The sequence below is a fragment of the Hyperolius riggenbachi genome, chromosome 8, assembly GCF_040937935.1.
Source record: "Hyperolius riggenbachi isolate aHypRig1 chromosome 8, aHypRig1.pri, whole genome shotgun sequence".
Taxonomy (NCBI): Eukaryota; Metazoa; Chordata; class Amphibia; order Anura; family Hyperoliidae; genus Hyperolius; species Hyperolius riggenbachi.
Window position 1 is genome coordinate 164,181,519 of NC_090653.1, and position 72,089 is coordinate 164,253,607.

Sequence of the window (72,089 nt, forward strand, 5' to 3'; positions counted from 1 at the left end):
AGATGGGTTTCAGATGACGGGATCTCTATTGCTTGGATCATGGATAGGTGAGTGAGCGTTTGCCATCTGCTGCTATCATTCTTGCTGCAGCTGTGGTTCTCTGTGGGAAGGCAGGGTGGAGTGGGCAGCGGCAGAGCGCACAGTAGCAGGAGGGGGACCTTGGAGGAGAGCCTGGCTCTGAAGACAATCAGCAGCGCACGGCATCATTTGACAAGACAAGACAAATAACATTTATATCGCGCTTTTTTCCTGTTGGACTCAAAGCGCCAGAGCTGCAGCCACTAGGACGCGCCCTATAGGCAGTAGCAGTGTTAGAGAGACTTGCCTACGGTCTCCTACTGAATAGGTGCTGGCTTACTGAACAGGCAGAGCTGAGATTCGAACCCTGGTCTCCTGTGTCAGCGGCAGAGCCCTTAAAGGGACTCCAAGCAGTGCCTGTGGATATGCCTTTAAGCATACCCACAACTAATTCATTACATCCTCACACCTACCAGCATGATGTTTGTAATTATATCCCCCTGGGTTCCTTATATTTCATTGCATTGTGCTGAATCGAGCTGCCAACTTTGGAGAAAAGTCGTCCTGTGGCAGTGATTTCGATCGTGAAAATATCAAAAACTAAAAGGCATAGAGCAGCTGTTTATATATCATTGGAAAGAGGAGAAAAAGAGCTTTAAAATGATATGCATCTTTCCATAGTTACTGCACTGCTCAGAGTCCCTTTAACCATTATACCTTCCAGCCACCGCTGACTTTGGAGAAAAGTCGTCCTGTGGCCACGATTTCGATCGCGTAAATGTCGAAAACTAAAAGGCATAGAGCAGCTGTTTATATATCATTGGAAAGAGGAGAAAGAGAGCTTTAAAATGATATGAATCTTTCCATAGTTACTGCACTGCTCAGAGTCCCTTTAACCATTATACCATCCAGCCACCGCTGACTTTGGAGAAAAGTCGTCCTGTGGCCGTGATTTCAATCGCGAAAATATCGAAAACTAAAAGGCATAGAGCAGCCTTTTAGATATCATTGGAAAGAGGAGAAAGAGAGCTTTAAAATGATATGCATCTTTCCATAGTTACTGCACTGCTCAGAGTCCCTTTAACCATTATACCTTCCAGCCACCGCTGACAGGATGGCAAGGGCTGGTTTATGTGCTAATGGGGCCCCTTTGACTCTGAATGGGGCCCCAAGTGACTGCTTTTGTTGCCTGGTCGGTAATCCGGCCCTGTGTTTTGGTATGACCCTGGTGAGGATCTCAAATGTTTGCCATCTAAAAACAATCAATTTGTAAAAAATGTATCCTAGGTTTATTGCATCATTTGTGTTATTGCATCATTTGTGTTACCTACTCCAGCATATGAGAGTCTCAGTAAATCAACCCCATAGTGTCTATTTACTGTGTTAGTATTTTACAATCACAGTCTCCAGCTGGTTGTTGACATACCTGTAACTTTGTCCATTTTCATAAATCATTTATGTCAAACTGAGAGGATTTGTGCATTTTTTATGGCTCTTTCAACACTAGCATTGGACTGTCAGTTGATTAACTGAGGACCAGCTATGGATCTGCAAAATTTATGTTGGTTTCACATCATCCCTTTCATCAAGCAGCCATTTGTGACCATTGACCTGTCACTGTGCAGATACTGAATCAGTGAACAATGGTAAGCTAAGCTTTCACACACCAGCATTGATACAGTTCTTGGACAAAGCACCACTTCTCAGAAGCACCTTGCTACTCTTACCTTTTTTTTACTAATCTACTAATGTACTAATCTATTTAATTTTACAGTTAAAAATAGGTTATTTATATTCCTCAGTGTGCTATAATCTTAAAGTGGATCCGAGATGAACTTTTACTCATTGCATAATTGTGTTCCTTTCCTATTGTTTATAGGGCATTCCTCAAGCCAAATACTTTTTTGTTTTTGTTTTAATGCTCTATTTCCCTATAAACTAAATAAACCACTCCCACAGAGTTTCAGAGAGCCAAGGCACTTTCAGACAGTAGCAAGGGCTCATGAGAGCCCAGTCTGGGCAGTAGGAGGGGGAGGTATTACTAGCCAGAGATTTCAAAGGGAGAGGGGAGGAGGGAGGAGGAGGGGGGATTAGTTTTCTTTGCTCAAGATGCAGATAAGCCTGCCTCTGTGTAATGTTTACAAACATGTCTGCTGTCATTGTATCACAGAAAGAACTATTCTTATTCTATTAAAGCTGTTTGCAGCTAGATTTGCTGTGTAAACTATCTAAACTTTAGCTAAGATATATAGACAAGTTACTTGTTATAATTAGTTTTTCATCTCGGATCCGCTTTAATTGTAAAGGTAGTCATACATCAGGCGACTTGGTGGCCGATTGACCATCCGACTTCATTATTATTATCGGAATCTGATGAAAATCGGTAGCGGCAAGTGCATGCCCGCCCAAAAATGCGACCAATTTCTGGCCAAAATTGGTCGCATTAGTTGATCATTTGATCATCAGTTCATCATGCTGCAAGATGTAGGGCTGACTTGCTGGATCAGGTGCGCGGCAGTAACAGCGCGCGATATCGGGACAAGCGACGAACCCCCGGTGCTGTTCCCGCAATGTGTGTGTATGTAATGTGTAAATGTGCTGTAATGTGCATTTATACATTACCTGTCCTGTGTCACGGTGTCTGCTTTCTTCCGCCTCTCTTCAATTACAGGCTGTCGGCGCATAGCAAGCCATCGCATGATATCACACATGATTGAAGAGAGGCGGAAGATGGGAAGCCACCGGGACACAGGACAGGTAATGTATAAATGCATTTTACAGCACATATACACACACGCACGCACACACACACACACACACACACACACACACACACACACACACACACACACACACACACACACACACACACACACACACACACACACACACACACACACACACACACACACACACACACACACACACACACACACACACACACACACACACACACACACACACACACACGCAAAGCGGAGGATGAGGAGGTGCTTGTCAACCTTGCTTACATAATCCCTACCATAGGCATATGTACATCGCAGTCTAGGGCCATTTTTTTAGGGGAAGCCAATTAACTTATCTGTATATTTTTGGAATGTGGGAGGAAACTGGAGTGCTCACAGGAAACCCACACAGACACGGGGAGAACATACCAACTGCATGCACTTATAATACACTGCAGATGCTGATTACATTTTGATTGGCCCAATAGGCTGCCTGTCACTTGACAATCAAAGTGCGGGGATAATGTCCTTTAACCTCCTTGCCGGTTATCCCGAGCTCAGCTCAGGGTAACCTGCCGCGGAGGATTCCTCAGGCCCTGCTGGGCCGATTTGCATAATTTTTTTTTTATACACGCAGCTAGCACTTTGCTAGCTGCGTGTCACTTACGATCGCCGCCGCTCCGCACCGATTCTCCGCTACCCGCCGCATCAGAGGGTTTCCCCCCCTCGAGACCCGTGCACTGCCTGGCCAATCAGTGCCAGGCAGCGCTGAGGGGTGAATCGGGACTCCCTCTGACGTCACGACGTCGATGACATCGGTGACGTCATCTCGCCCGTCGCCATGGCGACGGGGGAAGCCCTCATGGAAATCCCGTTCAGAACGGGATTTCCGGATGGGCATATGCGCCGGCGGCGATCGGCACATACGGGGGGGGGGGGCGCTGCAGGGAGGGGGGAAGCATGTAGCTAGCGCTAAAAAAAAAAAATGCAAAAAAACACCCTCCCTGCTGTGCGCAGCAAATATTTATAACGGCAGGGAGGTTAAAGTGGTTGAACTCGCAAGGGCTCAGGGCAGGACGAGTGGTCATTGCCAATTAGCAGGCATACATTTGTAGTGCTGGCTATGATACTTTGATAAGGCACGTTAACTCTGATAAGGCGCATTACCAATGATAACACATGTTAACTCTGATAAGGCATGCTAACTCTGATAAGGCATGCTGACTCTGATAAGGCATGCTATTTGTTATAGTGAATCAACCCAAGTGAGTTTTACTTGTAGCGTTGTCTGATGTCAGGTTTTCAGTATATTACTCATTTGAGCATAAAATATATTACTGGAACTCTTACAGAGATAGTTTGTTCACAACTCCATGTGATGAAAATATTTAAGCTTAAAAAATAATTAAGCTTAGATTATATTAATCATCAAATTAGAGGGTGAAGATTGAAGAATAATCATTGCAGGTATATATTTGCTTAAACTAAAGTTAAGCCTGTTACACACATCTGATATTGATTGGCCAACAAAGGGCCAATTTTACCACCTCCATGTAGTGTGAGGGCTAAAAGTTTTGAATGCTATAAATAGATTATACAGGTAAACTCTCATACTATATGGAAGTGGTAAACGTTGCTAAAAATTGGCCAATCAAAATTGGATGTGTGTGCCAAGCTGAAGAGCAGGGCTGGGCCGAGGCAGATGCGAGAGAGGCTCCAGCCTCAGGGTGCAGTGTAGGAGGGGGCGCACAACTCACTCCACTATCATTCCCCTATTGTGTTTGAAACAGAGAGAAATAAGACAAGGGCATACATAGCAATGACTGAAAGCCAGATAACTAGAGATTAAGGTGTTGGGGGCCCTGGGGCGCCTCTTAATCTAAAAGCAATCAGTGTGGGAGGGATGGAGGGGCGCACTCTGGTGTCTCAGCCTTGGGTGCTGGAGCACCTTGTCCCGGCTCTGCTGAAGAGCATGACTAAAGATATTTATTCACACTGTGAAGGACATGTCTGTTATAGTCACATGACTTCAAGTTTGCCTTTGAAGTTCAAGTACTTCCGGGTAACTTTTGTATTTATAAAGCAATAGGAGTGGTGGGAAAACTGGAATCCTTGTGTTATACATAGCATGGAGTTTTCCTTTCTAAACCCCGCCCACAGCTGGCAAAATACATTAGAACAGTGGTTCCCAACCTTTTTGAAGTCGTGACACATCACGCCAAACGCTCAAATCGTGGTGACACATCACATATGTAGGTAGTATAGTTCCCCAGTATGGGTCATATAGCTTATTGGCAGATTTCCCCACAAATGCAATCTCATTGGCAGAAGAGTTCCCCACAAAATGCATTCTCATTGGCAGAAGAGTTCCCCACAAAATGCAATCTCATTGGCAGACGATTTCCCCACAAAATGCAATCTCATTGGCAGGCGATTTCCCCACAAATGCAATCTTATTGGCAGATTTCCCCACAAATGCAATCTCATTGGCAGAAGAGTTCCCCACAAAATGCAATCTCATTGGCAGAAGAGTTCCCCACAAAATGCAATCTCATTGGCAGAAGAGTTCCCCACAAAATGCAATCTCATTGGCAGACGATTTCCCCACAAAATGCAATCTCATTGGCAGGCGATTTCCCCACAAATGCAATCTTATTGGCAGATTTCCCCACAAATGCAGATTTCCCCACAAATGCAATCTTATTGGCAGATTTCCCCACAAATGCAATCTTATTGGCAGATTTCCCCACAAATGCAATCTTATTGGCAGATTTCCCCACAAATGCAATCTTATTGGCAGAAGAGTTCCCCACAAAATGCAATCTCATTGGCAGAAGAGTTCCCCACAAAATGCAATCTCATTGGCAGAAGAGTTCCCCACAAAATGCAATCTCATTGGCAAATGCAATCTCATTGGCAGAAGAGTTCCCCACAAAATGCAATCTCATTGGCAGAAGAGTTCCCCACAAAATGCAATCTCATTGGCAGAAGAGTACCCCACAAAATGCAATCTCATTGGCAGAAGAGTTCCCCACAAAATGCAATCTCATTGGCAAATGCAATCTCATTGGCAGAAGAGTTCCCCACAAAATGCAATCTCATTGGCAGAAGAGTTCCCCACAAAATACAATCTCATTGGCAGAAGAGTTCCCCACAAAATGCAATCTCATTGGCAGAAGAGTACCCCACAAAATGCAATCTCATTGGCAGAAGAGTTCCCCACAAAATGCAATCTCATTGGCAGACGATTTCCCCACAAATGCAATCATATTGGCAGATTTCCCCACAAATGCAATCTTATTGGCAGATTTCCCCGCAAATGCAATCTTATTGGCAGATTTCCCCACAAATGCAATCTCATTGACAGAAGAGTTCCCCACAAAATGCAATCTCATTGAACTGACCAGAGACTCTCTGGCAGAGAGTGGTGTACTGGAGTGACCTCCTGAAGTGACCACGAACGGCAGGCTCTCACTCACTGCGGATGGCCACCCTACTGCTGGCTTACTAGGCTAGCAGGCCTAGTAATCTGGCAAGACAAGTGCGGAGTCTTGTCTCTCTGAGTCGCGCGCATCGTCAGGTCGGCTCCTCCCCCCGCCTAGCGTGATGGTCATGGACGGCCCGCCTCCCTCCCGCTGCGCCGACGTCTAGGTGTGTCACACACGTAACGTGTGACGACATGCGTACTGTACAGCGTACAGGCAGCGCCAGCGTGTTAGAGGGAGATGGAGGAGATCGGGCCGAAAAGGAGGACATTTGGCTGTCCTCCCTTGCCTTCCGCCGGACGGAGGACCACAGAGCGGGGGAATGCGGCGACACACCGGTTGGGAACCACTGCATTAGAACCTGCTGTCCTTCTTCCCAATATTGGTGAACAGACACTGCTACTTTGTTGCAGGAAGTAAATGATACTTGCAGATATATATACATTTTTAATTTCTCAAACCCTTTCCTTAGTAGACAGCAGCTCTCATCCACAAAATATATGTATATGTCTCTCTTGGAGCTGAAGCCTGCCTCTTATGGCTATCCTTGAAACATTGAGAACATTACATAGTCTTACAGTACATAGTTATTTGGGTTGAAAAAAGACATACGTCCATCGAGTTCAATATTGTTATTGACACTGACATGACTTCACTGATTTGTGACCAATTGCAAAAGACATGACAGAGGTCCAAATCAGAGAGCTGTCTGAATCATAAGGGCATGTTTGAGAATGCAGGCATCTCTGAGCACACAGCAAAGGGCTGGAACAGGGGTCTCAAACTCAATTTACATGGGGGCCGCAGGAGGCAAAGTCAGAATGAGGCTGAGCCGCATAAGGGATTTCACAAAAAAAGTCCTCAAATGTCATTATTAACAGTTTTAATTATTTCTTCTGAACATGAAGTGTCCTACCTTATAGTTCGCTTCAGTGCTCCCATTACAAGTAATCCGCTGTGTCCCCGCCGCAAAACAAGGCCTACAGAGCCCCCAAATTGCCCGGGGGGCAATCTGCCGGCATTTCCTGGAAGGGGCAGAGTTTTCACCTTCAGCTCTGCCCCTCCTGACGTCAATCGTGGCGGATCGCCGCCTCTGCCCGCCCTCTCACTCTTCCTTCTCAGAGAGGGGCGGGGAGAGGCGGTGATCCGTGCGGCGATTGACGTCAGTAGGGGCAGAGCTACAGCTGGAAGCTCTCCAACTCAGCGCAGTCGTGGATGTTTGCCCGGGGGATTTGGGGGCTCTGCAGCCCTCGTTTAGCTGCGGGGATGCGGCGGATTACTTGGGAGCACTGAAGCGAACTATAAGGTAAAATAGTTCGCTTCCGTGTCTCTTTTGCTTTTGCCGGCACGGGCCACAAAATATTGTACCGAGGGCCGCAAATGGCCCGCGGGCCACGAGTTTGAGACCCCTGGGCTGGAATGTAAAAAACAAAGATACTGCCTTACCTGCACCTCTGTCATTCTACAAATGTTAAATGACATATTTCCACTGGCAAAGCAATAGGGGATGCAGAGGTTGTGACTGTACCGGGGCGCTAAGGACTAGAGGGGCCCACTAGGGGCCCTCCTTCATCCATCTTATTAGCTTTTCCTTGGTGCTATGCTGCTAATGAATACCTCATTATATATACACATATATGTGCATTGCGTAGTGGTAATCCTTAACAAACTGTTTTCATACTCTAAATACACCTCTCTGACACTGTAGTTATCCTTGATAGATTTTGGGGCTCCAGATCAATAGAATGCTTGGGGTCCCAGGTAAAACTTGCACTGGGGCCTCTAGTTACACCACTGCATATTTCACTACTATTTATATAATAAAACTGATATAGAACACAAAGGGCCCTAAATAAGGGCCCATTTACACTTAATCAGTTGGTGTGCGTTAGTGTGCGTTACTGCGCGTTGGTACGTGTTAGTACGCAGTTTTTCCATAGCAGTGCATTATAAAAAAGATTTCAGTTAAAAACGCGTTAAAGGGGCACTATGGCAAAAAAATTTAAAATTTAAAATATGTGCAAACAAACAAGAAGTATGTTTTTCCAGAGTAAAGTAGTAGAAATCTGACAGAAGTGGTTGGACTAGTCCATCTCTTCATAGGGGATTCTCAGCAAGGCTTTTATTCTTTATAAAGATATTACCAAAAAATGATTTAAACAATGATGCTGGCCAGCTTCCCTGCTCACTGCACAGTTTTTTGGCAGTTGGACAGAGCAACTGCCATTCACTAAGTGCTTTTGAAAATAAATAAATCCCTGAGAACCCCCTATGAAGAGATGGACTAGTCCAAAGCCTGTCACTTCTGTCAGATTTCTACTGCCTACTGTAAGTGACAGCAACATAGGAGAAAAGTAATGTATGTCTCATTTTACTCTGGAAAATGTACTTCTTATTTGTATATGTTTGCACATATTTAAAATTTTACAATTTTTCGCCATAGTGCCCCTTTACGTGTGAAAGGTGCCATAGGAAAACATGGGCATTACTTTGAAAATCAGTTTTCTTTCAGTTAAAAGGGGCCTTAGTTTTCTCCAATGTAATATTTTCACACCTTAGAAATAAAATATCTTTTAAGCCACCAGCAAGCAAGAAAATACTCAGAATATCTGTGACGGTGCTTTTGTACTTACTGTTGATATTTTTTTCAACTGTTGAATGCTAGAGACAACTTTAACCACTTGCCGACCACCCACTACCTATGGGCGGCGGCAAGGTGGCTCCCCCAGGACCGCCTAACACCGATCCGCAGCGGCACCTGGGGGACTGATTAGCCGGGGATCGCGCGCATCCGCCACCATTAGGCTCCGCCCATGCGTGAAGTCAACCGCAGCGCCGTTGGTTTGTATGCGGACGATCTACCACATAGAAAGTGTATAATACACTTTGTTAAGCTAAAAAAGTGTATTATACTGGCTGCCTCCTCCCCTGGTGGTCCCAGTGATTGAGCCACCACCAGGGGAGGAGGCAGATGTGTATGTAAAAACACACACACACTGATCCTGTCCCCCTGCCCCTCTGATCGCCCACAGCATCCCTCAGACCCCCCCTGATTACCCCATCAGACCACTGTTTGCACCCAATCACCCCACTAATCACCCATCAATCACCCCCTGTCACTATCTGTCAACGCTACCCTTTAGATTAGGTCCTAAACTGCCCCCTGGGGGCTCATGATCACCCCCCCACACCCTCAGATCCTCCCCAGACCCCCCAAGACCCTCCCCGTGTACTGTATACATCTATTCTCCCCTGTAATTACCCGCTGATCACCTGTCAATCACCTGTCAATCACCCGTCAATCACCCCTTGTCACCACCGGTCTCTGCCAACCATCAGATCAGACCCTAACCTGCCCCTTGTGGGCATCTGATCACCCACCCACACCCTTAGATCACCCTCAGACCCGCCCTGTGATCACCTCCCAAGTGCATTATTTACATCTGTTCTCCCCTCTAATCACCCACTGATCACCCATCAATCACCCATCAATCACCCCCTGTCACCACCTGTCACTGCTACCCATCAGATCAGACCCTAATCTGCCCCTTGCGGGCACCCAATTACCTGCCCACACCCTCAGATTGCCCTCAGACCTCCCCTGATCACCTCGCCAGTGCATTGCTTGCATCTATTCTCCCCTCTAATTACACCCTGATCACCTATCAATCACCCTGTCACCCCCTGTCACCACCTGCTACCCATCAGATCAGACCCTATTCTGCCCCTTGCGGGCACCCAAACACCCACCCGCACCCTCAGATCGCCCTCATACCCCCCCTGATCACCTCCCCAGTGCATTATTTACATCTGTTCTCCCCTCTAATTACCCACTGATCACCCATCAATCACCCATAAATCACCCCCTGTCACTGCTACCCATCAGATCAGACCCTAATCTTCCCCTTGCGGGCACCCAATTACCCGCCCACACCCTCAGATCGTCCTCAGACCATGCCCACCCCCCACCATCACCTCGCCAGTGCATTGCTTGCATCTATTGTCCCCTTCAATAACACCCTGATCACCTATCAATAACCCCGTCACCACATGTCACTGCTGCCCATCAGATCAGACCCCAGTTTGCCCCTTGTGGGCACCCAATCACCCTCCCACGCGTACGAGAGATAACGGCGCTGGAGACTTGGGTGCAGGATTCAGCCGGTATATGGCTGATCCTGCTGCCGCACAAGTCCCGGTCGTATTAAATACTATTCCCCCTCCAGGCCGCCATGGATGGTGGGGAATGAAATAATTCGGCTTCCAGCAATTGCTGGAAGCCGAATTATTATGTTTTAAAAGTAACTTCAGCTCCGTCTTCTGAGTTACTTCCTGTGCCTGCTATAGACGTAATTCCTATTACGGCCTATGGTGGCGCTGGCTGCGGCCAAATCTCCTGTGCTGCGCCCAAATCTCCAGCACTGGTTTCAGCGTGTTCGCCGCCCACATCCTCAGATCGCCCTCAGTCTCCCCTGATCACCTCCCCAGTGCATTGATTGCATCTATTCTCCCCTCTAATCACCCACTGATCACCCATCAATCACCCATCAATCACCCCCTGTCACCACCTGTCACTGCTACCCATCATACCCATCCGTTCAGACCCTCATCTGCCCCTTGCGGGCACCCAATCACCCGCCCACACCCACAGATCGCCCTCAGACCCCCCCTCCCCCCTCATCACCTCCCCAGTCCATTGATTGCATCTATTCCCCCCTCTAATCACCCCCTGAGACACCCATCAATCACCTCCTGTCACCCCCTAGAATGCCTACCCATCAGATTAGGCCCTAATCTGCTCCCTGCGGGCTTCTGATCACCCGGCCAAACCCTCACCCGCCCCACTGCAGTGACAGAATTTTTTTTCCTGATCACTGCAAAAAAAACACTGTACAATAACTGTGGCGCTGTAAAGATCAGTTTTGATTTTTTTTTTTTATCAAAACTCAGTGACCACAGCTTTCTACTTCACAAGTACTCCCTTTTGCTAGGTAGGTGCTCTTTTTCCTGGGTAGTCTCAGAGGAATACCCCCTAAATTTAGCAGTCCACCATGGCAAAAAAGGGGTATTCCACTGAAGAGGCCGCCGAGATTCTGGCCCAGTGGGGTGAGTGCAATTGGAAAGCTTCATCCGACGAATCATCCGGGTCAGAATACGAAGCGGTGAACAGCAGTGGCTCTCTGACCGATAGCAATGACGAGGTTGAGGTCCTGGCTAGAGCCAGGCGTACCACACCCCATGTCACTGGACCGCAGGATCAGACTCAAGGGCAGCAGAGTGGTGCTAGCGCTGATCCAAGTTTTCTTGGTGAGGCATGCACCAGCAGCGTAGCATCTCCTGGACCTAGCACCAGTACTACCATAGACCCTGGTGACGAGGCAAGCACCAGCATGGTAGAAGAAACTGGTTCGGTGGCACGTGCATTAAGACCCAAGTCGCAGCCACCAGCAAAACAGGCTCGTACTACCCATAGTCTCCCAAAGGTGCTGGCAAATCCCAATTGGCAATCCCCTGGTTCCGCCGCACCCGTACTGCCCCCTTTCACAGCCCAGTCTGGAGTCCAGATGGAGACAGATAATCTAGGATCAGCCCTAGACTTTTTCATCTGTTCTGCACCGAGGATCTCTACGACTTAATTGTGGCTGAGACCAACCGTTATGCCACACAATACGCAACCGCCAATCCAAGAAGCTACCATGCCCAGCGTTTTTGGTGGAAACCACTCCAAGTTTCCGAACTTAACATTTTTTGGGGCCTTCTCCTTCACATGGGTCTAGTCAAAAATAATGTATTGCGGTTTTATTGGTCTACGCACCCAATACATCACATGCCCATGTTCTCAGCTGCCATGTCCAGGTCACGATTTGAGAACATCCTGCGCTTCCTGCAGTTCAGTGACAATACAACCTGTCATCCAAGAGGCCACCCTGCTTATGACCAGCTCCACAAAATTCGGCCCCTCATAGATTACATACCCATGCACTTTTTTGCAGCCAAGGTGCGCTAAGGGGCCCAAAGTCCAATGAGTACCTTTAGAATTTCACAGGCCATTTTGAGGCATTTGGTTTCCAGACTACTCCTCACGGTTTAGGGCTCCTAAAATGCCAGGTCAGTATAGGAACCCCACAAGTGACCCCATTTTAGAAAGATGACACCCCAAGGTATTCCGGTAGGAGTATGGTGAGTTCATAGAAGTTTTTATTTTTTGTCACAAGTTAGAGGAAATTGATTTTTATTGTTTTTTTAACAAAGTGTGATTTTCCGCTAACTTGTGACAAAAAATTAAATCTTCTATGAACTCACCATACTCCTAACAGAATATCTTGGGGTGTTGTCTTTCTAAAATAAGGTCACTTATGGGGTTCCTATACTGCCTTGGCATTTTAGGGGCCCTAAACCGTGAGGAGTAGTCTGGAAACCAAATGCCTCAAAAGGACCTGTGAAATCCTAAAGGTTCTCATTGGACTTTGGGCCCCTTAGCGCACCTAGGCTGCAAAAAAAGGTCACACATGTGGTATCGCCTTACTCAGGAGAAGTAGTATAATGTGTTTTGAGGTGTATTTTTACACATACCCATGCTGGGTGGGAGAAATATCTCTGTAAATGGACAATTGTGTAAAAAAATAAAAAAAAATGTAATTTACAGAGATATTTCTCCCATCCAGCATGGGTATGTGTAAAAATACACCCCAAAACACATTATACTACTTCTCCTGAGTATGTCAATACCACATGTGTGACACGTTTTTGCAGCCTAGGTGTGCTAAGGGGCCCAAAGTCCAATGAGCACCTTTAGGCTTCACAGGGGTGCTTACAATTTAGCACCCCCAAAAATGCCAGGACAGTAAACATACCCCTCAATGATGCCATTTTGGAAAGAAAACACTTCAAGGTATTCAGTGAGGGGCATGGTGAGTCCATGGAAGATTTCATTTTTTTTTTTTTTTCGTAACAAATTAGCAGAAATGGAAACTTTTTTTTGCCACAAAGTGTCATTTTCCGCTAACTTGTGACAAAAAATAAAATCTTCTATGAACTCACCATGCCTCTCAGTGAATATTTGGGTAGTCTTCTTTCCAAAATGAGGTCATTTGGGGGGTATTTATACTATCCTGGAATTCTAGCACCTCATGAAACATGACAGGTGCTCAGAAAAGTCAGAGATGCTTCAAAATGGGAAAATTCACTTTTTGCACCATAGTTTGCAAATGCTATAACTTTTACCCAAACCAATAAATATACATTTATTGGATTTTTATTTTTATCAAAGACATGTAGCACGATAAATTTGGACAAAAATGTATATAGAAATTTTACTTTATTTGAAAAATGTCAGCACAGAAAGTTAAAATAGTAATTTTTTTGACAAAATTCATGTCTTTTTTGATGAATATATTACAAACTAAAAACACAGCTGAAATCAAATAGCACCAAAAGAAAGCTGTATTAGTGACAAGAAAAGGAGGTAAAATTCATTTAGATGGTAGGTTGTATGACCGAGCAGTAAAACGTTAAAGCTGCAGTGGTCTGAATTGAAAAAAGTGTCTGGTCCTTAAGGGGGTTTAAGGCTGCAGTCCTTAAGTGGTTAAACAGAAAATAAAGCATTATTTCCTAGGAGAAAACTTGATATAAACATGATATTTATGTATAAAAAGTGAATTGCATATGAGCCACAGTCTGGGGCTTCTAGCTGTAATGTCCCACGTCTCCTCCTCCGATCCTTGGTTCCTCGTCGCCGGCACTGCGCAATTATTCATCTAACATGCCGAATAATGCACGCTCCTGCTTGCGTCATCGGAAGCTTACTGCGCTGGCGCAGTTGGATGGGATGCTGCGCTAGACCGGGGCCGGTGGCGGAGAACGGCAGGTCGTTGGAGGACGGTGTGGGACATTACAGCTACAGGGGGCTGATAGAAGCCCCAGGTAAGTGTCTGTTTTTATTTTCAACAACCCCCCCAGAGAACCCCTTTAAGGCTCCCTGCACACTGCAAATCCGTTTTCCGATTCTGATTCCGATTCCGTTTCCGATTCCGATTCCGTTTCCGATTTTCCTTGAATACATTCAACAGAAAAACGGATCAAAAAACGCAGCATGCAGTTAAGATTAAAAATCTGAATCGGAATCGGATGTAAAAACAGATTAAAAAGCGGAATCGAAATCTGGCTGTGGCTATACATGCTTAGATTTCTACCCAATGTGACAAATAAATCAATCCCTCTCTGTTCTGAATCTGATCAGAGAGGGGTTGAAACCATCCATACACCGCACACAGATTTTCAATAGATTTAACCATTAAATCAATTTAAAATCTATGGAACCATAGTGTTGCATGCTTTGTTACAGAACAAAGCTATAAGCAATCAATTCACTGCTCCCCGTCCCCACGCAGCCGATGGACTGAAATGTAGCATCCGTTCCGATTGTAATTTTTACTTTTTTTTATTTTATTTTTTAAAAGATTAAAATTATGAACAATGTGGCATGCTGTGCTTTAGATTTCTGGTAGGGTGCTTGAATACGCTGGGAAAAATCGATGTATCCCATTGTTGTTGTGTGAGATAAGGACTGGTTTGCTTGTGAAGTGGATCTGAACTCATGCACAGGACAGAAGGAAAACAGAGAGAAAAGTATCCTGCATGTATTTAGAGAGTTTAGCCTGTCTAATACCCCCCTCATCTGTGTCTAATCACAAGCTGTAATTTGATCTCTCAGCTGTGTCAGCTGGCTGCCTCGGCAGAGCTGCTAATTTGTAAACACAGGATGCTAACAATATGTCTGCTTCCATAAAAGCAGGAAGTAGACACAGTGCAAATTAATTGCAGGATTTCTATCAGCTGTTACATAAAAATGTTTTTTTGTGTTATTATGCTGTTGCGTATCTTTAAGAGCAGAGAGGAAGCTCAGGTCCGCTTTTAGAACCTTGATGAGATCACACTAGCAATGTTGAATTAACATGGATGAGGTAGAAAGGTTATCTTGAGGCAGCCACTTTAGTTACGCTGAATACTCCAGCAAATGCCTTGATGGATTTATGAATGATCTAGGAAACTGTTAAAAAGTTTGGATAGTTTAGATTCTTTGCATTTACTATGTCATTTGCCATGACAAACATTTATGTTTAAAATCCATTTACCAGAAAGAGTAGGTTTCAGTGACAGTACTTAACAACACATCATTTGTGTCACGCATGTGGTTCACTTTGACGTCTTTTTCACAGCCCGTGATCCGTTCTTGACAGACTGTGGACAGATGCTGAACAGAGAAGAGCTGCAGCCAGTAAATTTCAATGTATTCTTAATTACTACCCACATGAGCATTTTTTTTCCTGTGCATCCAAGCTCTGTCACAGAGTCTGCAGTCCCCTGTCCATCGTCTAATGTGCAGCATACCACAGTTCACTGCTATTGACATCTGTCTTTCTTAGCATTGAGCCAATGGGACACTTGAAGAACAGAAAAGCTGTAAATCTGCGCCTAGAACAGAAATGTGAAGAAATGCCAGTGTTTCCATATTACAATATAACAAAATAATTCTTAGTACATTTGTGCTTAAGAACTTTTTTAATGCTTGCTGTTGTGACAGATTCTGGTTATGAGATAATAGTCAGGGAAGAGTGAAGTGTGTGTGTGTGTGTGTGGGGGGGGGGGGGGGGGGGGAGTGTTTGTACTACAAATAAATACCTCTGCATTTATTTCTAAGAAAAACAATTTCACCTGAAAAAGTTGCATTTAATTTAGAATATGCTGTATACGGTGGTGTATTTAGGGAAAAAAGGACGTACGGCAACTATCCACAATTTTTATGGTATACTCTTTTCTTGAATTAAATGTGCCCAAGTTGAACCCAGTAACAGACAACACCCCTGTGACTGGACCCCAGTAACAGACTGCACCCCTGTGACAGGACCCCAGTAACAGACAGCACCCCTGTGACAGCACCATTCTGACCGAGGCGATAAGCTGGATTACCCACAACACGAGTTGTTGTACTCCTATTTATAGCCTGATGAAGTGGGATGTGCCCACGAAACGCGTTGCAATTTTTTGGAGTATATGAATTAATTATTTTTGTTGAAAAAATCAACACTATCTTGTGTATGCATTGGGGAGGTAAGTCCACCAACTGCCTCCCTCTTTTTAAACCTTTTAATAATGTTTTACACTACTGGTGCCTCCTTACCACTGTATACATTTTGAGTCCACCCCTGGTGGAGGGGATTTGGCCCCTTTCTTCTGATTTACAGAGAGCGACTTCTTAATCCTGAATGGGGACAGGCCTAATTCTCCCCATCTGCCTATATAGTGGTTACCTGGACGGTAACCCAGACTTGTGAGTATAACCTTACAACTACCTTCTTACTCAACATAATCCACCACATACTACACTATAACGGGCTCTCTGTGTCCCCCCTCCCTTATTTATATACCCAGTAACAGTCAGCACCTCTGTGACAGGAACCCAGTAACAGACAGCACCACTGTGTGACAATACCCCAGTAACAGACAACACCCCTGTGACAGGAACCAAGTACAGTACCAGACAGCACCCCTGTGACAGCACTCCAGTAACAGACAGCACCCCTGTGACAGCCAGGAACCCAGTAGCAGACAGCCCCCCTGTGACAGGACCCCAGAAACAGACAGCACCCCTGTGACAGGACCCAGTAGCAGAAAGCACCCCTGTGACAGGACCCCAGTAACAGATAGCACCCGTGTGACAGGACCCCAGTAACAGACAGCACCCCTGTGACATGAACCCAGTAACAGACAGCACCCCTGTGACAGCACCCCAGTAACAGACAGCACCCCTGTGACAGCCAGGAACCCAGTAACAGACAAGCACCCCTGTGACAGGACCCCAGTAACAGACAGCACCCCTGTGACAGCCAGGACCCAAGTAACAGACAAAACCTCTGTGACAGGACCCCAGTAACAGACAGCACCCCTGTGACAGCCAGGACCCAAGTAACAGACAGCACCCCTGTGACATGAGCACAGAAATAGACAGCACCTCTGTGACAGGAACCCAGTAACAGACAGCACCCCTGTGACAGCACCCCAGTAACAGACAGCACCCCTGTGACAGCCAGGAACCAAGTAACAGACAGCACCACTGTGACAGGAACCCAGTAACAGACAGCACCCCTGTGACAGCACCCCAGTAACAGACAGCACCCCTGTGACAGCCAGGAACCCAGTAACAGACAAGCACCCCTGTGACAGGACCCTAGTAACAGACAGCACCCCTGTGACAGCCAGGACCCAAGTAACAGACAAAACCTCTGTGACAGGACCCCAGTAACAGACAGCACCCCTGTGACAGCCAGGACCCAAGTAACAGACAGCACCCCTGTGACATGAGCACAGAAATAGACAGCACCTCTGTGACAGGAACCCAGTAACAGACAGCACCCCTGTGACAGCACCCCAGTAACAGACAGCACCCCTGTGACAGCCAGGAACCAAGTAACAGACAGCACCACTGTGACAGGAACCCAGTAACAGACAACACCCCTGTGACTGGACCCCAGTAACAGACAACACCCCTGTGACTGGACCCCAGTAACAGACTGCACCCCTGTGACAGGACCCCAGTAACAGACAGCACCCCTGTGACAGGAACCCAGTAACAGACAGCACCCCTGTGTGACAGCACCCCAGTAATAGACAGCACCACTGTGACAGGAACCCAGTAACAGACAGCACCCCTGTGACAGCCAGGAACCCAGTAACAGACAGCACCTCTGTGGCAGCCAGGAACCCCAGTAACAGACAGCACCCCTGTGACAGGACCCCAGTAACAGACAGCACCCCTGTGACAGGAGCCCAGTAATAGACAGCACCCCTGTGACAGGACCCCAGTAATGGACAGCACCCCTGTAAAAAAACCCTAGTAAGAGACAGCACTCCTGTAAGATACAGCCATCATATTATGGCACTACCAACTACAAGCACTCCCTCCCATGGAAAGCTGGCAGAACTGAAGGAGCTTACCTGACTCTATGCTGTCAAGCATAGAGTCTCCTACCGAGGATCCATATTGCTCCTCTTGTCACATGATGCAAGAGAGCACAGCCTGTGCGAGGCCCCCATCCAGCCACTTGATTTTGATGGGTGGTGGTAGTTATCCATATGGAACAGCAGGGACACTGCAGCTTGTTCCCCTAGTTCTAGCACTTGGGGCAAGTGCTATACAGTGGGTTGCAAAAGTATTCGGCCCCCTTGAAGTTTTCCACATTTTGTCATATTACTGCCACAAACATGAATCAATTTTATTGGAATTCCACATGAAAGACCAACACAAAGTGGTGTACACGTGAGAAGTGGAACGAAAATCATACATGATTCCAAACATTTTTTTTACAAATAAATAACTGCAAAGTGGTGTGTGCATAATTATTCGGCCCCCTTTGATCTGAGTGCAGTCAGTTGCCTATAGACATTGCCTGATGAGTGCTAATGACTAAATAGAGTGCACCTGTGTGTAATCTAATGTCAGTACAAATACAGCTGCTCTGTGAGGGCCTCAGACGTTGTCTAAGAGATTATTGGGAGCAACAACACCGTGAAGTCCAAAGAACACACAATACAGGTCCAAGACAGGTCAGGGATCAAGTTATTGAGAAATTTAAAGCAGACTTAGGCTACAAAAAGATTTCCAAAGCCTTGAACATCCCAAGGAGCACTGTTCAAGCGATCATTCAGAAATGGAAGGAGTATGGCACAGCTGTAAACCTACCAAGACAAGGCCATCCACCTAAACTCACAGGGCGAACAAGGAGAGCGCTGATCAGAAATGCAGTCAAGAGGCCCATGGTGACTCTGGACGAGCTGCAGAGATCTACAGCTCAGGTGGGAGACTCTGTCCATAGGACAACTATTAGTTGTGCACTGTACAAAGTTGGCCTTTATGGAAGAGTGGCAAGAAAAAAGGCATTGTTAACAGAAAGCATAAGAAGTCCCATTTGCAGTTTGCCACAAGCCATGTGGGGGATACAGCAACCATGTGGAAGAAGGTGCTCTGGTCAGATGAGTCCAAAATTGAACTTTTTGGCCAAAATGCAAAACCCTATGTGTGGCAGAAAACTAACACTGCACATCACTCTGAACACACCATCCCCACTGTCAAATTTGGTGGTGGCAGCATCATGCTCGGGGGGTGCATCTCTTCAGCAGGGACAGGGAAGCTGGTCAGAGTTGATGGGAAGATGGATAGAGCCAAATACAGGGCAATCTTGGAAGAAAACCTCTTGGAGACTGCAAAAGACTTGAGACTGGGGCGGAGGTTCACCTTCCAGCAGGACAATGACCCTAAACATAAAGTTAGGGCAACAATGGAATGGTTTAAAACAAAACATATCCATGTGTTAGAATGGCCCAGTCAAAGTCCAGATCTAAATCCAATCGATAATCTGTGGCAAGATCTGAAAACTGCTGTTCACAAACGCTGTCCATCTAATCTGACTGAGCTGGAGCTGTTTTGTAAAGAAGAATAAGCAAGGATTTCAGTCTCTAGATGTGCAAAGCTGGTAGAGACATACTAAAGACTAATACTAATACTAAAAGACTGGCAGCTGTAATTGCAGCAAAAGGTGGTTCTACAAAGTATTGACTCAGGGGGCCGAATAATTACGCACACCCCACTGTGCAGTTATTTATTTGTAAAAAATGTTTGGAATGATGTATGATTTTTGATCCACTTCTCACATGTACACCACTTTGTATTGGTCTTTCACATGGAATTCCAATAAAATTGATGCATGTTTGTGGCAGTAATGTGCCAAAATGTGGAAAACTTCAAGGGGGCCGAATACTTTTGTAACCCACTGTATGCATATGTTACCAGGAGCATAGCAATAGGGGGTGCAGAGGTTGCAACCTCATCAAGACCCTTGGGCCAGAGGGGCCCCGAGGGGCCCTCCATCAACTTCAGTATTAGCTCTCTATTGGTCCTGTGCTCATAATAATCACTTCTATAGATACTTTGAATAGTAGTAATCATTAACAATCATTATTATCGGCCAGTGCACACAAAAAACCTCTAGCAGATCTGCAAAACGCTAGAGGTTTTTGAACACTGTAGTTGCCATTGGCAGGTTTTGGTGCGCCGTATCAATTGTTATGTATTGAATGCTTGGGGGGCCCAATGTAAAACTTGCATCGGGCCCACAGCTCCATAGCTACACCACTGTATGTTCCTATCCTCAGTAACCAGATCCATGAAACTGTTAAAAGATGATAGAGCGCCTGAAATACTTACCTGCCATGCTGCTGGTCACTTGTTTGCCAAAATGCTCTCATTCTGTCATCTTCTCAACTGAAAAGAGAATCCAGGCTGAGTTAGCTAATAAATGATCTGATTAGCTGAGCCCACCTCTTAACTCCTACATCAGAAGTTCAGTGACCAGTGCTAATTGGAGAAGGATTCCTAAGAATTCATACCATTCATCATTTCTAAGCATTTATTAAGAAGCCCAATGGTCAGGTTTGCAGGTTGCGTGGGTGGTAGGCTTACATTTAAGTCCTTTTTCTTATTTCACATGCATAAAAGCACAGCTTAAAATACATAGTTTCTAGCTCCAGTCCATCTATTATTACAGACTGGTATAATAAACATGTCTAGATCACATGCTCTAAACAGTTAATAAATTGCAAAGCACTGAAACAATAATCTCTGGAACTTGTCTGAGAACTGTGGATAGGTACCAACACACTAATTTCTATGATTAATCATTGATGACGTCCAGTCCTTCACAGAATACATTGCTGCAATTATTGCAATACAAGCTGACAAGATCAAAGAAGCCTATTTGCCAGCAGATCCAGATGTTCGGTTAGGGCTTGTGAGCTCACATTAAGCAGTAATCTTGGCCCAGATAATCCATAACAGCCACAATCATTTGGGGTATGTTTGGCAGATGACCATTTTAGGTGCAATGTGGTGTTCTGCTATGTGCATTAACAAAATAGTTAGGTGAAAGGGAATAAGGTTATTCTTTCTGTTGCTTGACAATACTATACATATATTAACAGGAAGGATTCTATTGCTTATCTCTTGACCAGGGACGGCTCTAGACTTTTTGCTGCCTGAGGCCAACTTGTGAAGATGCCTCCCCCCCAGGTAGTATAATTTCCCCAGGTAGCCTGGAGGGGATAGCAGTCAGGAAGGGGGCAGCGAGCACAGTGGAGGGGAGGGGGATCTGACCCCCTGGGTCCCCCTGTCCGCTCTCCCCCTCCAGCTACTTGTGCAGCGGGCACACACTTCAGACAGCGGGCCGGGAGCAATTATTCACATCTTCCTTCCGCCTTCCAGCGTGCGTACCACCACTCGTCACTTCCTGCAATGTCGCTCAAGTGGGCGGCATTGCAGGAAGTGATAAGCGGTGGTACTCACGCTGGAATACGGAAGGAATACGGAAGGAAGAGGTGAGTAATTGCTCCCTCGCCCGCTGCCTGACTACATGCCGCACAATTAGCTGGAGGGGGAGAGCGGATGGGGGACCCAGGTGAGGGGGGGAGGGCCCGACCCCCTCCCCACCACTGTGCCCGCTGCTCCTTCTTCCTGGTTGCTACTAGTGGTGCTCATCATGAGCATAGCTGTGATCACTAAGCCTTTTTCCTGAATCCGACATCGTGATTGGAATCCAATCCGTGATCGTACTGCGATCACGGATTTCAATCACAATTTGGCCAGTGTTAAGCGGATTCTACCCGTGATAAAATCCGTGACTGGGGGAAATTACGTCACTGGGCCAATCAGAGGCCCCCAGTGTAGACCCTAGCAACCAATCATAGGACGGAACGCTCTGCTCTCCCCTCCTGTATATAAAGCGGCGGCCATGTTAAAAGCTCTGTCCTTGCTAGACTGTGGCACTGAGAGCATCTCCAGGCCATATTGTTCAACAGCATTTTAACTCATTTGATTGCTCTATTACTGTATTTAATACTTGTATTTAGCTAGCCAGCCAGTGATTAACTTAAGTTCGTTGTAGTCCGTGTAGTCGTCAGTGACAGTCTACTGAGTGCTGTGCAGCTTAGTGCAGGGCTGCAGACAGGCAGGTGTTCACTGATTTTAGTGCTCTATTACTGTATTTGATACTTGTATATTTAGCTAGCCAGCTAGTGAGTGATCAACCTCCATGGATGGTTACAATTTTTGGGCACAATTAGCGTGCTGTGGTCAGTTACATTGTACTGTGCTAGCGTGCATTTGCTTTGCTGTGCGTAGTGCAGGCAGGCAGGTCTTCACTCATTTTACTGCTCTATTACTGTATTTGATACTTGTATTTAGCTACCCATCCAGTGAGTGATCAACCCCCATGGATGGTTACAATTTTTGGGCACAATTAGCGTGTTGTGGTACCACCAGTGAGGTGCCATGCCCTTCTGTGCTGCTGCTGAGTGCTGCTTAGTCCTCCTCCTGCTGCCGCTGATGTTGTATTTCCCTACTACAGTCTGTGATACCATTGCCAGGGAGCACGGCCTAGTCTGCCACCACACATTACTCTTCCTGCTGCTGCTGCTGCTGCTGCTGCCGCCGTTATCTTACCCTCCTGCAGTCTGTGTTCCCACCACCAGGGTCCATGGACAACTCTGCTGCCTTGTCATTGCTATCGCTGCAAAAAAAAAAATTTACAAAAACCTCTTGGGACTCATCACATGCCTGCATGGTTGTAGTTTGCTAGGGACTCTGTGATTGCTTAAAGTGTATTTCTGTGTTTAAAATGAGTTATTACTAATATTAATAACCACATTTAAAGTGATAATCTTTTACTCTAACTTTAAAAATGATTTTTTTCAAAAACTAAAAGTTCTTTTTGAATTTTTTTTTAAGTTGTAGCCACTTCTCAACTTTATAATCCATGCAATTTTGGTGATTGTAGCATGTATAGGGCCTTTGCTAATAACGTTAAAGTAAAATCGTGACCACGGCTGTGATTACACATATCACTTAGCAGTGGCTGGATGGTGTAATGGTTAAGAGCTCTGCCGCTGACGCAAAAGACCAGGGTTCGAAGCTTGGCTCTGCCTGTTCAGTAAGCCAGCACATATTCAGTAGGAGACCTTAGGCTAGTCTCCCTAACACTGCTACTGCCTATAGAGCGCGTCCTAATGGCTGCAGCTCTGGCGCTTTGAGTCTGCCAGGAGAAAAGCGTGATATAAATGTTATTTGTCTTGTCACTTTTAATCACGGTTAAAATCCGAGTCGAATTCGGAATTCCGCATCAAGTCCAGATCACAATCACGGCGTATCCGTATTTTGATACTGCTGTGATCGGATTTACTCAAATCCGTGATTAGGGGTATCCAAGCACCACTGGCTGCTACTCCCTCCAGCTTGGCGGTCCCTCCCCCACCCGCAGCAAAGTGGGCACTGCCCTCCCACTAGTGCCAGCTGAGGAACCTGCCTCACCCTGCTTAATGGGCAGCCCAGGGCTGCTATTCACTGGCAATCAGTCCTAGAATGCACATGGCTAAAGCTTAACTAAGTTTAACATAATAATTTATTAATGAGGTTTATCATATCTCACCAGCTACATCCAATTTTCAGCCCCACATTTCAGAACATATGTTGTTTACAAAGGTAAATGTGTGTTTGGGGAAGGTGGTAAGTGGATCAGCAGTGCCATTCCATGGTTTCAGAATCTTAACACTTTAAAATCTGAACACAGTTCCATGTGTAACAGCCCTTTCTTACAAAGAAGAAATGGTATATGGATATTGTAACTGTTGTAACCATTGTATGAATATTGTAACCATTGTATGTGGCTGGATAGTGTACTGTTAAGGGCACCGCCTGCTTTGATGTGGGAGACCAGGGTTTGAATTCTGGGTAGGGTCAGTCAGTACCTATTCAGTAAGGAGTTTAAGGCAAGACTCCCTAACACTGCAGGGTGACCTCTTGAGCGCGTCCCAGTGGTTGCAGCTCTTGAGTGCTTTGAGTCCGACAGGAGAAAAGCACTATGCAAATGTTTGGATTATAACACGATAATCACACAAGCATGATTACAAGCTATAAGGCCCCCAGTGAACATTTCATGCCCCCCAAGACTCACCACTCCCTCCCTATGTGGTGAACCATTCATAGCATAGCTCCCCTGCTCCCCTCCTCACCACATTAATACAAGTGTGGTCTGTATTACCTATATCAAAATGCCAACAAGTGTGACTAGTATAACCTCCCACCCCCCATACAAATGTGGCCCCCAGTATACCCCTACATACAAATGTGGACAGTCTTCCTCCCCTCCTTCATACAAATGTAGCCGGTATGTCTTCCCCAGTTTTTTACCTGCTTCCAGCTCTGGGCTCTCATCTCTCCTCTGCAGCAATGTATTGTGGAATACCTCAGCTCTGTGTAGCTCCTGGTGCAAGTCACATGACATGCATCCGGAGCTGTAGGAGTATGCTGCCACACATCGTATAGCTGCAAATTGGAGTGTGGATGAGATGGAAAATTTTGATTGAACTTGGCCCACATACGCCATTTTATACTGCATTGAACTGTACACAAGAATGTATGCTAGCAAATTTGATTGATTTTGATCAAATTAGCATTCAAATAGGATCAATCTTGGCTTTAGGATTTAAAAAAATGATCTTTCAAGCCTCTATTTCTAACATAGTGTTTAGGTACCCATACATCTTTTGATTTTGGTGGCCAATTGACCAAGAGACAGATCTCTTGCTGATCGATTCTGATCGGAGAGAGATCTGTTGGCCGCAATAAACCGCAGCAGATTCTCAGATCGATTTCAGCTTGAAATCATTTGGGAATAGGCCTTGTGACACCACCACACTGCCCCTGGCTGCTGTACCCCTAATGGCTTATGTCCCCCCTGTGCCCATGCAGTTATACTTTAGTTGTCATGCCGTCCCCCAAGTGATCAATTTCTGCCTGAATCAAATTATAATTATGTTATTATATGAAAAGTGATACTTATATCAATCATTTTAGCTTTAATTACTCATTGTCATTTTGGGGTAGAGGCAGTGTAGGTACAGGCTTCATAATACCTTGTAGCCCTAATGTTCTTCCAGTGCTTCTCTGCACAGATCTTTAGTTAATTCTTCAGTATTAGGTGGCCTTTACCTCTCCCCAAACAGGGGTGTTTTTAGGCATAGGCATTACAGGTCACTGTCTGGAGTGCCATTGGTCCTGGGGGGTGCCATGCCCCTGATTAAGCCCTGCCCCCTGAAGTAAGCCATGCCCTGAACAAAGCCATGCCTCCTTCTGTCTCCTTGTGCCACCTTTAGCCCCCCTGTGACGACCTTCAGCCCCCCTGTGCGACCTTTGCCCCCCTGTGCATTCAGAGATGGATTAAAGTGAAATGGTGCCCTAGGTAAGCAACAACTTTGGGCCCACGCTTGATGGCCACCTAGGTTTTTTTGGCAAGATTTGTTCAGGGTTAGCAAAAATCAGGCCCCCCTAGACTCTCTCCAGGCCCCAGGCACCTGCCTAAGTTTCCTTGTGGATGATCCAGCTCTGTGTGCATCCCTCTGTGTCTCTCTCTGTCTCACTGTGCCTCCTTCTGTCCCCCTTTGTGCCTCCCTCTGTACCCTTGTCCCACTATCGGTTCCTGTGCCCCTCCTGTGCTCCCCCAGTCCAGTGTGTAAAGGCAGAGTATAGTGCAGCAAAAGCTGTACTCTAACCGACCCTCTGGAGTCCAGTGCTGTGCCTGTGAGACCATCCTGTCTGTTTTCTGCTCCCTCTAGTGCTGGCTCTCCTCATGTAGTGCGTAATCATGCTACATGCGGTAGGAGATGCTGGGCACTAGGGCGAGTGGTGATGAGCAGACAGGCAGAAGCACAGCACTAGACTCCAGTGGAGAGGTGAGAGCACAGCTGCTGCTGCGCTATACTCTGCCTTTACTCACTGGACTGGGAGATACAGGAAGGGGGGGGGGGGGTGTGCAATTAAATGTGACAGGATTGGTTTATTGTTTGTAGCTCAAGAAATCCCTGTATTATGCATCCACCCTATACGACACATGGTTTATATTCTCTAGTGTGTGGTGTCTTTTTTTTCTGGATGGTGGGGGGGAGGGGGGCACAGAACTTCTTGCTTGGAGTGACAAAAAGGCTAGAAATGCCCCTGTCCCCAGCAGTGCAGTTGAGCATCATATCTTACCTGTCCTGCACTGCCCTCCCCCTCCTTCTTCCTTCCTCAGCACATTCCAGCCTAATGTGTGCCCCACCAGCATTGCCTTTTCTCTGTTCCCTGCATGTATATACACACTGACATAACATGCTGGCTGGTCACAGAGCAGAGAAACCACTGTGAGGAGCCAGGGAAATGGTAGGCTGAGCTGAGGAAGGTAAATCGGAATCTTTATTTCGCCAAGCACGACTGGGTCATGCCCGGAATTGGGCTTGGTACATACAGGGTACAAGTATAGAATAGGACACAGAATATGTCAGTAGAAACAGAACACATGCAGAGAAAAGACGGCATCGTTTGCAAAAAAAAAACATACAGTTTAAACACAAGAACTTGAGCGTGTCTATTTACAATGGGCATCAGTGCAAACGTGATATTGTTCGACTCATAGCGGGAGGTGGGGGAGGGGGGGAGAAGAGTGTGTGGAGAGAGTTCAGAAAGTTGACAGCTGAGGGGAAGAAGCTGTTCCTATGTCCTGAGGTCCTGGTGTAGATGGACTGAAACCTACGGTGCTGAAGGAGCACTCCAGCTAGACAGGGGAGATATGTTCCTCTGCTGTGCACTCTGATATTAACCCCCAGGTGTCACCCTTCTGAGGGTGATGCCAAAAAGGGGGAGCCTTAGAGCCCATACGGCCCTGGGGAATTATCCATATTGACATTATGGAAGCACTGGCCCTGACAACATGAACATCTCTCCAGTCCCTTTATAAATACTATTAGATATTTCAAAGAAGTACAGACTAACCAGCAAGCTCATGGTGACCAGAACTCATTGGAGTGTGTAAGCCCTACTTCATAGAGCCAAATTAATCCATGCCATGCACTGATGAGGATCAACCAATTCGAAACAGTCTGTATGCATGTTGGATTATTATGGCTCTGTACAAATGAACAAGCTGACACATCATTGCATTCCAGCGGTTCTGGAGGTGTGTGTATAACTTCTAAGGGTAACAATGGTTAATTTGCATATATTCAGCAGTGATGCACTGGGAGACATCTCAAGCTCACTCCAACCTGAATTATCGCAAATTCTTTCTGTTTTAAGAAAGCAAACTTTGGTTTTCCATAGTATTTCAAAGAATATAGGTAAATTCTTCAAGGCATATCTGCCTTGATTTTAGGTATCGTATTAAAATTTACTTAAGTGGTACAGTGCCATGGGGAATTATATCTATATAAGTACAAACAAATACACATTACTGGTGGCTTAAACATTAATAATAAATGACCATCCTTGTTGATTATGTACAGCCATGCTCACACAGTTCCTGGTGTTGGAACAACAGACATTGCCTATAGTTCGGGCAGCCTAGCCTCAGTTCTCAGATCTTCTACAAAATGTGTTGGATAATATAATGATATTAGCATGTTAATGTTCTATTCTTATGGCATTGATGTAATGTCTTTCACAAATGGTCAGAAGGAATTCCTGGGAAAGATTTCATATGTAGTTTTAGAAAACAGTGGTATAAAAAATAGTCTGGCCAAAGGAAACCTCCATATGCATTTCACATTAAGACTTAAGAAAATCTCCAAATTATGTTTGTGCTCCCCCACTTTGTCCTCTACATATATAGGAAATAGTGATTCATTGAGTGTCTGCAACAGAAAAATACGTTGGTGATCAGCCAGAACTTCCAATATGCTTCATTGACACATAGTCATATGATCATTTAAAATCATATCAGTATCTGCAGATGAACTAAAACAGAAAAATGAAATATAAAAGGTAGATCCTGAACAAATGCAACATCTATGTGACATATGACTTTTGCTTTTTAAACAGAATTATTCTTTTTATGTATATTCTTGTTACTTTCTTTGTACTATTTTATTACTTTTGCACATGGTCTCACTTTGTGCCATTTTCCAAGGAAGTTGCCTTGAAGACCTCCCATACTTCCTACAAGATACAAGATACAAGATACAAGATGGATTTATTCGCCAAGTACGGTGGTGCCGTACTCGGAATTGCTTGTGGTACACATGGCTTGGCAAGTACGTAATGACAGTTGTACATTTTACATATATACGGCGACAATTACACTTACTGACAGCATTTACAATACATTAGCGGCTACAGTTCCACATACCAGCAACATAACAGTACGATAACATCTTTTGATATTGTGTGTTAGAGATGCAGAAGTGAAGGCAGAAGAGCCACTAAGGCAAGCAGTGGCGTAGCTAAGGAGCTGTGGGCCCTGATGCAAGTTTTACAATGGGGTCCCCCAAGCACTCTATACATAACAATTTATACGGCGCACCAAAACCTGCCAATGGCAACTACAGTGTCAGAGGTACAAGAAGGTGATGGGAAACAGTTTGTTAATGATTACCACAATTCAAAGTATCTATAAGAGGGATTATTACGAGCACAGGACCAATAGATAGCTAATACTGTAGTTGAGGGAGGGCCCTTCGGGGCCCCACTGGCCCAGGGGCCCCGATGCGGTCGCAACCTCTGCAACCCCTATTGCTACGCCCCTGAAGGCAAGTATGCTGGTTGCAGACTAGGACGGAAGAGTCAGGAGTCAGAGTTGTTGAGCAGCAGAACTGCCTGGGGGAAGAAAGAGTTCCTGTGCCTGGTGGTCTTGGTTAGGATAGTTCGGAAGCGGCGGCCAGATGGGAGTGGCTCAAAAAAGCGACTGCCGGGGTGGGCGGGGTCACAGGAAATCCTGGTGGCCCTCTTCCTCATCCTAGCCGCGTAGAGGAAATCGAGAGGTGGCAGGGGCGATCCGATGATCCTCTCCGCCTCACTAATGATTCTCACTAATGGTTCCTAACTTAGTAGATAACCCTCAACATCTATCTGTACCACCATACCAAGTATAAGTTTGCACTATTTATGTAATAATCATTTCTTGCATTTTTCTCTCATGGGAAAGTGTTGCACGCACAAATTATGAGGTCTCAGAGAATTGAGCAAATAAATGGGGTCTTAGGCCTTTTTTTGTACCTGTCCTAGGATGGAATTCTCAGACTAAGGGCCAATGCCATATCCTATTCCAGCTGATAGGTAGCTTGCAGATGCAAGCTACTTATCACCTAGCCATCGTGTCAGGAATATCGGCAATCCTCTTGCTAGTTTTCTTCGCGCAAGGGCAGATAATTAGGGAGCATTACTCAGGCGAAAGCCTGAGCGATGCACCCTTTTACTGGGTGATGGGGAGTGAGATGTATGCTGTGGTGCTGTCCCTTCAGCACCGCGGCTTCATTCCCCACACATGCGCACTCACACACCGAACATCGCTGTCATCTTCCGCCACTGCATCTGGGGGGCTCCTTTAAGGATACCCCCAGAGATCTCCGTCGGGTCACCGCACATCTCTAAAGCTCTCCACGTAGCTGTACTGTCACCCATCATTATACATACCGCGGGTAATCACTTGCCGCCTTTCATTGGCTCAGACAATGGACCAATGGGGAGCTGCAGATTCAAAGATGCTTTGCCCGGGCTAAGATGTACACAGTAATTACAGTAACAGATACACCGTGATTATACGATGGCGGTGGGTAATTAGCGGCGGTATGTATAATGATGGTTGACAGTGCAGCTACGTGGGGGGCTTTAGAAATGTGCGTCAACCCGATGGGGAAATCTGGGGTTCTCCTTATTAAAGGAGACCCCCAGATGCAGTGGCACAACACATGCGTTAGCATGTTTAGACCTGCTCTTTGCAGGTCTAAGCTAATGCTCATGTCTGCTGGGAAGCATTACTGCCCGGAGACATGAAAAGGGCAATAGGATAGCGTTTAAAGAACTCGCTGGGCGATTATATCGCTAAAGCAAGTTCTTTTCCGCCTGGGGGTCTTAAATTAAATAGGATTAGGCGATGCCCCTATTGCCTAATTTAAGAACTCGCCAGTGCTAAGCAGTAGGATATGGCCCAAAGTATTGGAATAAGTTCTACAGAACTGGAGCTGCATATCTGAAATCCAATCAACATACTTTTTTAAAAGTCAAAGTGAAATTAGGTTTGTGTGCAGAGCAGAGAGTGTTTGTAGTGTTGCATGGTCCAAGCAATTCCTCCAGGTTTCGAGGATCCAGGTTATTTAAAAAGGAACTTTAACCCAGGATTGAACTTAATCCAAATCAGTAGCCAATACCCCTTTCTCTAAGGGCCAGTGCACACCAAAAACCTCTAGCAGATCTGCAAAACGCTAGAGGTTTATGAAGCAGATTTCAGAGCGATTCTAGACATGTTTAGAGACATTTTCTAAGCATGCCTATCATTTTTTGGACCGTTTTTGTGTAGCAGATTTCAAATATTGTTACAGTACAGCTGTTACTGAACAGCTTTTGGAACAAAAACGCCTGGAAAACCACTCTGATCTAGCATTTTTCAGAGCTGTTTTCCACTTTCCTATACTTTAACATTGAGGCAGAAATGCCTCAGAAATCTAAAAAATGCTGCAGCACCCGAGTTTGCGTTTGTGAAAAAAACGAACCGCTCTGGTGTGCACCATCCCATTCACTTTCATTAGCCAAGCGGTTTTCCCCCTGCAAGCGTTTTAAAAAACACTCCAGAACAGCTCCGGTGTGCAGCACCAGCCCAAATAGTGCACCAGGGATGTCTGTGTGGTGAAACCCCTCCCACAGTGTAATGTCAGGGCCATGGCCCAAACCCTTTGCTATCTGTGAACCTCGTTGCATTGTGGAAAATACTGTCTTTTGGTAATGTTTTATTTAAGTTTTAAAAGCAGCAGACAGATCTTTATTTTTATTTATTTACTGGCAACCAATGGAGAGTTTGCAGAACTGGGAACGTGCGAGCAGGGGGAAGATTTTGCAAGGAGTCTAGCTATGGTAATATGCACTTACTGTAAGGAACACAGGACTTTTTCTGGTGACTCTATAAACAGGGCATTGCTGTGGATTGTGGAAGAAAATACATATTTGAATTAGGTTAGGTAGATCTTCTGAACTTAAAATCTGCTAGGAATTGATGAGAATAATCCATTTATATGACTTTCTTTAATTATCTTACATTTCTTTCTTTCTTTTTTTTGAAAATGTGGTTGAGACTTTGTTGAAATTTGAAATGTATTTGTAGATAATCTTCTCTTTAATAAGATATAATTAAACGGTTTCAATACACCATTCTGCATACACCCATTTTTTAAAGCAAGGTGAGTTTATTTTTAGTTTGTCTTCAACTGAATTAAAAAGGACAAATATGGTAAAACTCAGTTTTTGCCCATTTACATTACTGGAGAATTCCACTAACCTCAGTGAGGTGCAATGGGTTTAATGTGTTTTTAGTCTGTGGTTCATAAATACGAGCTCCTTGCTAAATTTGTTTTTGCATACATTTTGAAAGATTTTAAATTCAGTTGCTTGGCTTTAAAATAATCTAAGGGCCCATTCATACAATAAGTGGTAATACTAATTTGAAAGTTTTTAAATTCAGTTGCTTGGCTTTAAACTAATCTAAGGGCCCATTCATCAATAATATGTTTTTATAGCGCTTTTCTCATGTTGGATTCAAAGTGTTCAAGAGCTGCAGCCACTAAGGGCACACTCAAGGGGCCACCCTGCAGTGTTAGGAAGGCTTGCCCAAGGACTTCTTACTGAATAGGTACTGTCCCTAGCCAGGATTTGAACCCTGGTCACCCATAACAAGGGCAGAGCCCTTAACCAGTACACTATCCAGCCACTATACTGGTTATTAGGAGTGGCCCAATTCAATATATACTGTTTCCCTGAAAATAAGACCTAGCATGATTTTTCAAGATTTTTGAACATACTCAAAATATAAGCCATATTCAAAAAATAAACGTTAGTTACACTTTATAAAAAAGTTAGATTAAACAATGCCCAGGCAACTACAGTATATGAGTAAAAAAAGTAAAATCAGTTGGCAATGAAATGCAGCAGAACAGAAAGAAATTTCCTAAAAATAATCCCTAATGCATCTTTTGGAGCAAAAATAAATATAAAACCCTGTCTTATTTCCAGGAAACACAGTACATGAATGGGTCTACAAGTCCACTGTGTCAAAACACAGCCAGACAGACTTTTTCCTGTACTGCATTGTATCACATTTGGTGGAAATTAATATGAAGGGAGAGCCCAGGTGAAAGCAATGAGGTGCTGTGTGCGGTGCTGTATGCAGAGTGGTGGGCTAAGCAGTGTGCAGTGAACCAAGAAATTTGTACGCGAACGGCAAATGGACAATATCGACGGGTTTATGGCCTTTAATGTAAAATAGTGGCCACAAGGTGAAAACCCTGAAATGTGGGTGTAAGGGTATTCTCCTTTATAAATCGGCTACAAAATATATTTTTTTTTCTTTTACAAAATAGTATTCACACAGTTAGGCATCGGGGTGGGGGAGGTGGGGGGTTTGGGTTAGGCATCAGTAGAGGGACGGTCCTGTGTGAGAAAAGGGCATGGTTTAGCTGTAGTAAACCGGAATGTACACTGTAGCCGGTAATGATTACAAAAAAATACTGTTTTATTATGAAATGTGCTCTAATTAAGATATTTTGCACTTATTTTTCCTTGCACCTTTTTCTGAATAGATACATGTACAGTGCTTTGTGCAGAACAGTGTACAGAGCTTTGTGCAGAAGGGTGTGCATTGGTATGCATTTGTAATAGTGTGGAAAGGTCGTAAATCTCTCACAGATAAAAGCACACTTGTAATGACTAAGCTGCATAAAGGTCTTTACCCACCTCACAATTTTTCCGATTTCCCCGATCTCGCAATGTGGGTACAGGCGGGCAATCACCTGAAGGGCATTTAGCGCCGTGCGGCGATAACGACCGCCATGGTGGATTGGATCTTTAAGATCCCCAACGACTCTGACGCGCAACATCGCGCGCTGGCAGGAAGATGGATCAGAGATCGCTCGCCGTCATGGGATGTCCCTGTGATTCATCGAGGTGAGTATTCAGCCTAAGTCTGGCTGGATATGTGTTTTATATTTTAAAGGATACCAGAGCCGAATAAAGATGGAGAAATGGGGAGAGCAGGCATTTACTGTCACCTGTCCAGATGACCACCGCTCTGCCCATTCTCCCCTCTGCCCCCCATCTTACCTAAAAGCCCCCTGAAATCCTCTTCTGGATCACCGGAGTTGGCCTTTACTGCGCAGGCGCTGGCCGGGCTGAGTACGTCCTTCAGTGCACGCCTGTGGCTGGGAGCACCTTGTGATGTAATCATGCGCATGTGCAGTGTGCGCCCAGTCACGGGCACGTGCTGTAGGACTTGGGGGGCTTATAGATAAGATGGGGGGCAGAGAGGAGAATTGGCGGAGCTGTGGGCTTTAGGACAGGTGACAGTAATTGCAACTACAGTATAAAACACTTTCCTAGCAGAAAATGGCTTCTGAGAGCAGGAATGAGATAAAAAGGGTCAATAGTTCATAGATTTTAGCTCTGACATACTTCAATGAATATGTCATTGAGCAAACACAATAAAACAGTAAAAACTTAAAATTAGATTTAAATATAAAATAAAACTGTAAAATATCTTTAAAAAGTCATTTTTAGGAGATGGAGGATACATACAATTGTTTATTTTATTAGTTTATTTTCACCTCGGGTGTCCTTTAAACACCGGAGCAATAGCGCTCCTTCCATTCATTCACCTATAACTTTATTACTACTTATCACAACAAAACAATCTATATCTTGTTTTTTTCGCCAGTTACGCTTTCTTTGGGGGGTACGTTTTGCTAAGTATTATTTTATTCTAACTGCGTTTTAACAGGAAAAATAAGAAAAAAGTGGAAAAAATTCATTATTTCTCAGTTTTCGGCCATTATTGTTTTAAAATAATACATGCTACCGTAATTAAAACCAACACATTTTATTTGCCCATTTGTTCCAGTTATTGCAACGTTTAAAATTTTTCCCTAGTACAATGTATGGCACCAATATTTTATTTGGAAATAAAGGTGCATTTTTTTAGTTTTGCGTCTGTCATTATTTACAAGCCCATAGTTTAAAAATTAAAAGTAATATACCTTCTTGACATACATATTAAAAAAGTGCAGTCCCTTAAGTAACTATTTATGTATTTTTTTTAATCGTATATTTTTTTTTTTTAATTTTTTTTTTCCCCCAAAAAAATTTGGTAACTATTGTGGAGTGTGGAAGTTAATTTCAAATGTAAAAAAAGTCTTTTAATTAAACAAAAATGTTTGTAGATGTTATTTTACTATTTGTCCACAAGATGTCCTCGCGCATAACTTTCCAATGCATAGTATTACAATGCAAAACAGGAAGTGATGCGTGGATGTGTAAGTATCGGTTTTTGTGAATGACGACGCCGGCTCATAGACGGCCACGGTCATTTACATGGGGACTTAGATCAATGAATGGGAACGCAGGGAGGGCGAGTGGAAGCGCGGCAGTAAGGGAGGAGTATATACTCCCCTGCAAGGTGAAGCAGGGACATAGATTTTCGTGCCAGGGGAGGTGAAGTGTTTAAAAATTACCCCATATTCTCCTTCCCACCACCAGCACACAAAACAAAGAAATGGCTTTTTACAATGTATGTGTTAACACTTAGGGCTTATCCACTAGGGCTGTCTTTATTAAAATTACATGTCCAAGTTGAGTATGAAATGTAGACATTATGACTTTTACATTGCTTTTTTCCAGTAATAGTAAATTATAAGTCTTGGATAACTATAAAAATATAGTTGTGTGTGTGCTTTTCTATAGTGCTTTCAACCCAGAAAATGTATATGCTGCCCATGGTGGAGAACTATGTTATAGAGTCAAGGAATGTTCTGTCCACAGTGGCAGCAATTTCCAAAGTTGTGAATATTGATTCATAAAAAGAAACCAAACATTCAAAATGAAATTTATTCCCAAATGCTCGATTATTAATCCCTAGTACAATGAAAGCAATTCCAGCTAGCCTACAAAGCGCCCCCAGCCAAGAAGGGGCAGGATAGACATACTTGCTTGGGATGCAGAACTGGCCCTGGGCACCAGGGGGAGCCACAGGGGAGCAGAAGAGTGCACAGATGACTATAAAGACTAAGGGCCTGTTCAGACTATGCGCGTTCCTAGCTGTTTTCAGGGAACGTGTACGGTACCAAAAACGCATAGAAACGGCTCCTAATGCTTTTAAATGGGCTAGTTCACATGTATGCGTATGAGACGCATACGTTTCTTATCCACATTGCTGCATGCAGTTCTGTGCGTCACGCATAGAAACGGACGCAATGAAAGTCTATGGACGCGTATCAAAAACGCGTACTATTGCGTTTTTAGCGTACGTTTCCCTCTGCGGTTCCCATAATTCTTTTTCCCTGGGTCACATGTGTGTGCAAAACGCAATAGAAAACGCATTAGAACGCAAGAAAAACGCATGCGTTTTTCAACGTGCGTTTCTTTTATTTTATACACGTTCTTCATATGCTGAAAGTCTGAACAGGCCCTTAAGTAAGAGTTTTGTGGAAGGAATTTGGTAGGTAACTTACAGTAACTGGTTATGCGTTGGACGATTAGTAGATTACCTAGTAAATAACAAGTAGCTTGATTTACACAATTTAACCAATTCACTGTGTCGCTTTCCTACAGCTCTGTGGAATTAAACTTTTCTTTCCTGTCTTCTGTCATTTCTATAACGCCCTCTCCAATACGTACCAGCAAATTAAGTAGAATGTAGAAGCACTCAAAATAAATTGCCAGTGATTAAATAAATGTTGAAATTGTTACAGCACTTTGGCTCCTTCTGGGTGCTGAGAAGGTATTATGTGGCATAAGGAGAAAAAGAGAAAGTTAGATAAAGCTGAGGATGTTAGATAAAGCACGAAGAGGCTTTGAGTCACAAACATTTGAAGTTTTAGCGTGGTGTGTTACAACCAATATATTGTGATAGATACACATAAAAACCAGACAAGCCAATCTTTGCTGCAAACTTCACATGCCTCAACGCCGAATCCACAGAACAAAGCGTTAGCTGCTCAATCAATTTATAACTAATAGGACAGGAGCACAATGGGAAGGGCAAATACAGCATAATAAAGACTCGCCATCTGCTATCTGCTGAGAGTCAATTTCACCCTCTCCAGTAATCAAAATCAGAAAACCCACATGAACATAAAATAGTGCTTTAAAGGGACTCCGAGCAGTGCAGAAACTATGGAAAGATGCACATCATTTTAAAGCTCTCTTTCTCCTCTTTCCAATGATATATAAACCACCACCCTACGCCTTTTACTTTTCGCTATTTTCGCGATTGAATTTGCCGCGGCCGCGATTTCGATCGCGAAAATAGAGAAAACTAAAAGGCGTAGGGCAACGATTTAGGTGTCGTCAGAAAGAGGAGAAAGAGAGCTTTAAAATGATATCCATCTTTCCATAGTTATATTGCATTACACAGGGCGACTTTTTGTCAAAGGCAGCAGCTGCATTCAGCAGAATGGAGCTGCTGACACTGGGGAAAGTCCTCTGTAATACAATATAACTATGGCTTGATGGATATCATTTTAAAGCTCTCTTTCTCCTCTTTCTGACGACACCTAAATCGTTGCCCTACACCTTTTAGTTGTCTCTATTTTCGCGATCGAAATAGCGGCCGCGGCAATTTCAATCGCGAAAATAGCGAAAACTAAAAGACGTAGGGTGGTGGTTTATATATCATTGGAAAGAGGAGAAAGAGAGCTTTAAAATGATATGAATCTTTCCATAGTTTCTGCACTGCTCGGAGTCCCTTTAATGTTTTTAATGCTGCAGAAATATGACCTAAAAAGTGATCTCTGTTCTTCACCCATGTTCTTAAACTAGAAAGTGAGAGCTTTGTTAAACAAATGATTCCCAAACATTATGCATGTTCATTTATAAATCAAAATATGGTAATGCAAAGTTACATATCTGTAAGGTAAGTGAACTTTTGCCATTGGGTAACAATAACTACAGCTATGTATTTCTTGTAAGTGCTGAATGGTCCTGCACAATGAATTGGAGGAATGTTAACTGTACAGCTTAAGCTCATTATAAATGCTTGTTGGCTTCTTTTCATAAGATAAAAAGTACCATGAAGGGGCTAAGTATATTAAGCCTTCTTAAAACAGAAGATATTTGTGATAATTAAGCTTTAAGTGAGCTACTATGGTTTCCCATGATGCATTATGGCTGAATATGCAAATCATCTCTTTATGCCCCTGAAGCCAGGCTCACATCCAGAACTGATGGTGTATAGTAAGCCTATAGCACATCAACCCAACAAGCATACAGCCTGTTTTGGACTTTCTGGTCCTCATTAGCATGGCAGAGGTTGATATGGCTCTATAAGGCCCCGTTCACACTTGCGGTTTTGTAAAAACCGGAACGGATGTCCGGACCGCACCGGATCCGGACCGGACCTAATCCGTACTGTTCCTATCCGGATCAGGTCCGGATCCGGTCCGTTTGCATCCGTTTTCCGTGCGGTATGAACACGGTTGCGGTCCGGATCCGGTTTCTTAAAGAGATAACAACCTGTAAATACCTGGGGTCTGGGAAGTCAGCAGAAGCTCTGGGGTCATTGTTGGAGACAGGTGGATGTGTGGAGACCATCCGTGGATACAGAGACTGCAGTTGGGACCATGGATCCAGTCATTTTTTACTCGTACCTGGGAATTCTTTCCTTCCTGTTGTTCACCTACTACTATGTGGGGAGAAGGCCTCACCTCCTCGTTATCAGACATATCATCAGACATGTTGCTGCCAAAGAGCTCCAGCATGAAATCCCTGCTGCTCCACTCTGTGAACGCTGGGCCCATGTGGTCCCCATCCAAAATGGCCACTAGAAAAAGCATAGGAAGTGGGGTAGAACGTCCGTTTTTTATAGCCAGTGTTTTGTGCGCTCTCCGGTTCTCATTGGTTTGTATTGGCCGGATGCAACAGTCCGGCTCCGCTCCGGATACGTCTGCCGGAGGAGCCGGACCAAAAAATAGCGCATGTTGGATCTTATGCCGGAGTCCAGATCCGGTCCAGCTCCGGTCCGGACGAAACAGACGCATGTAAACGGACGCATAGACTTTCATTGCTATGCCGTGCGTCCGTTACGTCCGTTCCGCATGCGGTCCGGCTCCGGCACGGCGATTCCGGAGGGCGACCGCTAATGTGAACCGGGCCTAAGGCTTGGACTGCAAAGCAGGTCATTTTGGCACCCAATATGTGACACTCTACACCGGATTTAGCCGCGGTCATAGGCTGTAATGTTAATTACGGCAAGAGCAACAGCCATAATAACTGTATAATTACACATCCTAAGGTGAAAATTCAGTAATCAGTAATATAATTTATTTGCTTACTCTTTTGGTCTATTTTACTCTTTTAGCCCCTTATATTTTCCTAGTGGTTCTGGGTTGCCACATGCGCTATCTGTGTATTCTGTGGAATTAAGGTACTACACTCCCTTTAACCACTTGAGGACCCACCCTTTACCCCCCCTTAAGGACCAGCGCTGTTGTAGCTGATCTGTGCTGGGTGGGCTCTGCAGCCCCCAGCACAGATCAGCGTGCAGGCAGAGCGACCAGATCGCCCCCCTTTTTTCCCCACTAGGGGGATGATGTGCTGGGGGGGTCTGATCGCTCCTGCCTGCCGGGTGTTGCGGGGGGGGGCACCTCAAAGCCCCCCTCCGTGGCAAAATCCTCCCCCTCCCTCTCCTACCTGGCCCCCCCTTGGAGATCCGGGCTGCACAGGACGCTATCCGTCCTGTGCAGCCAGCGACGGGACGTCCCCTGTCACATGGCGGCGATCCCCGGCCGCTGATTGGCCGGGGATCGCCGATCTGCCTTACGGCGCTGCTGCGCAGCAGCGCCGTACAAATGTAAACAAAGCGGATTATTTCCGCTTGTGTTTACATTTAGCCTGCGAGCCGCCATCGGCGGCCCGCAGGCTATTCACGGAGCCCCCCGCCGTGAATTGACAGGAATTCAATTCGTGCGAGCGGCTGCTTCCTGATTAATCAGCCTGCAGCTGGCGACGCAATACTGCGTCGCTGGTCCTGCAGCTGCCACTTTGCCGACGCGCGGTATGAGTGCGCGGTCGGCAAGTGGTTAAAGCTGAGTAAATCCATGAAGATTAACATCTTGCGGAGTTATCTGGAACACTTCAATAGATCAAAAAGAACACTTCCTGGAAATCCAAATATCTCTCACAAAACTTTATCTTGATTGTCACAAACCCCATATTCCATAGTTGCTGCATACGTCTTGACACAACCAAGTTAAAAAAGCAAACAATTAAAACATATAACCAGTCACTAATAAGAATTCCATACGAGGATATGAATAACACATGCTGCCGGCTGCATCACTTCACATGGAAGCATGCACACCTGACCTTGCCCACACTGCTTTCTGCACTGCCTTACACATGCTCCCTGCTCTGGGTAGGCCAGATTGCCAAATTTCCTGTTAATGGTGGTCCTTGCTGCTGCAGATCATGTCATCTCAGGGGATAATTAACAGCATTCCCTGAACAAGCCCAGATAAAGTCAGTCCCAACCGTCAAGTGGTAGATTACCACAGACCAAGTGCTGGGCATGTAGTAGTGTGCGGTGTGCCCAGGAACAAAGCACAACTATTAGTATGAGCTGCTAAATAGGGAATAGTTTGTACGGTACAAAGCCACAATAGGTACAACACATACCTCATTCACACTGCCTCATAGGAGGCTTGCCTTTCACCACTGTTCACTGAAGCTGGCTTCTTGATCGATTGTGGTGGCTTCAAGTCATTTTTAATTTGTTTGTGTCAGTATATTTCCAGCAACTTTTGTAACTTTGAGTATGTAACACAATCAATATAAAGTTTTGTAGATCATGAACTTCCAGACAGTGTTCTTTTTGATACGTGCGTTTGTTTCTGGTCCTTCCACAAACATTTGAATATATTTAAGTTCAAAATGCTGACTGTGCCATCCAGAATCATGAAAGTGGAACTCTACCTTCATGAAAACAATGCTGTAACACAAATTAGTGCTACACAGTATACAACTTGTTCTGTAATATGGCTGGAAAGTGTCTGGATAGTGTACAGGCTAAGGACTCTGCCTCTGACACAGGAGACCATGGTTTGAGTCTTGGCTCTTCCTGTTCAGTAGGCCAGTACCTATTTATTGAGGAAACCTTGGGCAAGACTCCTTAACTACTACTTGGGCTACTTGCCCATAGAGCATCCTAGCAGTGGCTGGATGGTGTAATGGTTAAGGGCTCTGCCTCTGACACAGGAGACCAGGGTTCGAATCTCGGCTCTGCCTGTTCAGTAAGCCAGCACCTATTCAGTAGGAGACCTTTGGCAAGTCTCCCTAACACTGCTACTGCTATAGAGCGCGCCCTAGTGGCTGCTGCTCTGGTGCTTTGAGTCCGCCAGGAGAAAAGCGCGATATAAATGCTATTTGTCTGTCTTTGTCTAGTGGCTGCAGCTCTGGTGCATTAAGTCTGCCAGAAGAAACGTGTGATATACATTTTCTTTGTCTGTAATATTAATATGTTCAGATCTTGTATGCGCTACCTACATGTTTCACAGATGGTGTAAGGCTCTTATGCTGGAATGTCTTTCACCAAGCAGAACCAACCACCATTTTCATTCACAACCAAAAGTGCTATTTTCATCTCATTCATCCACAGAACATTATTCTAACAGCTTTCTGGATTATTCACATGGTGTATTGCAAACCGATAGTGATGGCCAAACAACAAAATTTTGTGTTTGCGAAGCGTTCTCAAATGTACCATGAAAATTTGTGAACCATCCGTTTGCAGCGAGTTCATAGACTTTAATGGCAGGCAAACATCTAGAACTTTCAGGGCATCTCTGCAGCTGCAATTTCTGTGAAAAAGGTTTAAAAAGTGTACCAAAACCTGGACAGTGGCATGGCGGAGGAGGTTCAAGTGCGAAATAGTCAACAAAAACACACAAATGCTTTTTAATGGTTATTTTTTAAAAATGTTAATGGCCGCCAACTTAAGCAGTTAATAGCAAAGCCCCTGTACGTGCAGGAAATATATATATATATATATATATATATATATATATATATATATATATATATATATATATTGTATGTATATTCAAAGTGTGGGGAATCTCCCCAAAAATTACTTTGGGTCTCCCTCCTGAGCCTCTTTAACCCCTTGTCCCCCATGCAGGCTGGGATAGCCAGAATGTGGAGCCCCAGCCGACTGGGGCTTTGCCCCCTGAGCTATACCAGCCCGCATGGTCCATGGTATTGGGGGGATCTGGAGGAAAGGGGGGGCAAGCCTCCCCCTCTCCCTCAGAGCCCTTGTCTAATCCATGGACAAGGGGCTTTTTCCTTCCTCCGGTGCTCCATTTCCACATAGGGTTAAATTTAAATAAAAATGCAACTACAAAAAAGTCCTTTAATGTTCTTAATTAATCATGAATAATTACCTTTCCCTTGCCAATATCTGTATCTTGGGATCTGAAAGCTCTCTTGGACTATTACACACCTTTCTCTTGGTATGGTTTGTGGGTTAACTTGCTCTAGACATGGATATTATGAGTGCGACATTGCCTCAGTTTATGCATGGCAGCCATGACAACGGACTGTTTTTTTTTTTATAGCCTGGTGAGCATCAATTACATGTTTTGCAAAGTAGTAGCAGTAGTTTTGCAAAAGTCATGAAAAAAAGTTTTATTTTTTTTTGAGCCAGGACACACTTCTTGGACTTGATTCACTAAAGCGTGATAACTGCTATCACAGCAGTTATCACGCGAACTGGCGCTCACAAACGTTTTTACATGAAAAGCATTACTTCACGTGATGGGCTTGATTCACTGCACCGTGATAGGACAAATATCACACCTCATCAAAGTTATCACACGCTGGGCCGGCCCTAGACTTTTTGCCGCCTGAAGCAAATTTAGAAAAAATCCCCGCCCCCCCCCTCAAGCCGTGGGTGGGGGGCCGCCGAGCTAGAGGGGGTAGTGGGCAGGAAGGGGGTATTGGGCAAAGCGGCGGGGAGGGGGGTCGGACCCCCCCTCCCTCGCCTGGGTTCCGAGATCTGTGCTCCCCCTCCAGCTTTAAAAAGTTAAGTAGCAGCCGCTAGTAAGAGGCAACGGGCGGGGATCACTCACCTCTTCCGCGTTCCAGCGTGCGTTCCACTGTCGTCACTTCCTGCAACGCCGCCCACTGTATTGTAAGTGGACGGCATTGCAGGTAGTGACGACAGTGGAGCGCACGCTGGAACGCGGAAGAGGTGAGTGATCCCCGCCCGTTGCCTCTTACTAGCGGCTGCTACTTAACTTTTTAAAGCTGGAGGGGGAGCGCAGATAAGGGGACCCAGGCGAGGGAGGGGGGGTCCGACCCCCCTCCCTGCCGCTAGGCCCAATACCCTCTCCCTGCCGGTACCCCCTCCAGCTCGCGGCCCCCCCACACCCATGGACAGGCGGGTGCCGCCCCCCCAGAAGTGCCGCCTGAGGCAAATGTTTCAGTTCGCCTTATGGGCGGACCGGCCCTGATCAAACGTTATCAAAGTTATCACATGTTACCAAAGTTATCACACGTTGGGCTTGATTCACTAAACCGTGCTAATCACGGCCACGCACATTTTCACGTTTTAGCGCGCAATAGCAAGTTTTTGCACACGATTGTGCGAAAAAGTTTGCGACCACGTAAAAACATGCATGAAAACGCTAGTGCGGCCGTGATATGAGTTATCACGGTTTAGTGATTCAAGCCCGTTATCAAAGTTAACGCGCCTTATCAGAGTAGTATAGCGAGCACTACAAACTTATGCCTGCTAATTGGCAATGGCACTCATCCTGCCCTGAGCCCCTGCGGGTTCGTAGAGCTCGCTATGCTACTCTGATAAGGCATGCTAACTTTGATAACATGTGATAACTTTTGATAAGGTGTGATATTTGTCTTTTCACAGTTTAAATAATCAAGCCAGATAAACGAACGTTTGTGCGCGATCAAGTGCGTGTTTCACTCGAAAAGCGCACGTGAACGCGTGATAACCTTCGTTTATCACGTGAACTAATGCTGTTCGTGTGTAAACTTTTGTGATAGCAGTTATCACGCTTTAGTGAATCAAGCCCCTTATGTGAAGATGATACATGAAAAATGAAAACCCACATTTCTGTTCCTTAAAGGGAACCTGATGTAAGAGACTTATGGCATGTTGGATCGTCTCACCCAAACGCAGCCTGACTCCATTGTTCTTTCCCGTGCTCCGCCCTCTACCTTGTGTGTCGCACATCATCCATACACTACTCTCCGCAGTGCCAGAAAACGTCTCTTGCCTTCTACCTAGGGACATCTCTCTACAGCCTTGGCCATGAACTGTCGCCTGAGGGTTCATGTCCCAATCTCTGTTGCGCATTAATGTGTTCCCATCTTAAAAGAGTGCAGAGTGTAGTGTTGTTAGGCTTGCACAGAAGTGCAATTTGAACCACTTTAAAATTTTTGAAATTCTTAGCTGGCTGTAGGTTGAAATGGGAAGAACATTTTTTTATTAATAGTAAATACCTAAAAGACTTGAACTGTACCAATTTTTGTTTATGTAAAGTTCCTCTTTAACTCATAATTTTAGAGAGTCAAATCTTTTACAGCCCACAAGCTTTTAACTTTGGGTCATTCCTCAATAAATAAATGTTTTGGACTCATTTGTCTTATTGCTTTCTCATGATGTAGTTTTGAGACTTGCACAAGAATGAGATCACATTTTAACATCATATACAAAAATAATAAAAATACTGACAAGTTTACAAACTTTAAAGCACCACAGTGTTAAATGTATATTAAGCGCACAGGGACACTTTTCATGTTGCAGTGCAAAGTGGCACTGTGTTCTCAGTTATACTGAATTGGGCAGCACTGTTTTGTGCACATGGATGCCTACAGCAGCGCGGAATCTCCGTCCCTCTGTGCGCCGTGTGAACGGCTGTAGCACAGAGGGACCTGGCGACGAGCTGTCGCTGCTTTTTATCTTTTTTCTTTGCGACTTGCAACATTTGTGCCTCGTGAGTACGAGGCTTAATGGCCCATACTCACGAGCTACAAATGTAGCTGGTCGCTAGCACACGGGAGCGTGTGTGTGACAGATCGGCGACAGCTCATCGCCGGGTCCTTCCGCATACACACTGCGGAATAGGGATTAGTGGTGCGACGGAAGCTGTCGCCGACATTCCTCCCCCTCGCCGGAAACTTCGCGCACTGCATATTGGTTGGCACACGCGGACTAGCGACAGTTGCGGCGAAGTTGCGGCGGCAACTGTCGACAGGCAATTGACCGCGCCAATCGCCTGGCGACAGCAGTGACGAGCGACTGTTCGGGGCACGCGCGCCATACTCATGGACGACCTGTCGCTTTAACACGCGCATGCCACGTGGTTGCGGTGACAATTGTAGCCCGTGAGTATGGGGCTTAAGGCACGGGGCACCACTGTCGCCACAAACACGTGGCACGCGCATGTCTGGGCGACAGTTGCCCCGTGTGTATGAGGCGCGCACCCCGAACTGTCGCTAGAGACAGCACTTGCCGTGCGATTGAAAAGTTCTGTCTCCGCAACTGTCGCTAGTCCTCCACGCATAAACAAGAGCTCATCGCTCAAACAAATCGAAAGTTGAGTACACAGCTTACAGCCTGCAATCACATTGTAATAAATAGGAGTATGGCAGCATACGTGGCCATGAATTTGTATTTCAGGCTTTGACCTTGATCCATGCAGAGCTAACAATCTAATGGTTCTATTATGCCATACATACAGGATCACTACATATACCATGGGGCAAAATGAAATGGACATCAATCAAACAATTGATACGTTTCTGGATTGTAAGAGGATGCTAAAACAGGAACAGGGGAAAACAGAGGCTCTAAGCCAAGCAGACAGTGCTGTTCTGTGCTGCCCAGACAGACTGCTGCACAGCCCTAGCACAGTTAATACTGCAGAAATCTTTCTTTTGTACTGACTGAGGAGACTGAAAATCCACAGAGGAAACATCAATCATTTTATGTAAGAGCTGATGACTGTCTCTTCTAATAATTGAAAGTAGTTCCAGAAATGAAGGGATTAATTTACCCATAAGTTGGAGACAATGGGCACCCTTTAATATTGTGACCTGTGTTTTCTCATTTCCTGACTATAAAGATCCATGAGACAAAAGCGGGTGATCTTTATAATTAAAAGTAAACCACAAGATGCTTCTTCCAACTGCACAGCCAGACCCCAAATCCCTTCACCACATTTTTGAGGTCAATTAGCAGCATTTGGCTACCCACACAGGGGGTGTGGTGGTTGAAAGCTTTATGTAGGCAATCAGCTTAACTAAACAGTACCTTCTACCGCATCCAGGAACTAAGGAATACTGACAACAATTTGCTTTATTGAGCTACTGCCTGTTGTTTCGCCACTTCATTAATCATGTGCCCCCTCCAGCCCCCCAGCATAAATTATTGGAAGCAGTAATATATATCAAAGTTTGGAAATCCTAGGTACATGTAACACATTATTTCTCTACACGCCGAAGAGGTTTTTTGCACTTCAAATGTAAACAATAAATCCTGGAGAGTCTCGCTATTGCTCAGATCACTGCAGTTGATTTCTAGAGCTGTAATCCAGCCAAATAGCCAAATATGAAGAAATATCCACTCCAGTCAGGGGCATAGCTACATTGTAATGCAGGGGCGTCTCTAGCCATTTTGTCACTCCAGGTGAGAAAAACCCGTGACTCCCCCCCCTTTCCCGTGTGGTGCCCCCTGATGAAAATAATCGTAACGCGGCAATGTTTCACCGTAAGATAAAAGTAATGCGGCAATCTTTCACCAGAAAATAACCATAACGCAGCAATGATTCACCATAAAATAACCATAACGCAGCAAAAATTAACCATAAATAATCATTACGCAGCAATGATTCACCATAAAATAATTATAAAGCAGCAATAATTCACCATAAAATAATCGTAATGTGGCAATCTTTCACCAGAAAATAATCATAACGCAGCAATGATTCACCATAAAATAATTATAAAGCAGCAATGATTCACCATAAAATAATTGTAATGTGGCAATCTTTCACCATAAAATAAGACTCCTCTCCCTGGGCACAGCTCCCCCGATGATCTTCCTGCAGCAGCGCAGCCAGCCTCAGAAAGTCCCGCGCTGACAGGCAGAGCAGGGCTACAGGAAGATGGCGCCTGAAGCTCTGTTACTGGAGACACAAATAGTCTCCAGTGCAGGGCTTCAGGACGCCATCTTCCCGTAGCCCTGCTCTGCCTGCCGGAAGACTATGCAGGCTGGAGCAGTGAGCTGCGGGCTGCGGGGGTGAACTGGCGTGGCGTCTATTGGACCACAGGGGTCACACAGTCTGGCAGGGGAAGGTGGGTACTTCCCCCCTGCGGCGGCGCCCCTCCCCCACCCGATGCTCCAGGCCACCGTTTGTCCTTGCCTGGTGGCTGGGACGCCTCTGTTGTAATGCCCCCCAACTCCCCCCCCCCCCCCCAGCAGAAATCTGTCTGCCAGGACCACCATCTAACCCACCAAGTTTCAGAAAATAAAAATGGGCAAATCCCAGAAGATTTGTGCTGCCTGAATTCACCTGTGTGTGACGCCGTTTGCTGACAGCATTTCCCGGTATTTATTGCCGCTGGCTGGTGATATTTGCTGCAGAGGAAGGGGAGCCGCTCCTGTATTTAAAGTGCACCTGAGGCGACATGTGACATGATGAGATAAGTACAGTGCAAAACATACTAATAACCATGCTGTTTATCTGTTTTTTTTTTTTTTTGCTTCCTGAAAGAGTTAATTTTCCGGCATGTAAGGGCCTGTTTCCACTTGTGCGGTGCAAATCGCCGCGGTAAAAAATTGCATGCGGATGCGAATTTCGCATGTGGATGCATGCGAATTTTCATGCGAATTCGCATAAATGACGCTGTATGCGAATTTAACCATGGCAGTGCCTGTGTGCTTTTCCATTGATTTCATGCGAATTTGCATACACCCGCATATCGGTATGCGGTATGCGAATTCTGAAGGCTCTGCCATGCGTATTTTTCACGTGGACGAAAACGCTCAGAAATCCTGACAGTCCCATCCACTTGTATTGGCTATGCGAATTTGCATGCGGCAAACGCATGCAAATTCGCGATAGTGGAAACGGGCCCTAAGTGACAGCTTCTCTCTTGTCAGTACCTTTTGGGGTATAGTAAACCTCACTGATTAGCAAATTACAGCCATAAAAGTTTTCTTGGCAGAATACAACTACTGAGGGCAGGGGAGAGATAACAAGATATAGATCATTTAATTGTGATTAGTACTGATTAAGCTATTGGCAAATGAAAGGGATGAGCACTGAAAGGTGAAAATCTGGATAGTGTACTGGTTAAAGGCACTGCCGTTGACATGGGGACCAGGGTTCAAATCCTGGCTAGGGTCAGTACCTATTCAGTAAGGAGTTCCAGGCAAGACTCCCCAACACTGCTGGGTGGCCTCTTGAGCGCGTCCCAGTGGCTGCAGCTCTTGAACACTTTGGGCCTGATTTACAAAGCGGTGCAAACTGTTTGCATGCCAGTGAAAAGCCCTTTATCACGCCTAAACTCAGTATAGGTGTGATAAGAAGAAACTCGCGTGAAATTCCCGCACACAAAGTTTTACGTACGCAGTCGCGCAGCGCACAGCGTGATGCGCGCGGTGTGCGCGATGCACCCATTAAATCCTATGGGCGCTGCGCGCAGGGACTTTGCGCGCGATCACCAGCACAAAGTGGTGCTAACGCAGCGGTGCAAAGGTTATCACGCCTAAAGTCTTTTAGGCGTGATAACTTGGTTATCACCGCTTTGTTAATCAGGCCCATTGAGTCCAACAGGAGAAAAGCGCTATACAAATGTTCGGATTATTATTATTATTATTAAAATCGCTTTTGTCTGTTAGGGTAAAAACCCCTTTGGGGTGAAGTGGTTAAACAATAAAACAGGGCAGAGCTAATGACCCTTTGAACTTCCCAGCAGTAAAATTGTATCTGAAGTTGTCTTTCACTGTTTATTTGATGTATAAGTGCTTCAGAAAATAGCACTGCTCTCTGACTAAATTAGTCAGGGAGCTCAGAGAAGCTCTTTTGCATAGATAACAAGTGAAGTTTCTTAACTCTTCCTGTACTGGAAACAATATAAGACTCATATATTTGCTATTAATGTTCTATTTCTTGACTGTACTACACATAAAATTCATTATATCATACGTTTATTTTCACTTCAGATTCCCTTTAATAGACTGCCATTGCGCAGAGACAATAAAACTTTCATTCTACTTTGTAAATGTTTAAATATAAAATAAAACCATGGAATATTTGAAAAAGTAATTTTTAGGAGTAGGAAAATAAATACAATTGTTTACCTCATCCGTTTATTTTCACCTCAGGTTCACTTTAAGGCAGAGTAGCAGAACATTATAAGTTACCTGCTATTGGTGGCGGACAGGTCCTTTTCAATCCTCTTCAGTGTACAAGTGCCGTACAGCCAATCACCATGTGACTTCCGTCCCTGCATGTCAAGTTATTATTAAAAATTGTTTTGTTCAAATTTCTCCTTAGTGGGGCTGTAAAGGCCCCTTCACAATGGGACGATTAGCTGTTGTTTACCGCTAATCATCGAATTGCCGGAATTGCAAAATTGCTAGTGTTATGTAAACGACATGACAGTCATCTCACAGCCACGATCGTTGGCAATTCGCAATTCGCGGTAAACATGGTGCATGTGTAACCCCCCAAAAGAGGGTTACAGATTACTTAAAGAGAATCTGTATTGTTAAAATCGCACAAAAGTATACATACCAGTGCGTTAAGGGACATCTCCTATTACCCTCTGTCACAATTTCGCCGCTCCCCGCCGCATTAAAAGTGGTTAAAAACAGTTTTAAAAAGTTTGTTTATAAACAAACAAAAATGGCCACCAAAACAGGAAGTAGGTTGATGTACAGTATGTCCACACATACAAAATACATCCATACACAAGCAGGCCGTATACACCCTTCCTTTTGAATCTCAAGAGATCATTTGTGTGTTTCTTTCCCCCTTCTGCTCTCATGCACTGAAGTTTCAGGCTGCTTTTTTCTTCCTGCAAACAGCTTTGCCCTTGTCTGAATTTCCTCAGTATGTGAAAGCCCAGCCAGCTCAGAGGACACTTTATCCAGCTTGTAAAAGATACGAGAGCAGAGAGAAGCTGCACTAATCTAAATATCACACAGGCAGTGTGCAGAGAGGGGCCTGAAAGGGGGAGTTCATAGCAGAACCACAACACTGAAGAACTTGGCAGCCTTCCAGACACTGGCCCAAGTCTGACAGGGGAAAGATACATCGATTTATTACAGAGACTGTGATAGCAGAAAGTGTTGCAGTAAGCCAGAACACATTAGAATAGCTTTTGGAACTTGTAGGATGATAAAAAACAGGATGCAATTTTTGTTACGGAGTCTCTTTAAAGCTTACTGCAGCACATTCTACTATCACCATCTCTGTAATAAATCAACTTATCTCTCTCTTGTCAGACTTGTCAGCCTGTGTCTGGAAGGCTGCCAATTTCTTCAGTGTTGTGGTTCTATGATGTATCTCCCCCCTCCCGGCCCCTCTCTGCACACTGCCTGTGTATTATCTAGATTAGGGCAGCTTCTCTCTTCTCTCTTATCTTTTACAAGCTGGATAAATCCTCCTCTGAGCTTGTAAAAGATAAGAGGAATTACATACAGGCAGAGCTGTCTGCACTCTGCAGGAAGAAACAGCCTGACACTTCAGTGGAAGATAGCTGCAGGGGGAAAGAAACACAAAAATGATGTCTTGAGATTCAAAAGGAATGCTGTATACAGCCTGCTTGTGTATGGATGTATTTTCTATGTGTGGACATACTGTACATCAACCTACTTCCTGTTTTGGTGGCCATTTTGTTTGTTTATAAACAAACGTTTTAAAACTGTTTTTAACCACTTTTAATGCGGCGAGGAGCGGCAAAATTGTGACAGAGGGTAATAGTAGATGTCCCCTAACGTACTGGTATGTTTACTTTTGAGAGATTTTAACAATACAGATTCTCTTTAAGCATTAGTATGCTTTCAAAAAGAGAAAAAGAAAAGTGACTGGCACTGCGTTGCCTAGGAATTCAGAGTGGGCACCTCCAGAGTACAGTTGATAGAGTATGCACCTTCAATGTGCTCAGGATAGAAACAATAGACATTATTCCATATGCAAAGTAGAGTGAATATCCGGCACTACTGTAAGGCTTGTAAACTCCATATACTTTATATAGTAACAGTCCTCGTGACTATACATCCATTACCGCAAATAGCATTGCAAAATTGATTGACATACCCTATTGATGTTACAGCCATGGGGCAATGTGGGAGCAGCGGTCTGCCTGACGACGGTTTCGCTTAATATAAGCTTCTTCTGAGGCACTCTACTTTGCATTAAAGGGGAACTGAAGTAAGAGGTATACGGATGTTGCCATATTTATTTCCTTTTAATCAATACCAGTTGCCTGGCAGCCCTGCTGGTCTATTTCTCTGCAGTAGTATCTGAATAACACCAGAAACAAGCATGCAGCTAGTCTTGTCAGATCTGACTTTAAAGTCTGAAACACCTGATCTGCTGCATGCTTGTTCAGGGGCTATGGATAAATAGTATTAGAGGCAGAGGAACAGCAGGGCTGCCAGGCAACTGGTATTGCTTAAAAAGAAATAAACATGGCAGCCTCCATATATCTCTCTCTTCAGTTCCCCTTTAACCATTACTATGTGTGTGGCGCCTTTAAGACTAAGTATCATTCTGCTAGAACCAAAACGGCGCATGAGAAGGGAAAGTAAGCACTAGAAAGGTTGCATAACCAGTTGCTAGGTGACCACAGTATGCAAAGTAGAGGAATTTGCTTGGACTTTCCAGAGCCCCACGCGGCCTGTCAGAGAGATATAGCACAGATGCAGGGGGCAGGGTCTAGAAGGGAGTAACCGGGGGAACTAGTTGGAGCCAGAGAGAGTGGGAGAGAGCGTGAAGGAGAGAGGACTTGAGCAGGAGCAAATCGGTGCGGAGCAGGGTGAGAGCCCAGACCAGCACAGAGAAAGGCTGTAGCAGTCGCCTGGAAGCTAGGGCGACCCAGCGGCCATACAGTAAGGACAGCGGCAGCGGCCAGACACTACCTGGAGGCCGGAGGCGGCAGCCCGGACTTACCTTGACCTAAAGACATTCACAGTCAGATGAGTATAGACCTGAGAACCAAATTTAAGCCATAAAGTGTGTACAGTTAGTAGCCAGTGTCCAGCGTAAACTTACTGATGATAGCAACCTAGAACCTGGAGAGGCCCAAATTCTGTCCCTAAGTGGTATTGCTAAAGACTGCCTATGTGAGAGTGCTGTACAGTCACAGAGACTTTGTGTTGAGTATACAGTTGTTTATGCAGAAGAAAGCTTGAGCCAGATCACAGGGCAGGCCTTCTCTGAAGTCATTCTGAGGAAACGAAACATGTCTAAGTGTCAACCATGGCTTGAGGATGAAAGTGAAAGTCATCTTACAGGAAGTCTTTCGAAGGACACAGGGGGCCCACCCAGCAAGGAGGTCCAAGCCACCATAACACAGTGTTGATTGGACTTATAGAAAGAGACTTCCTAAAAGGTGGAAAATATTAGCAGGTGTATAAAAAGGCCTGTAGACAAAGGATTCCCGCCTTTCTGCGCTGGTATGGTGTGACTGTAGATCTCTGCCTGTGTAAACTAGCACGGGAACGCCCTCAGCTGAGTAATAAAGATTTTACTTACATTGGCTACATAGAGAAGGTCTTGGAGTGATATTATTTTCTTTTACAGTTACACATGCATTGCTTTTTTGCAATTTTTGAGTGTTCGCGGTTGCAATGTAAGAAAAAGTGCTAATTGTGATCGCTCAAAAATCGTGAAAATGTACAGCAAAAATCGCAAAAAATGCTGCCGCAAAACTCTAGCGTTCTGCGATCCCAAGTGTGAATGGGCCCTTATTGAGATTAAGTTAACATTTTCTGTAAAGTGCTGAGGAAGAGGTGTTAGAAGTGTAAAATAATGATTGTGCTACTTGAGCACACGGTTTATTCCCCCTAAAGTGGGTAATAGTTTTGACTCAGCTTTGTTAGTCAGCTGCCAAAAGGTGAAAGATGTGGGCACAGAGCTAATTATGCTGGCTGTGGCTCAAATATCATGGGGCCGGATAGATGAAAATAAATAAGATATTTCACATATACTGTTATTTCAATGGTGTATCAGGCCCATTTTAAAGGGTCAATGAGGTGGGTGGCAGCCTTGCGTTATTGGGAATGGTTGGGGGGAGGGTGGGAAGGGAGAAGCAGGCCCCTTCACAAATGTAAAGTGTGTAGCGGATCGAAAGGTGTTACCTTACCGCTCCAGTGACATGCTCTTCCTCCCTCCGGAGTCCCTTTCCCCTTCTGATTACATACAGTGGCTTGCAAAAGTATTCGGCCCCCTTGAAGTTTTCCACATTTTGTCACATTGCTGCCACAAGCATGAATCAATTTTATTGGAATTCCACGTGAAAGACCAATACAAAGTGCTGTACACGTGAGAAGTGGAATGAAAATCATACATGATGGGGTGTGCGTAATTATTCAGCCCCTTTTGGTCTGAGTGCAGTCAGTTGCCCACAGACATTGCCTGATGAGTGCTAATGACTAAATAGAGTGCACCTGTGTATAATCTAATGTCAGTACAAATACAGCTGCTCTGTGACAGCCTCAGAGGTTGTCTACGAGAATATTGGGAGCAACAACACCATGAAGTCCAAAGAACACACCAGACAGGTCAGGGATAAGGTTATTGAGAAATTTAAAGCAGGCTTAGGCTACAAAAAGATTTCCAAAGCCTTGAACATCCCACGGAGCACTGTTAAAGCGATCATTCAGAAATGGAAGGAGTATGGCACAACTGTAAACCTACCAAGACAAGGCCATCCACCTAAACTCACAGGCCAAACAAGGAGAGTGCTGATCAGAAATGCAGTCAAGAGGCCCATGGTGACTCTGGTCGAGCTGCAGAGATCTACAGCTCAGGTGCGGGAATCTGTCCATAGGACAACTATTAGTCATGCACTGCACAAAGTTGGCCTTTATGGAAGAGTGGCAAGAAGAAAGCCATTGTTAACAGAAAAGCATAAGAAGTCCCGTTTGCAGTTTGCCACAAGCCATGTGGGGGACACAGCAAACATGTGGAAGAAGGCTCTCTGGTCAGATGAGACCAAAATGGAACTTTTTGGCCAAAATGCAAAATGCTATGTGTGGCAGAAAACTAACACTGCACGTCACTCTGAACACACCATCCCCACTGTCAAATATGGTGGTGGCAGCATCATGCTCTGGGGGTGCTTCTCTTCAGCAGGGACAGGGAAGCTGGTCAGAGTTGATGGGAAGATGGATGGAGCCAAATACAGGACAATCTTGGAAGAAAACCTCTTGGAGACTGCAAAAGACTTGAGACTGGGGCGGAGGTTCACCTTCCAGCAGGACAACGACCCTAAACGTGAAGCCAGGGCAACAATGGAATGGTTTAAAGCAAAACATATCCATGTGTTAGAATGGCCCAGCCAAAGTCCAGATCTAAATCCAATTGAGAATCTGTGGCAAGATCTGAAAACTGCTGTTCACAAACGCTGTCCATCTAATCTGACTGAGCTGGAGCTGTTTTGCAAAGAAGAATGGGCAAGGATTTCAGTCTTTAGATGTGAAAAGCTGGTAGAGATATACCCTAAAAGACTGGCAGCTGTAATTGCAGCAAAAGGTGGTTCTACAAAGTATTGACTCAGGGGGCTGAATAATTATGCACACACCACTTTGCAGTTATTTATTTGTAAAAAATGTTTGGAATCATGTATAATTTTCGTTCCACTTCTCACATGTACACCACTTTGTATTGGTCTTTCATGTGGAATTCCAATAAAAGTGATTCATGTTTGTGGCAGTAATATGACAAAGTGTGGAAAACTTCAAGCCTGCTGTAGCTCCCTATTGCAACAGTGTTAGCGTGATGGCAGGAAACAGTGAAACCCAGCATGTGGAGAGTAGTCAGTAGTGGAGAGTAGTCATGCTGTTGGAAGAAGGAGTAGCTGCAGAACAGGTGAGAGATCTTCCCATCACTGCTGCCCTGCTTCAAACTTCGGGAAGTGTGTGTGTGCGGGGTTTATGTTGTCATTAGGCCAGTTAAAGGGGCACTATGACGAAAAATTGTAAAATGTAAAATATATGCAAACATAGACAAATAAGAAGTACATTTTTTCCTTACTTACCACTTACAGTAGGTAGTACAAATATGACAGAAGTGACAGGTTTTAAACTAGCCCATCTCTTCAAGGGGGATTATCATGGATTTATTTATTTTCAAAAGCATTTAGTGAATGGCAGTTGCTCTGTCCAACTGCTAAAAAAAACTGTGTAGCGAGTAGGGTAGCTGGCCAGCATTATTGTTTTAATCCTTTTTAGGGAATATCTTTATAAAGAATAAAAGCCTTGCTGAGAATTCCCTATGAAGAGACAGACCAGTCCAAAACCTGTCGCTTCTGTCAGATTTCTACTACCTACTGTAAGTGACAGCAACATAGGAAAAAAGTAATTTATGGCTCATTTTACTGTGGAAAAAATTTACTTCTTATTTGTCTATGTTTGCACATATTTTACATTTTACAATTTTTCGCCACAGTGCCCCTTTAACTCAGGTACCTGGTGGCACCACTACTAGGCCACATAATTCTGATATCTTTGGGGTGGGGGGGGGGGGGGGGAGGTTGATCAACAGGAAGCCATGTGATTATGATGTCTGGGGAGGGAAAGTCACCCGGCCACTGAATTATGATATCTGAGGGGTTGGGTAATTTGGAAGGAGGGGGTCACCAGACTACATGTGGTGGGAAGAGTGACACCAGGCTACCCAATTCTGATCTCCTAGAGGGGGAAAGATTGGGGAGGGGAGGGTCACTGGGATACTTATGTTTGTTATCTGGAAGTCTCCAATCCAATTGAATATGTTATCTGTTGGGGTGGGGAGGGGGGCTGTGTGTTAGCAGACCACTTAATCAATATTTGGTGGGGGAGGGATCTTGAAAAGTGGGGCACCAGACCTCGTAATTATGATATCTGGGGGGAGGGGGTTCACTAGGCCACTTAAGTCTGATATCTGAAGTGGCACAACAGGCCACCTTACTATGATGTCTTGGGGGCCTCAGGCTACTTGATTATATGCTCCACTCACCAACTATCATAACACATTTTCTGGTTGGTTATTTGTTAACTGGAGCTCTGAGGTGCCCCAGATTCTCTTTACTGAATCATACTAGCAGGAACTTCACTGATTTAACACCTACTCATTATTTCCCATTTTAAACTTTAAAAAACTCTTCCAGTGTATTACATGGTATTAAAGAATTGCAAACAAGCAGGTGGGTGTGATCTTTCTTTACATCAGGCCGAGAGACAAGTCATGGAAGCTAGTAGTCCTCTTATCACAGGCCCCATCTACTTCTCTGTCTATATTCACATAAGATTGGTGAAATCTACATGCACAGACAGGGCATGTCAATCACACCTCAACTGGACAAAAATTGCAGAGGGAATAACAATTGTGTTCTTCTCTGTGTACCTGTGATTTGTTATGGAAATCAGCACAAGCAGTTTTGTGCTACTGCATAGTAGCAAATCCTACGGGCATATGTGCAGTGGGTCTGTATGTGTACATGGAGCAGAGTGTGGCTGCAAAGAAAAAAAAGGGTCCCTACCAGCAGAGAAGGGGTAAAGGAGGATCTGGGGCATCCATTAAAGTGAACCTAAATCGGGGAAAAAAATGAGTTTAACTTACCTGGGGCTTCTATAAGCCCCTTACAGTCACCCTGTGCCCACGCTGTCACTGAGCGATCCTCCAGTCCCCCACAACAACCCTCTTTCTTCTGGATGTGTGGCCCCAGTCAGCGCACCTCCTGATCGCACTCCCGTGGATGGGAGCATGTGCATTATGGGAAATCTCTAATGTGCATGTGCAGAACGCTCCGGTAGCATGATTGAGGACATGTGTGTGCGCCGTGCCCAAGTTGCCTGGCCAAAACAGGGGCGCTGCTGAGAACTGGAGGATTGCTCATTGACTGCTCAGGCACAGGGTGGCTACAGGGGGTGGGAGGAAGTCCCAGGTAAGTTAAACTCGTTTTTTTTCCTGATTTGGGTTCCTTTTAATTTATTAAGTCTTTTTTTTTAATCTTTTCTCTGCCTGCACATCCACCCAATATGTACCCCATTTTATGACTGAACAACTGCAGAATACTTTAATCTTTTTCTGACTATGAAGTAGCAGTAGAGTATTAGGTAGTAGCAGTAGAGCAAAAAATCTATCCCCTTTTGATGTTGCATGTATATAGCTGTGTACGCTTTAACAACTTTTCAGCATACAGGACTCAAGTCTGATGAAGGCAGAACAGCCGAAAGCTTTCTCTTTATTTTTTTTTAAGTTAGCCAATAAATGGTATTATCCGGATTCAAAACTTCTTGCTTTTTCAGACTATGTACAACCATTGTGTATTGCACCCTCTATAGGTATGGTTCATTGTTCTGCAGCTCATACCACATAGATGGAATGCCCGAGCTACACCAACTGATGCATCCAGCGAAGTCATACTACATATTATTGCCTCTGATGAAGCAGGCATAACCCTTGAAACGGTTGTTAGGCTATGTGATATGCACTGCACTCTATGTCTGTTTGGAGGCTGAATTAAAGGTGACCTAATCCGGACTGTCGGTTGGGGCCCCCGGATTCTTTTATACTTTTGGAAAAACATATGCTGTCTGCTGTCTGGAGGCACAACCAGGGCACATGACTATTTCAACTAAGACAAGACAGTGGTGGAAGTGGCACACCTTACCCATAGAGTGGGTGCATAGCCTGTATGCAAATAGCCAAATGTAGATCCAGGCCAGCACACCGTTCAAGTTGCAATAGTCTTCTTTATTGCTATATCAGCACATACATGTTGTAAGGATCCCTCCTGTAGCGTGTTCTGTCAGTTGCAGTGGAGCTGCAAATGGACAGTTCTGGCTTTTTATTATTATTATTATTATTTATTGAATTTATAATGCGCCAACATATTTCGCAGCGCTTATCTGCTTATCTGCTTGCATTTGGTTGTGCATTCACAATAAGTCTCATTGTCATTTGCAATCGCTCTGTAGTTCTGGGCAGCTCAGAATGCTGTCATCATTCCACCAATTGCTTGTTGCAGCTGAGCTGCGGCCAGATATCCCTGGATTTCCTGCATGCATGTTGTTACATAATACTGCATGTATTTCTTATGGGAGTGCTTTGCATTCACAGCCAGCTAGCAAATGGTAATCAAGCCAGCTCAGGATTGAATGATTACCATTCAGCTGTGTGGGAATTTGCATACCTGCATCCATTGGCAGATGCCAGCATAAAAGTCTGCCTTCCATTTCCTACCCCGCCCGTCATAGCGTTCAGCTCTCTGAGTTGTCGTTGGGTCTATGCTGTGAAAGTTGTTATTGTAAATGTATAATGCCTTGCTCTGTATTGTCATGTCTGCTGGATGTTTGCTGACCTGCGGGGGGCATTTTTCCCTCTAGCCTTGTTCTTGAGGACTAACTATAGCAGCGGTTGCCATTAGTTCGCTCCTACCTGTTAGTCTTGTCTATCTAAGTGTGAATGTCGCCGTCGCTGAAACAGCGACTGTCTTGTTAATTATCATTACTTGTGCTTTAGCTAGTGAGTTATTTGAGAGCTACATTTCATATATTGCGCATCAGCACGATATATACCGTATGTACTCTAGTCAGTCAGTCTTGTACTTTGTAGTTATATATCTTGTAATTTATTTGTAATATTCTAGTAATATTATTGAAGTAACATCTATTGTAGTATTGTATTGTGTACCAACCTTTGCCTGCCTCTCAAATACGAATCTGCCTAATCCTTCCAATACGACACATCTGAATTAACGTGTATGACCCAAATCTGTTACCGACTATGTCTGTTGTGTATTGTATCACATAGCATCTAGCCTGATAGGCGGCCCGGAGCTGCATTTGCTCTGGGCAATCTTGCTCCCTTGTTCATTACTCCTGTGTCCATCTGTGGAGCCTCTTCCATTATCCTGTTACTTAGTCGTGTTGCGCTGGGTGGTCAGAAAGTGTGCCCCCCCCCCAGCATTACATTATGATGGGCCAAACACAAACCCACATGGAGGAGGGCTCTGACACAGTGAGTTATGGTTCTTTGTTTTTTAAAAGATTTGAAAAGCTTGACCCTGAAACTGCAGACAAATGTTTGCATGAATGTGTTATATTTTTGTCAAACCCAGAGTTCCAAGCTACACTTGTCTCTACTTGGGCTGTTCAGTTAGTTTACACTCTGTTCAAAGGTAAACTTTTTGATTGGGCAATTGATGTTTTGAATCACTCTAATTTGAGAGAAAAACCTTTAGAATTTATAGCCTTTGTGATTCATAACTGGTTAAAAATATCTCCTATACCATATCCTCTTAATGAACTCCTGGCAGCTAGCCAGTCAGCTGTATCCAAAAACAATCAGAATGCAGGTGATTCCAATAAGCTTTCTCAACCTGCAGTGTCATTGCCCATAGCAACCAGTCATTTGTGTAGTCGCACTAATTTAAGGCATTCCATTTTTGATCCTATGATGCTGAGAATCCCTAAGCAATTACCTTCTGTAAAGAAAAATGCTCATTCTTTTTTGTTATTGCCCTTAGCAACCATGCATCAGGTTCCTAGTAATGATCCAGTTAGTCAAGTTGATTCTCTGTCAGGAGTAAACCAAGCCAAGTCCACTCCAGCTAGCTTCCAGCAGACTGGTCCAACTGTAAATTATGCCCAGAATAATTGTTTAGTTCCTGACAAGAATGAATGGGATCCTCCTTTTGAAAAATGGGAAATTGAAGCTTTGATTTATGAATTGGAGAATGATCGCGAATATTTCTATGAATTTTACACTGCTAAGAGTAACATAACTTTGCATGCATGCATTGAGTCTGCTTTTTCTTTTTTTCTTTGATTGAAATGAATCTGTGTGTGCATGCTTTTGTGACTCTATTAATTGATGCATGGAATGAGATCTTGAATGATCGCTCTGGGAGTCAGTGTGAGCAACACTCAGTAACCAATGTCAATTCTGTCTCTCCGTTTCCCCTAGCAACGACATCACCTGCTAGTCTTTTTTCAGATGCACATCTTACTGTAACGATTGTGGAACTATCTCCGTGGTCAGCGCACAAGATGTGCGCCGACACTGTGGAAGTCCTCCACAAGTGTATAAAACGACAGAACCCAGCTTTGGTGCAATGCACCTGTAGAGGGGAATTCCCACCGGCAGATGGAGCTGTGGAGTGCAGAGGAACAAAGCCTCTGTACTGCCACAGATGCCAGATAGGGATTGTACAAAGGGAAGCAATACAGGGCAAAATAGCCCCCAGTAAAAGAGAATGAGCACAGAGACAGAATGTATGTGTGTCCACCAATCTAGTCGCCACCCGGCGACGGTGAACACACAACAGCGGAAACCAAGTGGGAACACAATCGCAAGAGTGGCGATTGCCAACAGTGACAAAAGACCGAGTAGAGACAGAGCACAAGTGTAGCGAGAAAGACACAGCAAATAACAATGATCAGAACGCCAAGGAAAATAACAAACTCACTCGCTAAGCGTGGTCGCCGCACGAAAAGCGCAACAGCGACAAAACACGCTAATGGCGCGGTCTCCTCATGAAAAGCGCAACAGAGACAAAACGCGCCAACCCTAACTAACCAATATAACACGAAAATGAATAGAGAACGCGAATGCTTGCTAAACGGTTACCTCACCGAGCCTACAGCAAGCATTCGTTCCAGACAAGACAGACAGAAGGAGTAACCAGTATCAACCGCAGCTCTGGCCTACACTCCCAGACAGAGTACAGAAGGAACCACCGCCACTACCGCTAGGGCGAATGCGATCCCAACCGACAGAATGATTTCCTGTCGACCGCCGCTGGCGACAAGACAATTGCAAAGGAAAGACAGAACGATTCGCTACCGCCAACCGCTGGCGACAGCGCAATCGCAAGAACAAGACACAACAGAATAGGCAGTACAAATATACACAATCCTGACTGCACTAAACAGGAATGCAAGGAGCACTCCAAAAGGGTATCTACTCTAAGCTAGCAATAATAGCCAACAATGAGCAGAGGGCTGAGCAGGGGCGTCGCTAGCCCTATTTTGGGGGGCCCGTGCCCCCAATCTGTCCTGGGGTGCCACGGATCTCCCGGCCGGCGCTGCCTCGCTCTGCCCTGCTCCGCTCCGCTGTCCCCGCTGCCTTTCAGACCTCGATCAGCGCCGGGCGACCAGATAGAGCGGGCGCTAGGACCTAGCGGACACCGTTGATATGCGAAAGTGACATCACTTCCGCATATTTGTGCCAGGCACCCGCTCTATCTGGTCGGGTCGCCCGCTGATTCTGAGGTCTGACGCAGCAAGGTAGGTGGGAAGCGCGCCTGTCACTCACTACCTAACGGGGGTCCCTGTCACTCACTCACTACCTAACGCCTGCTGTCACTCACTACCTAACGGGGGTCCCTGCTGTCACTCAGTACTTAACGTGGATCCCTGCTGTCACTCACTACCTAACGGGGGTCCCTGCTGTCACTCACTACCTAACCGGGGTCCCTGCTGTCACTCACTATCTAAACGGGGATCCCTGCTGTCACTCACTATTGAACTGGGGGTCCCTGCTGTCACTCACTATTTAACTGGGGGTCCCTGCTGTCACTATCTAAACAGGGGTCCCTGCTGTCACTCACTATTTAACTGGTGGTCCCTGCTGTCACTCACTATCTAACTGGGGGTCCCTGCTATCACTCACTATCTAACTGGGGGTCCCTGCTGTCACTCACTATCTAACTGGGGTCCCTGCTGTCACTCACTACCCAACTGGGGGTCCCTGCTGTCACTCACTACCCAACTGGGAGTCCCTGTCACTCACTACCTAACTGGGGGGTGCCTGTCACTACCTAAACTGGGGGGTGCCTGTCACTACCTAAACTGGGGGCTCCTGTCACTGCCTACACTGGGGGGCTCCTGTCACTAACTGAACTGGGGGGCTCCTGTCACTAACTGAACTGGGGTACTCCTGGCGCTACCTTAACTAGGGGGCACCTGTCGCTACCTAAACTATCCAGGCCAGCCAGCCCAGCATCACCACCAGCCAAACCAGCCCAGAATCACTATCAAAAAGGCCACAGCATCACCACCAGTCAGGCCAGCATTTACTTCAACCAGCCAACCACAGCCCAGCATCACTGCCAGCCAACCCAGCTACAACATCGGCCACAGCATCACCGCCAGCCAGGCCTTTCAGCTCACACATCATCCCCAATCCAGCCAAAAACAGTATTGCCAGGTACAGCAGCCAGTAGAGGAGAATTCAGAAGCCAGGTGAGAGGTGTCTACCATATTAAGGGGGCATTCTGCCTATTTATGTGAAATGCTGTCTATTTATGTGCCTCATGACTGCTGAATTTGTCTTGTTGGGGGCCTCATGATTGCTGAATTTGTCTTGTTGAGGGCCTCAAGATTGCTGAATTTGTCATGTTGGGGGCCTCATGATTGCTGAATTTGTCTTGTTGGGGGCCACATGATTTCTGAATTTGTCTTGATTGGGGCCTCATGATTGCTGAATTTGTCTTGTTGGGGGTTTGTCACATGATTGCTAACTGCGAGACTATGGGAAAAGCTGAATCATCATCATATGAGACAATAGCATTAAACCTACTTTTTTAGCTTTTTAAAACAGAAAATAAAACTCGGAGGTTCTAAAAAAATGAATATATTTTTTCAGGAGTAGGATGGATGAAATTGTTTATCTTTTCAGTTTTTCAACTTGGATTTTCCATAATGTTCATGTATGTGTTAAAACGTTTGTATAGTATTTAGTGTAAATTGCTGTTGCCACTTTGCGATAGATAAGTGACTTGTGGGTTGCAGCTTGGGCCTCCAAAAGGTTCGCCACCACTAATCTAATGTACGATTGGCCCCACCCATGGCCACGCCCACTCACTGCATGACCAAGCCCCCGTCTAATGCCCCCAGGTGCCACCGATCTTCAAGGACCCTAGGAACGCCCCTCCTGGGGCTGAGACTCCAGGCAAGTAGCAGGAACAAACCATCATGACCAGCAGGGAATTCTGGGAGCAAAAGGTATTTATACTGCAAGCCATCAAAGGAAGCAGCTAAGCAATTTGCATGACAAGTGTATGCAAATTCCCTATTTATTGTCCAGCGCTGCGTAATATGTTGGCGCTTTATAAATACAATAAATAAAAAAATAAATAAAAATAAATTCCTCACCAGCAGCGCAACTCTGAAACTTACAGAGTGAAGACAGGTCTCTTTTCCAGAGACCTGCAGCACTCAGAACTAAACAATAGTCAAACAGCTGTCTGCCTATGCAGACAGCAGCGCGGATCATTACACTTACTTCTCTAGTTCATTATAATGGTGGCAATAAGTCTTTTTTGAATTTCTTGCAGAATTGCAACATTTTGGGCTTGGTTCACAAAAGAGTGCCAACTGTTAGCACGGCTGTTTTCGCACGAATTTTTGCATTGCGCGTGATTGCAAATTTTTGTGTGAAACGATAACGGTTTACGCGCGCAAATGCGAATTTTCACGCGAAATCAATATCGTTTTCGTGCAAAAAATCCTGTTTGCGTGCAAAAACGTTATCGTTTCGCGCAAAAATTCGCGATCGCGCGCAATGCGAAAATTTTCAGTTAGCACAGTTATTTGCAGTTAAAACAAAATTTGCAGTTAAAACAGTTAGCACTCTTTTGTGAATCAAGCCCTTTGAATTTGTGTTCTTTTTTTTAGATCAGCTAATGCATTTCAGCAGTCCAGGTTTATTATCTTATACCTGCTTGATAGCAAGATGAGAACTTGGGCTAAGGAAGTTGCTGATGAAAACGAGGAGGTTTTTGATGACCCCCTGGAATTTGTTAAATTGATCGCAAAAGGTTTTGCGAAAAAATACAAACAAATTCCTACTGATTTGTTTTCTGCATCCTGCAAACCATATGATCCAGCAGACACCAATAGATGCACTACATCAGTTCCTGAGTCTCAGCAATCATGTTTGGTAACATTAGAACCCCAGCATCTGCATTTTCCAACTTCACAGTTGAAGAACTGTGGTTCAGATTCGCAAACTCTGTATCCTGATCTTCCCGCTTCAACACCTCGCTCTGGTTCTGTGAATGGTTCAGAGCATCTGTTATGTGAACCTGAAATCACAGAATCATTGCCTTATCCAGAAAATGTTCCAGTAAATTCACCCTGTACCATGAATTATTCAGTAGTTCTGTCCAATGAAGCTCAGGTCACAGAATCATTATGCTGTCCAGCAGGTGCTTCCATGGTTCTGCCCTTCAACATGGATTGTTCAGTGATCCTGTCCAGTGAAGCTGAAGTTGCAGAGTCTTATGCTTCACCCAGTACTTTGGATGCTTCACGATCTCTAGCAGAGGACTCAGAGGCTCTGCTTACTTTAGTTGGTGTTGCAGTAATATTCACCTGTTTAGCAGCTGTCTTAGAATTACAGTCCACTCTAGTAAAACTTGATGAATCTCTGTCCAGTGAAGCAGAAGCCATTGAAGCATTGTCCTCATCAGCAAGTGTTTTAGATACCTTACCCTGTACACAGTCTGGTTTAGTTAATGTTGTTGAATCCCTGTCTGATGTTGTAGCAGCCAGGGAACTCCAACTGTGTCCTCTGAATGCTTCAGAAGTCTTGCCCGGTAACATGGATAATTCTGACTCTCTGGTAAAAATAATAGAAGTCTCAGAATTTCAGTCCTGTTTAGTGAGTGTTCCTGAAATCCTGCCTTGTATCCTGGAAAATTCTGGTTCTCTGTCCAGCATGACAGAGGTTCCAGAGTCCCCTTCCTGTCCAATGAGTTCCTCAGTCTTGCCTAGTTCAGTGGGTGTTGCTGCAATACTGACTTGTTTGGCAGCTCTTTTGCAGCTTCAATCCAGTGTAGCTGGCGATGAGTCTCTGTCCAGTTCAGAGAAAGTTGTGGAGACTCTATCCAGTTCAGTGCATATATCAGAAGATTTGTCCTTTCCTGTTAATGCCCCTGAACATGACTTGTTAATAACCTTGGTGGAATCAGTGACCCCTAAGTCTGATTCTGTATTCTTTAGTGAGAGTCCAGTATCTGTAAAGTCTAATCCTGATGATTTTCTGCCCAGTCCTGGTTTCGGTCCTATTGTGACTGACTCTGAGGTCCGCGCAGTTCCTTGATATGCCCAGAAGTTTCTCTTGTACCAGTGTGCCCAGATGTGCTCTGTGTGCCAGAATGCCCAAGTGTGTCAGCGTACTCAGATGCTTCCTTAGTGGTGACATGTTCTTATTTTGCCAGTCTGCCTGCATGCCCAGAGATGGTTCTGGTCCCTGAAAGCCCTGATCTCGATGTTTGTTTGTCCTTGTAACCCTGACTCTGGAATTGCCCTAGGTTCCATAGGGGTTCTTGATAGTTCTCCATGTGAGCCTAAAGGGCGTTCTAACCTCTTGGCATCTCTATGGAGCATCAAAGTGTTCTGGGAGATTTCAGAGGAAACTTGTCCTGGTGCCTTGGACTGGTTCGGCAGTGGGAACTGTTTGGGAAAGGACAGTTCTGATGGGCATTGCATTAAAAGGTTTGGCATTTTTGGACAGTCCCTGGAAGGTGGTGGGTATCGCTCGGAGAGTTTCAGGGGGCTTTTTCCGGAAAATCACAGTTCTGATGGGTATCACACAGGGGCTTGTAGTACTGATGGGCATGGTTCTAAAGGTTCTGGTTCCGATTGGTTCAGTCTTGGTGTGACTGATTCTGGAATTTGGTCTTGTCGGGCTCTCCCGACCTTCATGAGTTATTATTCTGATCAGTTTTCTGGATTTTCTGCATCTGATTTTCTGGTTCGGGTGGTTCAGGAGAATTATGCCAGTTTCTATAGGTGTCTGGAAGCCACCTTTAAAGGAGGGGGGTACTGTAAGGATCCCTCCTGTATCGTGTTGTGTCCGTTGCAGTGGAGCTGCAAACGGACAGTTCTGGCTTATCTGCTTGCATTCGGTTGTGCATTCGCAATAAGTCTCATTGTCATTTGCAATCGCTCTGCAGTTCTGGGCAGCTCAGGAAGGATGCTGTCATCATTCCACCAATTGCTTGTTGCAGCTGAGCTGCGGCCAGATAGCCCTGGATTTTCTGCATGCATGTTGTTACATAATACTGCATGTATTTCCTATGAGAGTCCTTTGCATTCACAACCAGCTAGCAAATGGTAATCAAGCCAGCTCAGGATTGAATGATTACCATTCAGCTGTGTGGGAATGTGCATACCTGCATCCATTGGCTGATGCCAGCATAAAAGTTTGCCTCCCATTTCTTACCCCGCCGTCATAGCGTTCAGCTCTCTGAGTTGTTGTTGGGTCTATGCTATGAAAGTTGTTATTGTAAATGTATAATGCCTTGCTCTGTATTGTCATGTCTGCTGACCTGCGTGGGTCAGTGAAGTCCTTCTGATTTTGATAGTTAGATTCTGCCAGCACCACGTTGGTGACTGGCAGTATTCCTTCTAGCCTTGTTCTTGAGGACGAACTATAGCAGCGGTTGCCATTAGTTCACTCCTACCTGTTAATCTTGTCTATCTCAGTGTGAATGTCGCTGTCGCAGAAACATCAACTAGATTGGCTGAGCATTCTCTGTCTGTCTGTTGTCTGTCTCTTGTTAATTATCATTACTTGTGCTTTAGCTAGTGAGTTATTTGAGAGTACTCTAGTCAGTCAGTCTTGTACTTTGCAGTTATATATCTTGTAATTTATTTGTAACTAGCGGACCCGCAGTGTAGCATACGCCGCATAAGAGGGTAGCGGGTAGGAAGGGGGTATTGGGCACAGCGGCAGGGAGGGGGGTTGGACCCCCCTCCCTCACCTGGGTCCCCCATCTGCGCTCCCCCTCCAGCTTAAGCTCATCAGCAGCTGCCGCCGCTATTAGTAAGAGGCGGGAAGGGGGGTCGGACCCCCCCTCCCTCACCTGGGTACCCCATCTGCGCTCCCTGTCCAGCTTAAGCTCAGCAACAGCCGCCGCCACTATTAGTAAGAGGCAACGGGCGGGGATGACTCACCTCTTCCGCGTTCCAGAGTGCGTTCCACTGTTGTCACTTCCTGCAATGCCGCCCACTGTATTATAAGTGGACGGCATTGCAGGAAGTTAGGACAATGCAACGCACGCTGGAACGCAGAAGAGGTGAGGCATCCTCGCCCACAGCCTCTTACTAGTTGTGGCGGCTGCTGCTGAACTTAAGCTAGAGGGGGAGCGCAGACGGGGGACCCAGGTGAGGGAGGGGGGGTTTGACCCCCCTCCCCGCCGTTGTGCCCAATACCCCCTTCCTGCTCGCTACGCCCTCCAGCTCGGCGGCAAGTCAAGGACCGCCCCCTGGGGGCAGGGCGCTACTTCTTCTTCTTCCTAATAATAATCCGAACATTTATATAGCGCATTTCTCCTCAAAGCGCTCAAGAGCTGCAGCCACTGGGACACGTTCAGGAGGCCACCCTGCAGTGTTAGGGAGTCTTGCCTTGAACTCCTTACTGAATAGGTGCTGACCCTAGCCAGGATTCAAACCCTGGTCTCCCAAGTCAAAGGTAGTGCCCTTAACCAATACTCCATTCAACCACTTGCTTGAACCGGCCCCTTCTCCTTGCTTGCTTGGACTGGCCCTGGGGGCAGGGCACTACTTCTTCTTCTTGCTTGAAGGTTGAGGCATTTAGCCTATTATATATAGATATTCTAGTAATATTATTGAAGTAACATCTATTGTAGTGTTGTATTGTGTACCGACCTTTGCCTGCCTCTCGACTACGAATTTGCCTAATCCTTCCAATACGACACATCTGAATTAACGTGTATGACCCAAATCTGTTACCGACTACGTCTGTTGTGTATTGTATCACATAGCATCTAGCCTGATAGGTGGCCCAGAGCTGCAGTTGCTCTGGGCAATCTTGCTCCCTTGTTCATTACTCCTGTGTCCATCTGTGGAGCCTCTTCCATTATCTAGTTACTGAGTCGTGTTGTGCTGGGTGGTCAGAAAGTATTACCCCCCCCCCCAGCATTACACATGTGCATGTATGTGCTGATATAGCAATAAAGAAGACTATTGCAACTTGAACGGTGTGCTGGCCTGGATCTACATTTGGCTATGATTATTATAACTAGTCTGCGCCGTCATCTAGTGCCAACCGAATCTCTCATGTCGCTGGAATACAGGAGGTTAAACTTCCAGAAGTAAAGAGTCAGCCTCAGATTAACAACATTCAGGATGATTCAGTAATGCAATAAGTAAACAACAGAAACCAACAAACTTTCCTTGTGTCTATTTTGAACGCCGCAAACAAGTCTGATTGGGCTCTGCACGTTGATCAATCTCATTTTCTTTTTGCATTTTGATTAAACATAATTGTCTGCAAATTGCTTATATGGTGAAATTACATACACACTGAATGCATTTTCATCCGTTACCTGTGAAATAAGAACTGATGCTGTGAGCAACACCATCATGTTCCTTTCTGCTAGTTTTATATGAGGCCTGCTCATAACTGCCAAGATCTATGAAAAAATGCTGCAATACCACTCAGTGGTGAGAAGAAAATTCCATTCACATTGTATATTTATTTTGTGTTGTGAGTTCTACCACAGTTACTTTTAATGAAATCTAATGGTGATTTTGTAACCCTAATCCTTTATAATTTGTACAAACAAAGCAGGAAGGCTTTATATTCTGGACACACCTTTCCCAGTATTGCCTTGGCACTAATTACGATTGTGGTAGCACCTTCTTGTTTCACTTGTATTAATGGTTGCCACTATCCTAAAATTTTGGTCACTTTGGTTTCAGGCCTCTTTCACACAGGAGGTTAAACTGCGGGGTACAGTTAAAAATGGCGCAGAGTGAATAATGGTGCACCGTTCCGACGATCATAAAACGCTATTTACCGTTTTAATGTAAATACATTAAACTGGTAAATAACGTTTTATAAAACATTTATTGGCAGAACGGTGCGCCATTTGCAGGGGGGCTAGTGAGGCAGCGGGGGCCGGGGGGAGATGCAGCGGGCAGGACAGGCAGCGGGGTGAAGGGAGTAGGATTAGGCGGAGGATGTGTGCAGAGGGATACATTACCTAGTCCCAGCCGGCGATCGCTCCTTCACCTCTTCTGTTAGTTTGCAGGAGTCCTCATTCAGCCAATCACCAGGCTGAAACCGAAGCCGCATGGTGATTGGCTGGATGAGGACTCATGCAAACTAACAGAAGAGGTGAAGGAGCGATCGCCGGCTGGGACTAGGTAATGTATCGCTCTGCACACATCCTCCGCCTAATCCTACTCCCTCCACCCCGCTGCCTGTCCTGCCCGCTGCATCTCCCCCCGGCCCCCGCTGCCTAAATTAGTTTAAGATATAAAACAATAAATATCGTTTTATATTTATCCCCTTGGCGCTGTGTGCCATTTTTGCCTGTTCCGAAACTGCGCACTTGTTGGGCATGGAAATGCACCTCCCATTATATTTATGAATCACTTTAGCTTATCATTAACTATAAGAATGACAGACACCTTCATGCGGGTAAAGGCAGCACCCATCTGTATTGGCGTTTTAAAGTTTTGTTTTTTTTTAACTTATTTATTTATTATCTCAAACTATAACTTGTCCAATCAAATTGCATAACCACCAATTTTGGTAGCTTGTTAACCAATAATCATATTACCACAGGAAGGATCTGTGGAGAAGTGAAGAAGAGGACTAGCAATTGCCAGTAATAAGGTGAAGGAAAGCCTGTTATTGCCAGTCCCAAGGTGTCAATTGACCCAACAGGGGTCTTAAGCTTCATACACACGAGGCACAAAACGAGGCAAGCGACACAATAAAAAAAAATAAAAGCAGCGACAGCTCGTCCCCAGGTCCCTCTGTGCTGCAGCCGTACACACGGCGCACAGAGGGACAGAGATGCGGCGGAAGCTGTCGCCGAAGGTCCCTCACCCCCCCCCCGCCGGAAGCCCCGCTTACTGTGTGAGGGTTGCTGTCGCTAGTCCGCATACACACAGCAGACTAGCGACAGTTGCGGCGAAGTTGCGGTGACAGCTGTTGCCGGCGATTGGCCAAGTCAATCGCCTGGCGATAGCTCTGAGTAGCGACGGTTCGGGGCACGCGTGTCATACACACAGGCGACCTGTCACCGCAACATGCGCGTGCCATGTGGTTGCGGCGACAGCTGTAGCCCGTTTGTATGAGCCTTTAGTGGATGGTAAGTGTGGTGGTGGCTCTCTTTGTCCTGGAAAATCCTTTTAATTCCTGTTGCAAGCTGGCTGGTATCTATGTGGAGATGTTTAAAAAGCAAAGGTGCCATTCCAATGCCACCCTGCTAAGGGGAATATTATTGGTACTGTTGCAATAACTGGCATTCAATGTCACATACTGTGGACTTTTATTGTGTTGCGCTACCTCTGTGCAATATTATACTACCACAGTATAATCATAATGTCCGCCCATCAGGGTGAGACAGTGGCAGAAACACCCTTGCTGGCCGTGGAGCCACACAGGATCCCCATCTCCTCTGGGGCCCATGCAGCTCCATCACAGCGTCAGGCACAGATTACTCTTTAGGTTTGTATATATAATTTTGCAGATTGTGAGCTCCTTTGTGGACAGTCAGTGATTTGACTATGTACTCTGTAAAGTCCTTCATTAAATGGAAGTGCTATATAAATGTATAATAATATTATGCTAGGCCATTACACTACAACTTTGGTAGGGATTATATTGTGAGCTCCTCTAAAGACAGACAGTGACATGACTATGTACCCTGTAAAGTCCTGCAGATGCAAATGTACTATATAAATACATAATAATAATAATATGGTAGGACATTAGACTATGACTATGGTACGATTAGATTGTGAGCTACTCTGAGGCTGATCAGTGACACATGACTATGTACTCTGTAAAAAGCACTATGGAAGATATCAGTGCCCCATATACAGAATAATAATAATATTGGTATAGTCAATTTTTTACTGCAAAATTTCATCTGTGACACTGCTGCAAGATAAGCTATAATAATTGCTTGTATTCAAGTCATGTATGAGACATAAATATGTGCTACATTAATACAGTGCTTACAGAATGCAGAGAAGGTTCACATACTTTTGTTATTTAACGTTTTTGGATCCACCCATGATGTCTTGACCACGCCCACTCACATGGGGCCCCCTACATTTATTCTGCACAGGGGTCCACTGTTGGCTTTGTGCCACTGGGGTGACATTACCCATTACATTTGCCTATCTGGATAGCTAACATACCCCCAATAACAATTTTAGGCCAGTGACAAAGAGCAGTTGGGATGGATCGCTTCTTCTTGCTGTTCAACTTGCGGTGACCTCACCCACTGAGCTCTTGTATTAAAGGTTCCGTCATTGACTGATTCGGATCACCCGCCAACACTCTGCCAACCCAGCAGGTGCACACATATTTCCAAAGATTTTATGCTGAAATCAACTGAAAATCTGTGTGTAGTGTGTTAAGGGAATCAAGCAGATAGATCCTCTCTGATCAGATAATGATTGGAGAGGGATCTATCTGTCGACCAGTGTATGGCTACCTTTATGCTAGGTTCAAACTATGAGATTTTCTGGCAGATTTACTGTCAGATCGATTATTTACAACATGTTCTATCTGATTTCCGATCGATTTCTGAGCATTTTCAGATTGATTTCCTATTGAACAAAAAACAGTCAGAAATCAATAGGAAAATGATCAGAAAATCGATTTGACAGTAAATCTGCCAGAAAATCTCATAGTTCGAACCTAGCATCAGATTAATCATACCTACTCTGACAACTCTAAGGCCTGGGACCAGTGGTGCTCATCACGAGCTTGTGATCACGAGTAATTCGTGATCACGAGCTGTTTTTTTGCAATCACGAGTTCGTAATCAGCACTAGTGATCGCCTCTCAATCACGAATGTGCTCGTGATCGCACTCCCTACCTGACTCGTGATCACGAGTTACTTGGGATCATGAGTCGGTATTCCTGATTAAAAACCTTCCTACTTTAGCTGTTAATAGCCAAGCCCCCTTACATGCTAGAAACACCAAATTTTTTAGGCCATATTAAGAAGAACAATGGTTTTTTTTTTAAAAAGACCTTATAGTTGTAGAGCAGTGCGCGGGGGAGCGGCATCTGTGGCGGCGGTGCGCAGTGATCTTCAATCAACTTAAAGAGGAACTGTAAGCTCAAAATAATTTATTGCCAGCAGGTAGCCTATACCCAATTTATAGATGAAAACCCAGTATTTTCTGCTAGAAATCCAGCATTTTGCTGGAATTACACCTTTAAGTAGGAAGCCACGCCCCCTCATGAGGCTGCTCCGCGGCTGTATATTCATTAAGCTTGTGCGCACTGCCTTCTGGGTAGTGACATCATGGTTTGCTAAGGGGGAAAAAAACAGCAGTCCTCACTGTCATCAAGGTGGGACATGTGCACCAGGCAGAAGAAGTTTATCTTGCAGCCTCCGATGGGATGATTGATCATCCCTCTCTGCCCTGTGAAGCTGCCGCTGCCACTATCAGGTCAGCGACATGTGTTTAACTCTCCTCATCCCAGCTGGAATCCCTCTTG

General features: G+C 45.1%; 1 long non-coding RNA gene across 1 annotated transcript; it reads right to left on the bottom strand.

Moving 5' to 3' along the window:
- Window positions 1-15,317: 15,317 nt before the first annotated feature.
- On the bottom strand, window positions 15,318-54,716 carry LOC137528372 (uncharacterized). The gene is made up of 4 exons (XR_011023377.1): window positions 54,627-54,716; window positions 48,781-48,863; window positions 31,221-31,268; window positions 15,318-15,703 (listed from the first exon to the last, which is right to left on the bottom strand). It is a non-coding gene; the product is annotated as an uncharacterized lncRNA (long non-coding RNA).
- Window positions 54,717-72,089: the final 17,373 nt, after the last annotated feature.